General features: G+C 34.7%; 6 protein-coding genes and 1 long non-coding RNA gene across 13 annotated transcripts; 3 read left to right on the top strand and 4 right to left on the bottom strand.

Moving 5' to 3' along the window:
- The first annotated feature begins 11,295 nt into the window (after positions 1-11,295).
- LOC132301503 (uncharacterized) lies at positions 11,296-12,318 on the top strand. Its single transcript, XM_059798752.1, has 2 exons — positions 11,296-11,667; positions 11,755-12,318. Exons 1-2 carry the CDS (start codon positions 11,296-11,298, stop codon positions 12,316-12,318), a joined length of 936 nt encoding a protein of 311 aa, XP_059654735.1.
- Positions 12,319-12,761: 443 nt separating this feature from the next.
- Positions 12,762-14,254, top strand: LOC132301502 (protein ALP1-like). The gene is made up of 3 exons (XM_059798751.1): positions 12,762-13,494; positions 13,576-14,034; positions 14,151-14,254. The coding sequence occupies exons 1-3, from the start codon at positions 12,762-12,764 to the stop codon at positions 14,252-14,254; spliced, it is 1,296 nt and encodes a 431-aa protein (XP_059654734.1).
- A 2,189-nt stretch (positions 14,255-16,443) lies between these two features.
- LOC132300357 (malonyl-coenzyme A:anthocyanin 3-O-glucoside-6''-O-malonyltransferase-like) lies at positions 16,444-20,938 on the bottom strand. Of its 2 annotated transcripts, none has more exons than XM_059797393.1 (3): positions 20,535-20,938; positions 18,567-20,400; positions 16,444-16,719 (listed from the first exon to the last, which is right to left on the bottom strand). In XM_059797393.1, exon 2 carries the CDS (start codon positions 19,964-19,966, stop codon positions 18,578-18,580), a length of 1,389 nt encoding a protein of 462 aa, XP_059653376.1. In that variant the 5' UTR covers positions 19,967-20,400; positions 20,535-20,938; the 3' UTR covers positions 16,444-16,719; positions 18,567-18,577. The 2 variants fall into 2 exon arrangements, with proteins under 2 accessions (XP_059653376.1, XP_059653375.1); XM_059797392.1 differs by having other exon boundaries at positions 18,582-20,400.
- Positions 20,939-22,990: 2,052 nt separating this feature from the next.
- LOC132300356 (actin-100) lies at positions 22,991-28,042 on the bottom strand. 3 transcript variants are annotated; one of them, XM_059797390.1, is made up of 6 exons: positions 27,964-28,042; positions 27,732-27,824; positions 25,455-25,521; positions 24,771-25,164; positions 23,619-24,232; positions 22,991-23,479 (listed from the first exon to the last, which is right to left on the bottom strand). In XM_059797390.1, exons 3-6 carry the CDS (start codon positions 25,509-25,511, stop codon positions 23,414-23,416), a joined length of 1,131 nt encoding a protein of 376 aa, XP_059653373.1. In that variant the 5' UTR covers positions 25,512-25,521; positions 27,732-27,824; positions 27,964-28,042; the 3' UTR covers positions 22,991-23,413. The 3 variants fall into 3 exon arrangements, with proteins under 3 accessions (XP_059653373.1, XP_059653372.1, XP_059653374.1); XM_059797389.1 differs by lacking the exon at positions 27,964-28,042 and having other exon boundaries at positions 27,732-27,865; XM_059797391.1 differs by lacking the exon at positions 27,964-28,042 and having other exon boundaries at positions 25,455-25,514; positions 27,732-27,865.
- Positions 28,043-32,583: 4,541 nt separating this feature from the next.
- On the bottom strand, positions 32,584-42,649 carry LOC132300355 (uncharacterized). The gene is made up of 3 exons (XR_009480402.1): positions 42,151-42,649; positions 33,053-37,606; positions 32,584-32,982 (listed from the first exon to the last, which is right to left on the bottom strand). It is a non-coding gene; the product is annotated as an uncharacterized LOC132300355 (long non-coding RNA).
- Positions 42,650-42,950: 301 nt separating this feature from the next.
- Positions 42,951-58,032, top strand: LOC132300354 (cytochrome b-c1 complex subunit 6-1, mitochondrial). Of its 3 annotated transcripts, XM_059797386.1 has the most exons (7): positions 42,951-43,177; positions 43,262-43,374; positions 43,531-43,574; positions 47,901-47,985; positions 54,557-54,598; positions 57,511-57,600; positions 57,730-58,032. In XM_059797386.1, coding segments are annotated over exons 3-7 (252 nt in total). In that variant the 5' UTR covers positions 42,951-43,177; positions 43,262-43,374; positions 43,531-43,572; the 3' UTR covers positions 57,763-58,032. The 3 variants fall into 3 exon arrangements, with proteins under 3 accessions (XP_059653369.1, XP_059653368.1, XP_059653370.1); XM_059797385.1 differs by lacking the exon at positions 43,262-43,374 and having other exon boundaries at positions 42,953-43,177; XM_059797387.1 differs by lacking the exons at positions 43,262-43,374; positions 54,557-54,598 and having other exon boundaries at positions 42,982-43,177.
- A 2,923-nt stretch (positions 58,033-60,955) lies between these two features.
- LOC132300353 (glycine-rich RNA-binding protein RZ1A-like) lies at positions 60,956-67,230 on the bottom strand. 2 transcript variants are annotated; one of them, XR_009480401.1, is made up of 5 exons: positions 67,098-67,230; positions 63,644-63,774; positions 62,331-62,866; positions 62,055-62,255; positions 60,956-61,652 (listed from the first exon to the last, which is right to left on the bottom strand). XR_009480401.1 is itself a non-coding variant. In XM_059797384.1 (4 exons), exons 2-3 carry the CDS (start codon positions 63,752-63,754, stop codon positions 62,351-62,353), a joined length of 627 nt encoding a protein of 208 aa, XP_059653367.1. In that variant the 5' UTR covers positions 63,755-63,774; positions 67,098-67,230; the 3' UTR covers positions 61,992-62,255; positions 62,331-62,350. The 2 variants fall into 2 exon arrangements, 1 of the variants encoding a protein (XP_059653367.1); XM_059797384.1 differs by lacking the exon at positions 60,956-61,652 and having other exon boundaries at positions 61,992-62,255.
- Between the last annotated feature and the right edge of the window lie 4,033 nt (positions 67,231-71,263).

The raw sequence follows: 71,263 nt of genomic DNA, 5'->3' as shown, positions 1-71,263 counted from the left end.
CAACAACCACAATACAACAAGCCTTAGGGGAAATTTTAAAAAAATAATCAACATGCTTCCATATTGTAAAATCTAGTAATTTACACACAATAAGCAAGTAATACAACCACTTAAGCATAGTATTCCATACAACATCAACTAACACATATAGTCATAAGCTTCATTTACAACAATTAAGTCATTTTAAAAGGAATCAACACAAATTAACATGCTAGACAACAAATCATGAAGAATAACTCACAAAAAGTCTAAGAAATTGTGAATTAGAAACCCCTACCTCAAATGAGAGAGAGAAAAAAAAAAAAAAATCCCTTAATTTCAACCCTAAAATTTGAAACCCCTCCCTCAAATGGTGATTTGTTCCAATCAAAACGAAGATCTCAACGAGCTCTCCAACTTTGTTCCAAACGGCACTATCAAATTCTAAAAGGCTTGATCACAATCTTGATTTGAAGATGTGAAAAAAAAAAAAAAAAGAAAAGAAAAAGAAAAACAATGAGGGAGAGAGCAGCGTGAGATAGAGAGAGAAAGATGAGGCCAAGAAATGGCCTCTTGGCCACTTAAAATGAAAGTAAGTGGTGGTGGGTCCCACCACTAAAAATATATCTTTTAACTTTAAATTCACACCACAAAATTTATAAATGTGTATACTAACTATGTTATAACCACATTTAAAACTTTAAACAATTACCTTATACACAAAATAATTATGTATGAAATGCAACGGACTTGAGACGCAACCCCCGTACACAACAATTCCAGTAGCGGGTCCTACCCGGGACTTTCCGGCTCGAAAAATAAAAAAATGTCGAAATGGCAACCATTGCATTCCCAAGAGTCCTAAACTCAAGGAAATGCCCTACGCAACTCTCTAACACACCCGGCATACCCCACGGTATCCGATACGCAAAACGAGAAAATATAAAAATATTCTCGAAAAATCAAAAATTCCGAAAAAATGAAAAAAAAAAAAAAAAAAAAAAAAAAAAAAAAAAAGAGGAACATTACAGTGATCCACTCTCACCCTATCTTTTTCTTTTTTGTACAGAGGGTCTATCAAAATTATTACACCAAGCAACATTAACTAGTGTCATCTCTTACGTTAAAATTGGTCAAACAGCCCCATTGTTTACCCACATGCTTTTTCCTAATGATTCTTTACTTTTTTGCTTTACTTTTTTGCAAGGCAAACATTTGTGAGGTCCGACAAATAAAGAAAATTCTTCATTTCTATGGTAAGTTGACTAGCTAATAGGTGAATTTAGAAAAATCTTCAATTATATGCAGTGCAAATGTCACGAGGAATGAGAAAGAAGAATTGAGCAGAATTTTGGGAAATTCCTGGGCAAACAACCATGAGAAGTACTTGGGACTACCACTTGAAATAGGGAGATCTAAAAAGGAAAATTTTCAGTTTCTTGAAGATAAAATGGAGGCAAGGATACAAAGTTGGAGGTGTTCTTACCTTTCAACTAGGGGGAAAACAATTCTTCTTAAGGCTGTTCTCCAAGCAATTCCAACCTTCATTATGAGTCGCTTCAAAATTCCACTAGGTGTTTGTCAAAAAATTTGAAGCAAACTCATTCAATTTTGGTGGTCAGGATCAAATGATCACCAAGGTGTTTGCTGGACAAAATAGGACGCTATGTGCAAAAACAAAGCAGAGGGTGGCCTTGGATTCAAAGATCTAGAAAGTTTTAATTTGTTTCTTTTGGCCAAACAAGGGTGGAGGTTGGAAGTGGAAGAAGATTTTTTATTCTCCAAAGTGTTCAAAGCTAAATATTTTCTTGATTTTTCCTTTATGTAGTCTCGAATGAAGAGAGGAGCTTCTTGGGTATGGCGAAGTATTTTTTCAAGCAAAGAAATCCTTCTTAAAGGTTTTAGGTGGAATATGGTTAATGGTCGATGTATTCATATATGGATTGATCCTTGGATTCCAGAATCAATGGATTTCAAAGTTCAAACTCGTTGTCCTGTGGGTTGTGAACTTCAAATGGTTCATGATCTAATTGATCCACATACCAAGAGCTGGAACTGTTCTTTCTTGCATCAATATTTTGATCCTGAAGATTGCATGCTTATCCAAAGAATTCCTTTTAGTGAATTTGCTAGTTTGGATAAAAAGATATAGGCGTTCACTAATAACGGTTCTTTCTCTGTCAAATTAGCCTACAACGTCGCATTACACCTCAAGAAAAGTCGTCTCATTCATCTTTTCCATGTTGTTCCTCCTTCTGGCCAAGATGTTATGTCTCAAGTGTGGAAACACCTTTGGAATATTCGAGCAAAGAAAAAATAATTACATTTTTTGTGGGCTTCTTGCCATGGTCATATTCAAGTTTTTTCAAATATGAAAAGAAGGAGAATCGTGGAGGATAAGGGTTGCAAAAGATGTGGGTTTGATATTGAAAATGTCGATCATCTGTTGTTGTTTTGCCCTTTTGCTCAAAACGTGTAGAGATTAAGCCCTTTGAGGGTGTTAGTTGAACAAATCCCTTGTCCAACATGGTCTTCATGGTTTTCAAATATTGTTGTAGCGCTTCAACACTCTAACATGAGGATGGATATGTTAAGTTTAATTGCTTACATCATTTGGTATTTGTAGAAAACTAGAAACGCTTTTATTTATGAAGAAAATGTCATGACTGAACAAAAGGTTCTTTCTCTTGCGTTGAAGCAGTGGGATGAGTTTAAGAAAATAATGGAAGCTCAGTCCATGCATTGTAGTAGCCTGATTACAATTAAAACAGAGGCGTGACAGCCTCACCTATTGGTATACATAAGTCGAATTTTGATGCTTCTTTTATTACTCATTTTAGAGAAGCCACGGGAGGATTTGTTGTTCAAAATTCAGAAGGGTGCATTGTCAAAGCTTCCATCTATTCATTACCAAACATGACTTCTACTCTTATGGTTGAAGCTGTAATAGCTAGGAAGGCAATCAAATGGAGTTTGGAATGGGGCTTTACTGAATTAATTGTTGAGGGTGATTGTAAAGTTCTCCTTGAATCAAAGAATTCTCAAAGTTGCATAGCTGATATTTGGGAAGATATTAGTTTTATGCTTACCCAATTCCAAAGGATATCCTTGAAATGGGTTGGTAGGAAGGCTAACTCAGTAGCTCATGTATTGAGTCACCTGGGTTTGAAAGAGAAAAGTGATAAATTGTTTGATATTGCTATTCCTAAAGTGATTTAAGAAGTAGCCTTGTTGGACTGCCAACACATGTAATGTGCTTTCCTCTGAATCAATGAAATCTTTCTTGCCTTTGAAAAAAATATATATATCTAAAATAATAAAATTTAATTTTTATTTACGGACACTGTAGTCTGTAAGTGAACAAAATCTTAAACCGAACACCAATGCCCGGTCAAAGAATCTTACTCAAGAATGATCAATGAAAAGATGGAAAACGATGGGAAACACTCAAAATTAAGAAATGAGAAGAATGCATAGGCGGTGAACAACTTTGTTTCATTAAGGTCCTTTGCCCATACATATAGCATGTATAGAAACCCTAAAGGAGTCCTTTTAGGACTTTCCTTCTTATGATATAAATCTCTTCCAGATATATAGCTGTTTCCTTTTCATGCAGAATCTATTAGCAAGACATGTGTTACCCAGTAAATGACTCTAGAAGAGGGGGTGAAAATAGTCTAAGTAAAACGATACCAAATAATTCAATTCAAAGATTATATAAGATAGATAATAAATGATTTATTGAAAACATGTCAATAGATAAGCAGCATATGCAATAATATTTGAATAATAAAGTAAAAGGGTAGAGAGAGAGAAAGCAAACTCAGAACACCAAGATTTAACGAGGTTCGGAAATTCCTACTCCTCGGCTTAAGATCCTTCTTGAGACTTTCCAAAAACCCAATAAGGCTTCTCCTTAAAGGTAGAAAGCAAACCGATACAAGAAGCACACCGCTTCTAAAACTTCTTGCTAAAAGAACAATCCTCTCTTAGACTTTTGCTGAGTTACACCAACCCTTACAAAGATGTTTGAAATAATGGTAAAAGAAAACTCTTAGATTTGATGCGCATATCAAGGCTCACAAACTTATAGCAAATATAGCATATAACACAGAGGTTAAAGCTCAAATGATATGAATGAAGCAATGATCTATGTAAGTTCCTTTTTCGATCATAAGGTTTTTCTCTCTGATATGAATCGCATATTTAAAATAAAAACCTTGAAGATATTATATAGAGGTTTAAACAGCATTGGATTAGGTTTCAAAGCTTGCCAAAAATACTATTTCAGCAAAAAATTATCCTGAATTTTTGCCCATCTGATCGAACATATGGTTCATCTGTGTAGTCACTTAAAGTCAAGTGATCGAACATATGCTTCATTTGTTTGGATAGTTGAAGTATCTGATCAGTAAGATTGACAATGTGATCGATAGGATGAGATCCTATTTCCCTGCACTTTTAAGTTTTGAACCCATCTGACCGGTTATATAAATGATTTGATAGGTCATATGAAAACTTTCAGTTTTTCCAGACCTACTGGTTTCTCCATCTTATCGTTAATATGAAGTGATTTGTTCAATCACTTGAGATCATCTGATCGGTTATATGAACAAAGTGATCAGTTATATGATAATTTTTGAAACCTTCAAAACTCATTGTCATATGCATCTTATCATTAACATGAAGCGATCTGTTCGATCACTTGAGATCATCTGATCGGTTATATGCATGAAGTGATTAATCACATCATATAAGATTTGTCATTTTAATAAGGCTATTTGTTTGGTCATATTGAGCATCTGTTCGGTCAGTTCAAGTGACAAAAGTTATAGTTTGTATGATGAATGAAATGCATTTTGAGCTTTAAACCAAAGTGATACTATTTGCCTTACATTTAATCTACTCTCACCATTTCAAAGCTACCCATGTGGATAGAAGAGAGGCTTTCCATTTGTCATCCCTTCTTTAATGAGTCCATGCCATTGTTCTTTATTTCTGCTTGTGCTCATTCTTAACTACATATCAAATGGAGATATGTTAAAAGTACTTATTATCTTTGTTTGTTATCATCAAAATAATAAGAGGTGGTTTAAGGCCATGTTTGGTATATGAGGCATTCCTTGATCTTTTTGGTTTGAGCTTTGTAATTGGATTTTTGGCTTCTGTTTCCTTGGGCTTATTTCTTTACATAATGGCAAACACGTGCTGCCTTATGATTGGAGGATAATTTTCCCTCCACGGGCACGTATACGGAGACGTGTCCAAGGAATATCCATAGAGTGTCGGTGTCCAACATGAACACGACACGCGCGAGTACAACTCATTTGTAGAAGTGTATGTGGTTTTGTAGGTGAGAATGAATTGTTAAACCAAAAGATAAAAGGAAGGGAAAACAAAAACAAAAGATACAAAAGAGAGAGAATTGGTGGAAAGATACAAAAGAGAGAGAATGAGTGAAAGTGTTGAAGTCGAAATCAAAAAATAAAAAAATGGAATAAATATTGGGTGAGCTTGGTATGCCCGTCAAATCAAAATACATCATTCAATAAACTAAGTTTCATTCAAATAAAATAAAATAAAATAAACCTTAACAACCTGAAATGATGTATTCCGATTTGGTAGACATATGTAGGTGCAAAAATCTGCTTGACTAGGAAAAGTCAAAGAAAACTATTGCAACACACTCAAGAAAACATAAACTTAAAGAAAGAAAATAATTGTAGAATTTTATCATCACTTTTATTGTGAGGACCTTGCCTCTATTTATAATAAATTACAAAGGTTGAATTGGTTTAAGACTCGCATTGCTTGTCCACCAAGTTCCTTCCATGTTATATTTGTTTCCTTGTATAATTACACATATTTTACATAAAAGAACCGTGACCACACTCCCATTCCCCCTTATATTTGTTTCGAACGATGGAAGCGGGCCTAGGTTCCTAAGTGATGTTGGATCAAAACCCGAGATGTAGCACCATCGCTTGTATCCATCCTCTTACGGGCTTTAACGTTGGACTCTACTTCTTGGGCCGATGATTCCTTCGCATATTGGCCCGTATGGTGTACTTGAAGATGGCACCCATAAGTTGATGTGTCATACTCTCATTGGAGGGAGATTTTTCCCTTCACACATTGCCCCCAATTCCCTCCTAAATTGGGTAACGGTTCATATTTTGAAGGGAATTAAGTGTGTATATGGGAGTTCGCGGGCAATCGAAAAGACAACTAGTCTTAATTAAATCGGTTCTACTTCTTTCGCTATAACAAGATTAGGGTTCTCTTCTGTCGTCAATCGTCCTCTTTGATCTCCTTCCCTACTATCGATTCTCTCTCGATTATCTCATGTCAGTTTTTCGTCTTTCTCTTTTCCACTTTATCCCATCATGAGTGCTGAAAATGTTAAGATACCAGTAGCCTTGGACTCTGAATCCAAAATCTCTGCTTCCCCATAATTGATTCGAACTCCACCTCCTGAAATGGTGGTAGAGACCCAAGATCTTACATCGAGGGAGGTAAGAACATCCATAGGGCCGAGAAATCTAATATAAAATGAATAATTTAGGAAAATAAAATATTTATGAAAATGAGATTAGAAATCTCGCACAAATTATTCCAAATTTATAGTAATTTTGCAAGATAATGAACTATACCGCTCATATTGTTTTTAAATTTTGTTAAATATTATTTGTATTCACATTATTTGAGAGAGAGAGAGAGAGAGAGAGAGAGAGAGAGAGAGAAAAATACTACTTGAAATGGTGAGACATGCTATTAACTAGAAACAAAAATTCATTGATCAACAACTCAAAGAGCGAACAAAAATGCAACAGGAAAAAGGAGAAGGGTAACATAGAAATCCAATCAACGGGTTTAATTTGGGATGATTACAAACAAAATGTTGTTAAAACCTAAAATCACTTATCTTCTTCTACGATGAGCATTAAGCAACATCCCTTTCGCCTAAAAAATTTGGACACTTTTAAGCTGTGCGGCATATTTTCTTAAATAACTGACTCTGCAAAATTTTCCTACAAAAATAACAAGAAAAGTTTGCGTTCTTGAGAAAATTATATGAAATTCCAATTATACCCCGCTTTTCACTTTCTAAAATAAATTGTGTTTATGCATAATTTTTTTATAAGAATGTTATAATAGTTATGTAGGTATCTTACAAAAATTTGTTTTTTTAGATTCTTATGTTACTTTTATTTTTAAAAAATAAAAATATTTATTAAATTTAAATTAATTTAGACCTATTGTCACATTTAATTAAAACAACAAATGGACATTATAGATAAATCATAAGATTTCTATTAACTTTTATGCTCTACAAATTAAGAAATGAGATTTGCTCACAAATTTCTTAAAAAAATTCATGCTAATCAAATCAATCTTAGAAAATTTGTTTTCCTTTCCTTAGTTCACTTTCTTGTACCATCACTTTCCGGTATTCATTTCCATCTAATCAAACAGACCCATAGGATCTAAACTCCATTTCTAGCCATAGGGTCAGTTTGGGTGCAAACAAATACAATTGTGACAAACTTGCTAGCTGATTGGAAGCAATCCATCGAAAATTGTAAGAATTGAGACTAAAAAAGAACTCCTTGGGAAGAAGAATTTCAATTAAGAATTGATCTTCACTTGCGCCTTTGTAAGTTCTCTTCTCATGTGATTCTATTTGATTTAGGGCCTGTTTGTTATGTATTTTACTTTAGTGTTTTTGTTGCAGGGCTCCATTTCAGGCCCAAAAACATGTTTGGTAGCCCTTGTTATGTTTTAAACAGTACAAAAATATTGTTTTAAACAGTGCACAATTTTGGTCCAAAACTGAAACACCATTTCGGTGTTTTTTGTTGTTTCTGAACTGTAGCCCAATAAAAAGAACTGTAGCGCTTGAAGTAAGTTGGGTCTTGAACTGTAGCGGAGGAAGTAACTTTAAAACGTCGTCTGCAACATTTTGGCCCGATCTTTTCTCTCTCCTCTGAAACCTAGAGAAGCGATTTGGGAGACGATTTGGGAGGTGAAAGGGAATCTGAAACCCTAGAGAAGATGATTTAGGAGGCGACGAAAGGGAATCGCAAGCACGAAGTCGTTAACAAGCACAAAATCGAAAGCACGAACTGTGGTGAGTACTCTCTCTTCTATTTCTCTCCTCTTTAAAGACTGTGTCTTCGATTTAGTTGTGAAACAAAAAAACTGTGCTTCTCATTACTCCATAAGAACTATATTCAGTGATTTTCCCTAGCTCGTCTCATCTTTAGAAATTGGCCTAAAGCCCTAAATTTTTCACTGCCTTCCTAGATCCAGATCTTCAGTGATTTTTTTTTTTTCTTTTTATTTAATTTTTTTTTTTTTTTTTTTTTTTGCATTCTGTTCAGATCTTCCTTTGATTAGATGTAAGAATATGTCTATATTTATATATATATATATATATATATATATATATATATATATATTAATGTATATATACACGCACATACAAAATTCAACTCTCAGTGCTATATACAAGGTGGACTACTAACAAGTAATAAAGATCCAGAAACAGTTCTATTGAGGACCCCAAAACTGATAAATTAATAAATTAGAACAAAATACAATATAAGAGTAGGCCACTTACAGAGGAAAATGTTGAAGAAATATGTAAAGCTTTGGAAAATGATTCTTGGTTTTGTAAGTTTAAAGAAAATGAAAGGATCAGAGAGCTTATTTCATCTAATTAATAAAGGGAATGGCAATATACAATTTTACATATACATTAATCTGCAGTCTCATAAAAACTGAACTTAAATTGCAATAAAGCTTTAAAAATGGTTGTAACGAATACAGGAATTGCAGTGGTCGGTTCTCAATTTCTCATAAAGAAAAGGTAATGTGAATATTGAACACTGTAATATTTTTGTAATTCACATTTTATTATTTTGAACTTTTTCATTTTTTCTTCTAATGGTCATAAAAATTTATGGATGCAAATTAGAAAATATTCTTATGATTTTCTTTAGTCATTCCAACAATTTTAGAGAGAAAAAAAATTCCAACAATTTTAGGTACATCAATACCATATCTCTCTATACTACTATATAAAATGTCAATAGAAATTTTATTTCTTATGTTTTAACTAATATAATATATACTAATTATTGGTAAATATATATATATATATATACTAATTAGTTTGTAACATTTTTTAATATAATTAAAGGCTGTTAGTCTATCTAAATTCCTAGTCATTATAAACTTATTTAATGAATAATGAATGAAAGATTTTTCACTCTACAAAGTGTATCCATCTGCATACATATTTTTTATGCACATTAATTTGTATGATAATTAATCAAATATTTCATTTTTAATAAGAATAAATCACGTAATTACTTTATATGAATTCTCTTCTCTAATTTTTTTGCACACATATATAGATGAGTTATGCATATTTATAGTGTAATTAACTATTATTTTTTCATTTAGGTGTATTTGTGCCGTTGAATTTTTCTTATAATTTTTTAAAGATGGTCTTAATTTATCTAATTAAGAGAATTTTTAAATTCACTGTAGTATTTTATGAGACCAGTAATTGATTTTCTTCTTCCTTTTTCTATGTTTTTTGTTCGTGTTGGAAGCTGAAATATGTTGAATATATAATTTTCTCTAAGCAAATGGTAATATGTTATTTGGTGTGTTATAATTGAATTTCATTTCATTTATAACACATTTACATTTCATTTACAGAATTTTGCTATGTTTCTGTCTTTGAAGTTTCCTATAATATTTTTGGGGTTTTAGTTTATCTAATTAGAGAACTTTTTGAATCACTTTTTTTTTGTTTTTTTCTTCCTTTTCCTCTTTTAATCATTCTAGTTTTGATGGAAATCTTATTGGTGAATTTGTTTGTTTGTGTTTGGATAACTAGTTTGCTGCATAAAGATTGAATGTTGCATAAAGATTGATTTGTGCTAATTTTGCTCTATAATTTCTATTTGGGGGGTTCATATGGTGTGTGGATTTTTTTTTTTTTTAATTATGAATGGTATTGGGCCAAAATACTTTCACAACTTCTCTCTAATTGTGGTTTTCGCCAAAATACTTTCACAACTTCTCTCTAATTGTGGTTTTCTTTCTTTCCAATATACAATATATAGATGCAGCATATTAATAACTTATTAAACTTTCTGCCTAATTTCTCACTTGTCATAAAGTAATTTTATGTGGGTAATGAAATCAGCCTAAATCACAAATATGTGACACTCTGTGGGTGCCAATTGTGTGAGGAAGAATTCATTTACCAATTTGGGAAAAGAGAATTCATGACTTTGATATCATTTTTTATGATTGATTGCAAGATGGTCTTGTTATAGTCACCTTTTGTCTTTGGTTCAAATTCAAGATCAATGGTTAACTTTAAAGATGACAATGGTTAGCTTTGTAATTGTTTAAGAACTTAAGTATTTATCGAAAATTTGAATACTAGATGATATATGCGTGTTTATTGAATTGCATGTAGAATATTGAATAATTTTTTTTGTAATTTCAAGTTCGGAATCGTTTGGGTTTGAAGAGGTTGATTTTGTAAAATTTTCAAAAGTAAATACTCAAGACTTGATGTGTACATAACATACAGTAAGTATAGTATATATAGTACAATAAATTATTGTATTATTTTCTTTAATTTTATCTTCCATGTTGTACACTTGTACACCCTTACTATGAAAAATAGAAATTAGTTTAAAAAAAACACTTATGAGAATAGTGATTTATATTCATCTAATCTTTTTGTTCAGGAGTATGTGTTATTTTAACTAAGTGGGTTATCTAGATAAGGTTTGGCTTGGAGAACTGTTTCGATTCCTATTGTTATGCACCTATTATTTTTTAATTTTTAAGCATAAATTAGACTCATTTTCATCTTTTTATTTCTATGTAGTTAGATTGTATCTATTGCTTAGTGTCATGATATAATCCTGTTTAGTTTACCACTAATGTTTTGTGTTGTTCTTGATTACCCATAGTTGAAATTGTGTTTCTTTATTTTTTATATTTTGATTCAGTACTCTTTATTAAATGTGTGAACTTCTCCAGCACTTATGCCATATTAACTATATGTACGTTTTCTAGGAACTAAGTAAAACTTAAAATCATAAGCTCTTTCTAGCAAATGTATAAAAGGGGAATAAACATATTCTAATAGGTTAAACATTCATGAATCAGCAGTTGTGATAGAGTAACTTTAATACCATCAATAGTTTTTCCTAGTTTAATATTTTTTTTTTTTTTTTGTTATTAATTATAGTGTTGTTATTAATATGTTAGATGAATATGAATGTTGAGAATATGGAACAATGCGGTGATTCTCTCACAGTTGAAGAAGTGGTTGAAGTTACGAACGATGAAAAATTGTTATGGGATGAGTCACTCATTGAAAAATTCGTGAATATTATGGTGGAAGAAGTTAAGGCTAATAATCGTAGTGGCACAACATTTAGTAAAAGTGGTTGGAGTAATTTAGTCAAACAAATGAATGTTCAAACGGGGAGAAAATTTGGTTTAACCCAACTTCGGAATAAGTTTAATGGTTTAAGGAAAATTTACACTGAGTTTAAGAAATTATTATCAGAGACTGGCGTGGGATATAACCATGAGACGGGCATGGTTATAGTTGAGGAAGAGAGATGGGACAGGTTGTGCAAGGTTAGTAATTTAATTATTAGTCATAAATAAATAATAAAATCTTGTATATTATTGGTTATGTGGTTAATATTGTAACAAAATTTGTAGGTTGTTACGAATGCAAATAAGTATAAAAAGTATGGATGTAAGCATCTTGACAAGATGTCGACTATATTTGGGGACACATATGCAAGAGGGATGCATGCCCACCCATCCACTACAGCACCACCCACAATCATTTTGCCCACTCCCAATGATGACGATGATGAGGAAGAGGGTTGTGAGGTCAGTCCCCCACCTTTACGTAAAGGTAAAGCCAAAAGAGATGCTTTATCTCCTGGTATAGCTGCACTCTTGTCAAACATGAATGAGAATTCTGAGAGGAGAGCTGAGAGAATGGAAGCTGCAATAGAGAAAGCAGCTAAAGCATCTTCTACTTCTACTCGTGTATCTTCATGTGAGAAAGGAGATGATGAAGTTCTATCTCCCTCAAAAAAGGATAGAGATTATGAAATGTTTGACGCCTCCATGCTCCTTTTACAAAAAATACCTGAAATTGAGATGGCCCAATTCGCTAAGGTATCGAAGTTATTACATGATTCTGAGAAGTGGCAGAAATTTTTTCTTTCGGCACCTGAGGATGTAAGAATTGGTTGGGCACTGAATGTTTGAGTTTTTCTTTATGGATGATTGTGTTTTGTGTCATCATTTAACTTATTACTATCTCACATTTGGATGACCGTAATAACTTAAATACTTTTATTATCTTACATTTGGATGACTGTAATAACTTAAATATTTTTATTATCTCACATCTGGATAACTGTAATAACTTAAATACTTTTATTATCTCACATTTGGATTACTGTAATAACTTAAATATTTTTATTATCTCACATTTGGATTGCTGTAATAACTTAAATACTTTTATTATCTCACATTTGGATGGCTATAATAACTTAAATACTTTTATTTCTTGGATGCCTGTTAGTACTCAAATACTTTAATACCATTATTTAAATGTTTGTTTTATTATTTAAATGTTTTGTTTATTATTTAATTGATTTGCTTATTAACTTAAATGCTTTGCTTGTATTAAATCTTTAAATAGGGCAATGGATGTGTGGAACAATATAAGAAGAATAATTCAATTATCTGACGATGAGGAGGATAATGAGAGTGTCTTAATATTTGCTGCTCTTTTAGAAGAGCAGAACTTCTATCAAAAGAGGCGTTGTAGGGATTCCATTTTACAAGGGGAAACATATGTTATGGAGATTTTAAACGGCCATAGAGAAAGATGTTATGAAAATTTTAGGATGTGCCCTGAAGTTTTTAGAATATTGTGTAGTACCCTGAAAGGTATAGGGCTGAAGGATTCTAAATTTTTAACTATTTATGAACAAGTGGCAATCTTTTTGCTCACTTTATCTCATAATCAAAGGAATCGTGTTGTAGCAGAGAGATTTCAACACTCCACTGAAACCATTTCTAGACACTTCCATGCTGTGTTGCATGCAGTATGTCAGTTGGGCACCCATATCATTACCCCTCCTAATTTTTCTATGATTCCGAATAAGATTAGAGAGTCTTCTAGGTTTAACCCTTACTTCAGGCATTGTGTGGGAGCTATAGATGGAACCCACATTCCTACAACTCTGCCAGCAAGTACACAACTTCCATTTCGTGGTAGAAAGGGTTATACCACACAAAATGTAATGGCTGTATGTGACTTTGACATGAGGTTCACATATGTGCTAGCTGGGTGGGAAGGCTCAGCTAATGATTTGAGAATCCTAAATGAGTGTACTGAAAATGAGGCAATGAACTTTCCAGCTCCACCAGCAGGTAATATTTTTTTATAAATTCACTTAATATATGGTTAGTTTATCATACTGTATATATCTTTATGTATTCTAAACATGGCAGGTAAGTATTATTTGGTGGACTCAGGGTATGCCAATAAGCTTGGTTATTTGGCCCCATTTCGAGGTCATACTTACCACTTTCAGGAATACCGTAGGACTAGACAACCTCGTGGTCGGGAGGAAGTGTTCAATCATAGGCATTCATCTTTGAGAAATATAATTGAGCGATGCTTTGGGTTATTGAAGATGAGATTTGCTATTTTGAGGGCAATGCCTCCTTATAAGTTTTCAACAAAAGTATTGATTGTAATGGCTTGTTGCACATTACATAATTTTATCAAAAATCAGCATCAGCCTGATGACATATTTGATGGTAATGATCCTCCTCAAAGTGATGGTGAAGATGATGAGATTATTGAGCATGTGCCTTCGGCTCAGCTTCGAGAAATGGATCAATTGCGTAATACTATTGCTGATCAGATTTGGAATTCCAGCACTCTTGATCCTTCTGAAGGTGATGGTATATTTTTTCTTTTATATGTAATATATTTGTTGCTATTGTGAGCTTGCAATATATATATGTAATATAAATATTTTTTGCAGATATATAATTCAACTTAAATGTTATTATTGCAGATATGAAGTGTGTTGATGCTCTCTTGAAGGCCACATGTGCTGTTATGAAGATGATGTGTCGTTGCCATTGTTATCCACTTTATGAACTTCTTATTAATTTTTAGTGACAACTACATATTGTTAATGCTTTGTTCCAAACATTTTATGTACAACTTAAACGTGTTTAATTTGTTGGTTGAATATTTCAGGACTTGTAAATGTTATACACTCTATTTCAATTATGCTTTCAATTGAGTTTGTTTTTATTTTAATGTTGTGTTGGACTATACAGGTATCAGGATAATAAAATTGAAGCAGGTTATTACAAAGAACTTGTAAATAGGTTATTGCAAATTTTTTTTACAAATGTTGACTCTCATGTAGTATAATAAAATGTGACTAGAGATTATTTATTTTTAATATTGAGTTGGACTATACAGGTATAATGATAATAAAATTGAAGTAGGTTATTGCAAAGAACTTATAAATAGGTTATTGCAAATTTTTTTACAAATGTTGACTCTCATGTAGTATAGTAAAATGTGACTAGAGATTATTTATTTTTAATATTGAATTGGACTATATAGGTATAATGATAATAAATTTGAAGTAGGTTATTGCAAATAACTTGTAAATAGGTTATTGCAAAAATTAATATATATATAATTTGGTGGGGGTTTACATTTTTTTACAAAAGAGAAGGCAAGAATCTGTATTTTGGAGTTAAATTCCCACCAGTGTAGACTTACAAGAGTCGAAAATTATTATCAGAGCTGTGTAGTATTTTTTTTTTCTTCTTTTGCTAATGCGAAAAATGAGCAAAATGAATGAAATACAAACCTATGGACAATCATCATCAAAGGAACATACTATACCAAAAAATTTCAAATAACTTGAAGTGTAGTTTCAGATCAAGATAACATGCAAAATGGTTGAAATTATTGGTTCAATTATTAGAACTAACATTCTACATTTTCGCTAAAGCAGTTGCTTCTGTAATTACACTTTGGTTATATATATATATATATATATATATATATATATATATATATATATATATATATATATATATATGTTTGTGTGTTCAAATTTTAATAAATTTATTAAAAATATATAGACTATTTATATAGAAATAAATTTATAAATAAATTTAAAATTTATAAAAATAAATTAAAAATAATGATAACCAAACATATTTTTTATTTCTGTTTGATTTTGTTTACAACAGTTGGAGTTACCAAACATATTTTGTTTTTAAAATTCTTGAAACGCATGACTTACCAAACGTGTTTTGCATATTTTTGTTTCCGACATTTCTACAGCAAAACATCGTTCCCAAACGTGCTTCCTATTTTTGCCAAAACACTCTAATAGTAAAAACGCTATTTCTGTTTTAGCCAAAAACAAAACGCCTAAAATAAAACGCATGCCAAACGGGCCTTTATGCTTTTTTCAGTCTGCCTTTCTTTTGAGTGATTAATATGTGAATGAACAAAATAGCTTTGGTTCATCAGTCTATGAGTAATTATGAGAAAAATTAGAAGGCTGTGCTTTATATAAAAGATTAATTTCGATTCTGAGGTGGTTTTTTCCTGGTGATTTGTTGCGAAATTAATAGATTGAATTAGAATATTGGGTGCAAGTGTCGGGTTGTTCAAGTGATTGGGTTTGAGAGCTTGTGTTCGAGACTTGCATTCTTCCCTTCCCTCTAACAACTAGGAAGAAATCATATGCCCCAATGATTGGGTTTGTTTTTTCCTAATTAGTTCTCACACACACTTGTCTCTTTTAATACTTGAACTCCTGACCTCCCTTTGGGAGGTAAGATACTAATACCGCTAGGCCACTGCCCGTTGGTTGCCCTAATGATTGGGTTAGACAATTGTGTACTTGCAGTTGGGTGCATTCATTAGGGTCTTTTAGTTGTTTGGACCCATTTGTTATGGTGTCTTATGCATGGTACGCAGTATCGGTTACGGTCGCAATATAACGGATTCGGACAAAGTCGGTGTAAATTGGCTGATATAATTCGCGGACTCGGACAAAATCGGTATAAAGTGACCGATATAAGTAGCATTTCAGATTTGAAAAAGGGTTAAACTTGAAAAAAGATCGCATATCAACCAATACGACGAAAACTCTTATGAGGCTTCCAAATTTCACTATTTCCTACAGTTATGCTGTAAGATTAATTTCACCTTCTGAGGAGGTCAATTCTTAATTCTTTCATTTGGAAGATTAGCTTTTGGAATGAATTGAGAAACCATTTACAAATATCTTGAAATTTCGCCTCATAATCAGCAAACATCCAAAATTCTAGAATTAAAAAGAGTTCCCATTCATGACTGATATCCATCAAATATATGCTAATTTATGGAGTTTCAATTTATGAAGTACAATGAACTTACAAATATTGCACTATTAACCAAACTGTATAATTTACATTTTCAAAATTATTATAAGCCAAAATAAATTTTACGTAGATCATAGCATTTTTGCAATCTCTACTCAGGTAGATCAAGTAAGCACGTTGGAAGCGTCGTGAATCAAGTACTTTCCATTCCTCTTTAATCACCTCACTGGAACAGATCTGGAGATCGTAAAAATATTGAGGTAAGCTTACACAACTCAAGTAGTTAAACACAACTCTATTCTAAAATATCTAACCTAAAACACATGACAAATTAATAAATTATCCAAGTTTGCATATAAATTAAGAATAATTAACATGCAAGCGCTAGGAAAATAAATAAATAAAATATCATTATTACAAGAACTGTAATTTAAAAGAAAACCTTCCATACTTTACTCTTCAATCCATCATAGATGATAGTTTCAATGTTTAAAAATTAAAAAATTGATGAGCTCATGATACAGTTCAAAAGTGTGTTAATATTATCCAATGATTCATGTTAGAATTTAATAGAAATAAATCAAAATACAAAGTTGCTAACTCAGAGATACTTACCTTGTTTACCATACAAAACTTCCACAAAATAGAACAAACCATTGATAATAGAAATGTAAAATGAAAGTACATTACCAAACCTTCAAGTCCCTAACCAATGTCTTTTATTTGATATTAACATTCCAATATCAAAATATGTGTAACTCTCATCCCAAAGGGAAGTATCCCCTATTGACACAACCTTTTAGGGACTCTAACCCATATACAGTATCAGAGAAAGTCTATAATATCCCGGAGGTATGTCGTCACATGGAATTCCACTCAATCAATGCTCTCTGTTTATCTCGATCAATGAAAATATGGAGTATTCATTGAAAAGCGTACCATGTGGGAATATACCTCCGGGGGTATTGTAGACTTTCTCGTAGTACTGAGAACCTTTTAACGTATCAATATTTTTAGGGACTCTCACCTTGGGGCGGTATTTATTAACACATAAACCATTTAGGGCTCGCGGGGCGTACACCCTATTAAGGCATACACCTTTGAAGGACTCTCACCCGGGGGCATACTCCCCATAAACGTACAAAGATTCAACTCAACATTACAACTTGTCTAACTAGAACATCACCAGTTGCTCAAGCCACATGTTTCTGTTTTCATTACTTTCACATGTGAATTCATACCTACTCTAATCTCAAGTAGTTAGTCACAATTATACTCCTCAATAAATATGTGTCACAAATTTCTCGTCACAATAATAATCCATAACAGTATATTCAGCTAATACAATTAATTTATATTCATAAACATATATTATCAGAAGCCCAAATTGTTATAGACATATGTATCATAATTCAAATTTTCATAAATTCAAGAAACATATCAATCATGTACCAAACAAATAATATATCAAAATTTCTCAAACTCTATAATAATTCCACAAATAAACATATAACCATATATCAATCAATAAATAATATTTATGCATGAACAATTTTAAATGACCATTTTTCATAACAAACAAAGTAAAAAAACTAAAAATAAAAAATCCAAAAATAGATTGAAGAATATTGAAATTGCCCGGCCTCCATGTCGCCCTGCTATCATGCCCTGGATTTCAAAACCCGATTTGTGATATAAGAGAAAAGAAATTAAAATCTAAAATTGTGAAAAAATATCCTTAAACTTGAACCACTTTTCTTACTGTATTCCATTATTATCATAATTTATTTTCCTTTACTTTATTTTAAAAGAAGAAGAAAAAAAACACTATTTGGTGTAACTTCATAAATTGTTCAGAAGTACATGGGTAATATGTATTTCAAGTAACTGATAATGGAAAAGCAAATTTTTTTGTAAAGAAAAAAAAATCAATTCAGGCATAGTATCGAGGCTAAAGAACCTATTATTGAGGCTGAAGATCCTATTACAGAAAATGAGAAGAATGTGGATGCGGATAGACAATTGGGACAAATGAGCAAGCTCATATCTCCCCTTCGAAAGGAAGATTATTGAAATGAACTTACTAAATAAATGCTTACAGAAGCTTTAGGCCATGGACAAAAATTGAAGCAAAAGCATCCATTGTGATCTTTGGGTAGCACACACCGAACTCCACATCTCCCTGAGAATCCCTGCACTCACTCATCGAGAAAAACCCTGTACGGTCTATGGAAACAATTTCGTTCTTCTGGGGCCTTCCCCACCCAAAATCTGGTTCGTAATGTCTCAGCTTGGGCGACCCTGCTATGGACCTCACTCGATCCATTTTCAAACTTCCAATTTGGGAAAGCCAAGTCTCTAAACCTTTCAACACTCCATCTGGCTCACCATTATGAACCTTTGTGGCAATGGCCTCTCCAATCGACTTTGCTGCCACAAAAAAGCCTTCTTCTTCTTCCATTAGTTGGCTATGTCTTGCGGTTGCAAAACAAAATGTGATGCAATTACCAAAGTAAGTTGCCAGTATGGGTGGATCCAAACGTTCTCGACAATCCATTGGGAAAACAAAATGCTCTAATTCATCATCATCAACATCTTTGTCGTTCAATTTAGTGCTTGCTCGGGACTTCAGACTGCAAACCCACATGTAGGCACATGTCACTGTGAATGTTGATACATGTAATGGTATCGTGGGACGGGCCATAACCAATTCTTTGAGTCGTTGAACATCAGTTCGAGCTATGACAAACATGGCTCGAACATTGTTGTTGCTAGTTTGATGACGCAGGTCTTCATGTTTAATCTCATGCCCACAAACTTGGCTCAAAAAAGTCTTTTCTACCCCAATTCGATCCCTTATCATAGTCCTGTCACAAAATGGGAGATATCCACCAGCCAACAATTCCGCATCACTGCCAAATTTAGTAATGGAAGCCCATGCCTTCATGAAACCTTGAAAGGCCTTACCATCGGCAAGAACATGGTGGTAGTTGAAGCCGAAACAAATGCCTGCAGACTCTGGAAAAAGCGTGACCTGAAGAGCTGCAAGTGGAACTACTACTTTGTTGGTATACACCTCTTGCATAAGCTTAGGGACAAGTGGAGAAAATTGATCAGCATTTCGGGGTTGATTTCCGGTAAGGTAATTGTAATCGTTACTAGACTCGGCAAAGGTTAGTGAAACAGAGTCACCATCAACGTAACGAATTTCGGGCTTGCTAGGATTTGATGATGATGATGAGGGAAGTATGAGATTAGAAGCAAGAGGGAAAAAGTGTTTGAGAGTGAGAGAGAGTGTGTGTTTGAGAAGAGGAATAAGGGAGTCTGTGAAATGGGACTTGGAGTGATGGAAATCATAGAAGAGAAGCTTTTGGACAGGAGGGATTGGTATCCACATAAGGTCGAAAAAAGTGAGGGGGAGAAACTGATTGGCCACCGCACCTGGAGGCGGCGAAACCCGGCTATGCTGGATCACGTTGATCATTGTGTTTACGGGAGCAATGTGTTGCACAATATTGGTAGAAAGCAGGGTTACATATATGATGGTTTTTTTTTTTTTTTTTTTTTTTTTTTTTTGCCCTATATATTATAGATTTTCATTGCATCTCATCTTAAATAGTTATAATAAAGGGAGCAATGTGTAGCACAATATTGATAGAAAGCAGAGTTATATATATATATATATGATGGATGTTCGTTGCATCTTAAATAGATGTAAATTTGTAATAAAGGGAACAATGTGTTGCCTTGCAAATTGTTAGAAAAGAAAAAAACAAAAGAGAGGACAATACTGTGGGTCTGCTCTGTGAGGACCAATTTCATTGTCATAGGGGATGTGCCCCACACATGTGACCCATTTCCATTTCCATCTGAATCTCCCATACACGTGTGTGTGTGAATGTACCAGCAACAAACGCCCTAAATTTTGATCAAACAACAAAAACAAACATAAATACACAGAAACCCTAGAATGAACTCTACATAGATAATTAAGAGTTGGTTATCACCATCGCCCATACACATATATACATACATATATATATATAACACACCTGGTGTATGATGGGGGAAATCCAAGAGCCATCGTCTCAGTCTCGATCAAACTGCATAGATAGGTTGATACCGTTGAATCATCGCATGCCGAGAAAGGGAGAGTTGTTGAATCGGTTCTCTCTCTTAATTATCTATGTAGAGTTCATTCTAGGGTTTCTGTATATTTATGTTTGTTTTTGGTGCTTGATCAAAATTTTGGGCGTTTGTTGGTGGTGGTCATTCACACACTAATTGGAAGATGGGAGACTTCAGTGCATGGACATAGACTATAGTTTCGGATTAGAGGTTAGGTAGGAGAGGTATGGAGGGTTTACTGGACATTTCACAGAGAGAGGGAGAGAGAAGACTCATAATAGGGTGAGAGTCGATTCGCTGTGATGGGTTCTTTAGAAATGAGTTTGAATACCCGACTCTTGAATGTTCCTCAATTATTAACACTATTAATTAAATATAGATTCTCATATTAAAAAAATGACTATATAAAAATATATTAATAAATTACAAGGGACGGTTTTTATTAAAGATTAATTAAATATAGACTTTCGGATTAAAAAAATAATCATATAAAAATATATTAATAAATTACAACGGACGGTTTTTATTAAATTAGTCTACTAAGTGTCAAATAAACCAAAATTATTTAATAATTTCTCGTAAGTGAGTACGGACGATTTTTATTAAATTAGTCTACTAAGTATCAAATAAACCAAAATTATTTAATAATTTCTCGAAAGTGAATACATATGGTGTTGTTGATTGGACTTAAAATTGTAAATGCAGTAGATATGGTGTTGACGCAACTCTCTACAAATATTACTTTAATATATTATCATCAATTATCTGACCTATTTGTTAGCCTAAAAATTTTTATCCCTTTAATTTAGTAAATGAAATTCATATTTGCGTTTATTCACAATATCTTATGGATAAAAACCTATTCCGTTAGATAAATAGGTTAGAGTCTTGTCTTAATCCAAATGAAAAATATAATAGGTATAAATAAGTTAGGCGTTAATCCAGCAACTGATCCATTACAATTGGTATCAGAATCAAACTCAGTCCTTAATTCGGCGCTCGGTCCGAAAGCGACTGGGCGGCCAAACCAAGTAGGCCAAGTGGCCTGACAATCCAGCGCTCGGCCTAGAGGCACTTGGGTGGCCAAACCGGGTAGGCCAAGTGGCCTGACCACAGGTAGGGCGTTGCGAGTTCGGGTTGAATCGCGAAGCACCTGACTCGACCCGTTACAATAGGGCATCTCCTCAACCTCTTCACTTTTACAACAATGAGCCACCATTTTGGATCTTTCACTCTTCACTTTCACCACATTTGCATAATATAGGTGAAAATTTTGACGTGGACCTCATAAAGTGGAGATGCGTACCAACCAATCTTGCTTTTCAAATAGAGAAATGATATCCATTTGTCCATGGCCCCATGCACTCCATATGTGCTAATTCAACCAATATGAAGAGAGATAAATAGAAAGTTGGGGCCACGTGTGTGGTCGCTGGCTTTTATGTTTGTTCAGCAAGTCCCACACCATACAGTTGCGACTAGCTACAATGGCTATCGCAGCCTAACGAGCTGCTTACATGTTGCTCTTTGACCGAGAGTTTAAGTGTAAAGTAATGTAATGGTGGATCCTATACCTAACTCTCATTTAAGATACGGAGATCCTATACCTAACTCTCATTTAAGATACGGAGATCCTACACGTAACTTTCTTATATTTTTTTTTAAAAAAATTCATGCTAACCAAATGAATTTTAAAAAATTTATTTTTATTTCCTACACCTAACTTTCTTACATTTTTCTTTAAAAAAATTCATGCTAACCAAATGAATTTTAAAAAATTTATTTTTATTTCCTTCATTTTACTTTCAATTTCCATCTTGGGACCAATAAAGATTTGTTAGAATGAGTTGTTAAACAGGGAAGAGAGAGAGACTGGGTGACAATGTTGTTGAATTTGAAACCAAAAGATAAAAAGAGGTTATAAGAGGGGTTCAATATTGAATGTGATAATGCAAATGCATTTAGAAAGAAATTCTGGGAATCAAATTTGATTTTTCAAATTTTAAAAGGGAGACAGACCTATCAACACTTCGAATCTACTTACCAAACAAAAAAAAAAACACACTTCGAAACCATTCAACTTTATATAACTTCGCGATATGAATAACATTTGCATAATTCCCAACAATATCTTGTACTAATCTATGAAAAGAATTAAAAAGAACACTCCAAAGACGAATACCAAAAAATTTCACACCAATCTCTAGTTGTAATTTTCTAAGTCCGAGCTCTAAAGCCCAGTGTTGGTCGACTCGGTACTGAATAAAAAATTACAACTCTGACAACTAACAACCAAAAAAAAAAAAAAAGGACTAAAAAATGTTATAAAGGCATGTAACAATCTTTAGGAGTTTCCAAGTGGACTAGTGGAGCAAAGAAATGTGAAAAAACAATATATTATCCTTCCTTAGGATGGTTCCCTGTAAACTGACATTGAAACCAAATGCTAGTACAATATTTATTGTATTTTTCTGATAAGTGTACAATAAATATAAACAGAAATGACCCAAAAATGGGACCAAAAAAGAGAGAATAAACATTACACCTCTCCCCAAAAATGTCCTGACAGAAACATTGAAAGATAAAAGCCAACAAGGTTACTATCTAAGTTTCACTTCCAGCCACTCATCACCAATGATGGTTTGGCTCCTCAGACCTACTTATAAAAATACATAACTTATAGTCCAAACTTACAATTCCAAGCTTCTCTATAAAAATATCACAAGCTTCAAAACTCAACCAAAGTGACCACATACGATGTGGCGAAGAAGACAATTTACCACAATTCTCCTCTTTGCCCAACTTAAAAGCATTTCCGGTGGACAATAGCTGGACCAGATTCATCGTATTCACCCTTGGATATCCACATCTGCAACAATTAAAGAGCATAAGCGAGGCAGCTAACTACATTACAAACTAGCAATCGTTTCATCATTATCATGTAAAATTCTAATTTCCTTTTCATATTTTGGTGGAAATCAAAAGAGAGAGAATGACCAAGAAGTTACCTGTTGGAAGGTGCTGAGAGATGCTAATATTGATCCACCGATCCAGACACTATACTTTCTCTCGGGAGGTGCAACCACCTTGATCTTCATGCTGCTAGGAGCAAGGGCAGTGATTTCCTTGCTCATCCGGTCAGCAATTCCAGGGAACATGGTTGATCCCCCACTAAGCACAATGTTACCATAGAGATCCTTTCGGATATCGACATCACACTTCATGATGGAGTTGTAGGTGGTTTCATGGATTCCAGCAGTTTCCATTCCAATGAGTGATGGCTGGAAGAGGACTTCAGGGCAGCGGAATCTCTCTGCTCCAATGGTTATCACCTGCCCATCAGGCAATTCATAGCTTTTCTCTACCGCAGAGCTGCTCTTGGCAGTCTCCATCTCCTGCTCATAATCTAGGGCAACATAAGCAAGTTTCTCCTTCATATCACGGACAATTTCCCGTTCAGCAGTTGTGGTGAATGAATACCCTCTCTCAGTGAGAATCTTCATCAAGGCATCTGTTAGATCACGACCAGCAAGGTCCAGTCGGAGGATTGCATGGGGGAGAGCATAACCTTCATAAATTGGCACTGTGTGGCTGACACCGTCACCAGAATCCATAACAATACCTTTTCAAAATCCCAAATGTCCAGTTAATAAGCAAGTCAAAAATTGGAAGGAAAAAAAAAAAAATTCAAACATCAATTATGAAATCTTTTTATGAAAATATTTCCGATGTATGCAAGTGATTACAAAGCATCAGGTATATTTCTTAACTAATTAAATCAATTGTATCTCAGCCTCTCAGGAACAAAGTCCTTGCAAGGCAAGAGGCAGCAGCAGGTGTTCTCAGTAGTTCCCGAAGTATTTCAATACTGCGTAGGGACATCATTGGATAACATTTATCTCCCTACATTTCAAAATGCTTCTGGACCCACCCCTCAACTCAAGCTCGTTTTCCATCAAGATATTTTTCAATTAATTGTCTCAATTTAATCCAATGAGATGGCCCATATAGTAAAAAGCAGTCAAAATAGAAAGATCTTGATAGTTCACCCCAGGTGGTTAACAAGGCTCTGTTGAATGTGTAAAAGATTTTCCACACACATTATGCCAAGTTATTAAAAATATATATGTAATTCTAGATAACAAAATAGGAATACAAACCTGTTGTACGCCCACTGGCATAAAGTGACAAAACAGCTTGTATAGCAACATACATGGCAGGCACATTGAAGGTCTCAAACATGATTTGGGTCATCTTCTCCCTGTTAGCCTTGGGATTCAGTGGTGCTTCCGTGAGAAGTACTGGATGCTCATCAGGGGAAACACGGAGTTCATTGTAGAATGTGTGGTGCCAGATCTTCTCCATGTCATCCCAATTACTGACAATGCCATGTTCGATTGGGTATTTCAAGGTGAGAATACCTCTTTTTGATTGAGCTTCATCACCAACATAAGCGTCCTTTTGACCCATCCCCACCATAACACCAGTGTGCCGAGGTCGGCCAACAATACTGGGGAACACAGCCCGCGGAGCATCATCACCGGCAAATCCAGCCTGAATATGTCAGGAGAAAAAGTAAGCATTAGCATAGGTGGCTAAAGCAAAAGTCATCCCATGTAAATAGAATCAGTTTATCTTTTATCCCAATAGCATCAAAGGGATAAAAACATGTTGAAGCATAATGTGAAAGCCGAACTATCAAGTTCCATCATCAGCTTTAATTGTTACTGGAAATACTGAACGCTTTTAAGAAATCATTAGATGTCAATTTGCCATTTCAACAGGACCCTTGGTTCAGAAAAGAACAAGTAGATAACTTTAAATGCAAGAAAATAATTACTAACCTTGACCATTCCAGTTCCATTGTCACATACGAGGGGCTGAATATCCTCCTCGGCCATTTTCTATAACCTTGCATAGGGAGATGATATATGGTTAGAAAAAACAAATATTACAAACTAGGATGCAAAAGTCCAAGTACGATAACTAATTGAGAAATTTAACCCATTTAATTTGACAAATTAATGGTCTTAAAGTAACGAAAAATGAAGCCTCAAAATCTAGAAAACACATAAAAGAAGTACTTTCTTGAACAAATTAAAATTCTTATGATGGTTAAATCAATGTGAAAGCTACCCTAAACCAATCTGTAATGAAACAACTGTAGACATGAATCACAAAAGATGCTATTCAATAGTGTATGAAATAATAGGAAGTAACTTTACAAAATCGATAGTAGTAAATTCATAACTAACAGAATTAGGATTTTCAACAAGTAAAAACAAGTCATACATCCTGACTCTATCATCAAAGCCATGGCCTGCAACCTATCTCTTTCACTTGAAACCAAAATGGGCATTGGTTCATATATCAAAAGTTCCCTTAACACAATAGTCTCAATAGGTAGTAATGAAAATTCAATCTTCAAGAATAGCACTTTTCAATATGGATATTACTACTCTCACCTGCTGTCTTGTGTGGAAAGATCATTACCGGAACTGATACGGTAATGCACTTTTCAACAAGTAAAAAGTGTTGTGATCAACAAATAAAGCTACGTTTAAGAGTTTTTTTGTGGTTCTCCAGGCTAAAGTTCATTTTGTAAATTTAAAGGAACAACAGAGATTTACTTCTCTTCTTCTTCTTTTTCTTCGCTGTTATTCTTCTTTTCAAAATTTCATTCTCCTATCAGTTTCTCATTTTCTCTCTTCTCTTTCTCTCTCCCTATTTTTTCTTCTCTCTTACTCTCTCTCTATCTTTTGAGCTACAATTTGTCAATTTCAATTATTTGGATGAATTTGTGGACACATACATGTTCTAGATGTTAATAACAGAATTCTATACTTCTGTGGGTTTTAAACTAATTCTCTATCTATTTTAAGAATTTTTTTTTTTCTAATCTTTTTTCCTTCATTTTGAACCCCCACCCAACACACAAACGATCCAACATGGGAATCTGATTTAACAATCTTGACTCCAAAGCCCATGCAAAGAGCACAAAACAATAGATCTTTTACCTAGTGAACACTGTCCCTTTAAAACATTTATCATCATTGTCCCCTGAAATTACTAATAGATTTCATTATTGCCTCCCTCCCCCACCTTATTTTCTGGGTCCGTCCCTGATGTGAGATGATATAAATATCAACCACGTGCATAAGCATTGGTTTTAATAGCAATGCTCTTCCTTTGAGAAAAGGACAAAAAACAAAGTCACAATTACTGACTACAAGCTAACGATCAAAGAGACTATTTGATCTTACAATACAATCACAAAAAAGGTTGGAAAAGGTTCAAATTTGCTCAATTTTGGGTTTTGTTGGGCCTGCCTGATGAAATCACCTTCTTAAATGGATATAATATAACAACCTCTAGTGAATATAAGAATCGCTGGTGCGGAAACCAACCGAGGGTTGAAAACCTAATTACTATCTTCTAAATCAAATATTCCTCATATAAATAAATATTTGAAAGCTCATGAGCTAGATCTCATATCCGAAGCGCCACGGTGAGCATAAAACACTGTATTTTTACCTACTGAACACTACCAAGACTTCTTCTGACCCATACTTTGTAACTTAAACAATTAATCATCTACATACGTGCAAAAATGCACGAAAATTTGATATTTTTGCACAAATCAAATCAAGACACGTATAATTCAGCATATACTGCACAACTATACACAGATATATTACCTAGAAGACTTTGAATCCCACAAAACCTCCAACTTATAATATTCCAATTTTTCATTTTTGTCAATGATAACTTAAAATCTTATTATATATCACAGTTCTCACTTCTAAACCATTATCAAATATCAAAGCTTACTAGTTTTTATTCTGATTGCTACAACTTCTTAGGAACAAAGCATAAAACAACACATAGATTTGGGCAAAAATAAATAAATAAATGAGCAAACAAATTAATGAATAAAATTTGAGATATTCCAGATATAGATCGCTAAAACACCTTCTTGTTACTTATAATTAAAAATATATATACCGATTTATACAAGATACCAATAAAGGAAAAAAATGATTTTTCCCGAGAATCAAACATATAAAGAAAAATAGCAAGATTGCATAAAACATAATAGATTCAAAGAGACTGTTATATACCTTTTTTTAAGGAGAGTTGATGAAACAATGAATCTGATCGCAAAGCTCACTTTACTCGCAACAGTGAAGAGACCAAAGGTTTGAGAGCAAGTGCTGGAAATGAATGCGAAAAATAGAATATTGTGTCAGATATGTACATAAAGGTTATATATATAATTTACAAAGTATGGGTGTGCTAAAATAAAGCTAAATGAAGATGAAATGCAAATGAAATGAAGTGCAAATTATTCACTTTTGTTCAATGTTCTGTTGTTTGGATGCTGAGAAAAAGGCAAACACAGATGAGAAAGGGAATCTTGGAATTTTTATTGTTTTTGGGCAAGTGACCAAATGGAAAGTTCTAGTAGCCCTATTTTTTCCGAGGAAATCGTTGATTGTCTGGTGGAATCCAACGAATGGTTGTTTTTCCACGTCAGCTGGGCGGCGATAAAGGGCGGCCGGGCGGTTGGTCTCGCCGACCACGTCCACAAAAGGTTGCTACTTGTTAAACTATAATTTCAAGGGGTCCACCGTTTAATTAAAAAATAATATATATCGGGCCTTTTGTAAAATCTCATAATTGACACATGTAGGCCATGCCATTTGTTTTTGTTGTTTTTATTTTTGTCCGGTACTACTGTATCAGTGAAAAAAATATATTTGGTAAAAAAAATTTTATTTTGTATAATGTCAAAATATTTTGTGAATAGTGTGGCCAAAGGTCATAATACCAATTTGTTGTCTTTATGTGTTTCTGTATAGGAATTGAAAATTTTCGGAATGACATTTTTAAAATAGTCATTATATTTTTTTAACTTGGCACACTTTTTAACAAAATAAATTTTTATATTTTTGTTTCTAAAAATTTTATAATAAATAGGCATTACGAAATATACTTCCAAATATTATTCAAAACATCCTATAACAAAACACGTTTTTTGTTTCGAATTAAAATAAAACCCATAACAAAGAGGCGCAGTAGTCCTTTAGAATGTGAGGTGACCGTTTAGATTACTCCTCTAAAATTGGTCCATTGCCTTTTAAATTCTCAATTTAATTGCATTTTTTCGTGATATAACTATCTTTATTTTTAAAAAGTAAAAAATATAAAAAAACATTACAAGACTATCAAGGCTGTTGCGGCAAAATTTTTGGTTTTCATCATATAACTATCTTTTTAGTTTTCATGTGTTGTATAAAATCGATCATTGTCATCCGTTTCCCAAACAATCAGAGATTATCAAGGCTGTTGCGGCAAAATTTTTGGCTTCATGTGACCAATATACCCTTTAACTTGTACCGAAACACTTTGTCCAATGTTTGTTATGTGAAAAAAATAATAATAACAATAATAACCTACATTATTTCTCTCTACATCTCTCATCTCCCATTATGTTTCTATCTTTTTTTAAAATTTTAGAAACATATTTGTGTTTTTCTAACTTTATTTATTTTAACAATTAATCAATTAATCACATGTAAAATAAAATAAAGTAAAGTAATAGAGTTATGACACCAAAATTTTTAGCGAGAAAACTCCAATTTATAAAATAAATTAACTGTTTGCGTGAGAAAAACGTCGTGGACTGTAAAGTCCAAAGTAAACAATAAACCTCGTGGAAGAGTATGCTACTATAATCCCTTGAGGTTCACTAGGGTCATTTTGGCGACATTTTTATTTTTTATTTTCGATTTCGGAAAAAAAATAATTTTTAGTGTCGTTATTTATTCCGAAACAAAATATGTTTGGTAACTAAAATTTGTTGAACAGTATTTCAAAAAAAAAATTAAAAAAAATTGTAAAAAAAATTAGTATTTATATTATATTTGACTTTTAAAAAATTTATATACAAGAACAAGTGTAAATATTTTTTTCTTGTGTCAAGAACAAAATGCAACAAATATTACCAAAAATACTTTTATCAATTGTTTCTATTTTTCAACTATTTGATAACAGAAATAATTACCAAACTAATTCTAAGGGCAGTTTGGATCGCGATAACGCTATATGTTATGGTTTGGTATGATATGAAAACAACTATTTTGGTATTAGTATATTTTTAGTAGAAATCGGAACCATATTTGGTAACGACTGTTTTGTTTTTGATAATTGTATATCAAAAATATGAAAACACGTTTGGTAATATCATGCGTTTTAAGGAATGCGAAAACAAAACACGTTTGAGAAGTTAGTTTTGTTATCAAAAATTTTGAATCAGTAACAGGATACCTATTTGGTAAAGACTGTTTTGTTTTTGTTTTGAATAATTATATATATGAATACAATTATAAGTTTATATGTAATAATCCATTTTTCTTTATGATTTGAGATAATTTGTTAAAATAAAAAATAAAAAAAAATATTCTGCATTAAAGAGTTGGGAAAAAAAATTATGAATAAATTTACATGTATAAATAAAATCATGTGGGATGTTTATAAGGCATAAACATAATTAGTGGCAACCAAACTATAAACCTAATTTTGTAATACCAAAAATACTTTTATCAATTGTTTCTACTTTTCAACTATTTGATAACAGAAATAATTACCAAACTAATTCTAAGGGTCATTTGGATCACGATAACACTATATGTTATGTTTTGGTATGATATGAAAACAACCGTTTTGGTATTGGTATGTTTTTAGTGTAAATCAGAACCATGTTTGGTAACGACTGTTTTGTTTTTGATAATTGTATATCAAAAACATGAAAACGCGTTTGGTAATGTCATGCGTTTTAAGGAATCCGAAAACAAAATACGTTTGGGAAGTTAGTTTTGTTGTCAAAAATTTTGAATCAATAACAGGATACCTGTTTGATAAAGACTGTTTTGTTTTTGTTTTGAATAATTATATATATGAATACAATTATAAGTTTATATGTAATAGTTCATTTTTCTTTATGATTTGAGATAATTTGTTAAAATAAAAAAATTAAAAAATATATATATTCTGCATTAAAGAGTTTAGAAAAAAAATTATGAATAAATTTACATGTATAAATAAGATTATGTGGGAAGTTTATGAGGCATAAACATGATTAGTGGCAACCAAATTACAAATCTAACTTTGTAATAATCTTTCAATGAGAGGATATCTTTGCACTCTATTTATCTTTTTCTTTTGACTAGCACTCTATTTAACTTTGTTTTGTTTCATATATATATATATATATATATATATATTATAAATTCATTATGAATGAGAGAGAGAAATCCTTGTAGTTGAAACTAACAAGAAGCAAAGCCAAAACATTGATCTTCTTGAATTAGTCAGAGTTGAGGTTTGGTGGACATTGAAGCTTATGAATGGTTTTACTTCACTGAGATTAGTTTGAAATTTTCTGCTGGAGATCCTTCAAAGTGCTAATATTTTTATTGTTAACTCATGAGACCATTTCCCATTTTCTTGAGTATTTATTTTGATAACCAACTTCTGAATATTTTATACAATCTCCAACAATAACCAGAATTGATAAATAGGAAGAAAAATTAATAGCAAGCAATCAAGGAAGATCCATCTCTTACAAGACTAAACAATAAATCACCCCGGCGAAAATAAAAAAATAAAAAGAGAGGCATGCCATCAAACAACCTTGTAGAAAAATTATTGCCATCTAAACAAGTACTTAAAAATATTTTGTAGCATTTTAATCAATCATAAATAACGTACCAAACCACAAGTTTTCTTTGTACATCACAAACTAAATAAATTGTTGTTGTACCATTCACATATATACTTGCACATATATGGAGCTAGACATTCCTTAAAAATAGTATGTGTGTACACACACACTTCATTATACTTACATAAAATGTACACACAACTGGAGATCACTAGAATTCATTTCATAAAATGTACACACACTTCTTTATACTTGCATAGGTCTCCATTTGATTAACTTAGAGATTACTAGTTTCCTGGAGTTGCAGCAACTGGAGAATACTTCCTATAAATCCCACTGGTGCCACTGCCCACAACTTATTACCATGTCTTTCAAAATATAAAGCAGAGTTAGATTTTCCCATGGAAAGGCTACATTCTACTAAGCCTTGAAACAACAAAGAGAACTATATTCAACTTCACCATGAAAATCAATAAAAAATTATCACTAATCATAGGTTCAAAAAATTGTTATATTTCACAGTTATATATTTCACAGTTTTTCTACTGTTATATATTTCAAAAATCCATTTCAAGTTTCAAAAATCAACCCCATACCTTTTTGGAATCAAAGTTCAAATTCTTTTTTTTTTTTTTTTTCGAAAATCTGGCATGATTTCCCCTTAAAAATGGACATTTTCAAATTTTCAAAACACAATAAACATAAGGGACACCGCCCACAAAATTAATCCACAAATCCAAGTAAAATTACCCGTTCTCCTTCTAAACTACTCCAACAACCATAAGATATATCTAACTTTTTTCAGGCTAAGTTGCAAATTTGGAGTGTAAATGACCTCATGCAAAGCCAAACGCATGAATAACATTAGAGAAAAAATAAAATAACACATGGTAGGAATGAAGTAATTAGAAATAGTAAGCAACGTTTTTTCAGGCTAAGTTGCAAATTTGGAGTGTAAATGACCTCATGCAAAACCAAACACATGAACAACATTAGAGAAAAACAAAATAACACATGGTAGGAATGAAGTAATTAGAAGTAGTAAACAAGATATATCTAACCTTTTTTCAGGCTAAGTTGCAAATTTAAAGTGTAAATGATCTCATGCAAAACCAAACATATGAACAACATTAGAGAAAAACAAAATAACACATGATAGGAATGAAGTAATTAGAAGTACTAAGCAAGATATGTCTAACCTTTTTTCAAGCTAAGTTGCAAATTTGGAGTGTAAATGACCTCATACAAAACCAAACACATTTATACCATTTAATACGCAGTTGAAAATATAGCATTTATAGTTCTCACCAGCAAGGTCATCCAAATACAAAAAATTAAGTATATATTACATACCAAATGAAACACAGGAAATTAACTAAATACCTATTACATGTCATATATTACAAAAGATGGAAGTTTATCTAACTTCATCTTTCAATAACAACGATAATGAGTAAGAAGAAGACAATCACAATAAACATGATTGTGATAGTAAGACATCCACAACCTAGGAAGAGCATGTACTTCTGTTTACATTGTAAATTTTGAATTATTGCAATGACTCTGTCCAAGTCAGATTGAACCTGTTCTTCAACTTGTGCACCTTGGTGCAACTCTTCCACCCACATAAATGCATTCATATATGACTACAAAAAATATAAATTATACAATTAGGAAACAGTAACAGAAATAACACCTAAAAGATTAAAGCCATACCTACTGAGCTGGACACCTATAGAATTGTCGACCATCATTTTTTGGAGTTCGAGCCCTATACAGATGCATAGGACCTCTACCACATGCACATTGTGGTCGCTCACTTTCAAGCCTATACATAAGTCCGCCTATAAGTACTAAAGTATTTAATATTTGATGTCTTAATATAATTAGTTACTACAGTTATCCATATTGTATGCATGTGAGTTTAATTTACGTAATATAATTAGTTATTACAGTTATCCATATATATTAAAATCCTACACACTATTACACACTATTATAATTAGTGATTACAGTGCTCCCAAATTAGGTTAGCAATACTATCACGATAAATATCCATCTGTCGCATCTGTGTATTAATAGCACTGACGACCTCAACAATGTCATCCACATCAGGTTCATTTTGTGAAGTAAAAGATTCAGGGGTTTCACAATCAAAAATTTCATCAGATTCACCTTGGGATCTTATGAAATTATGCAATGTACAGCAAGCAATGACAATAAGAACTTGAGTGTCAAAGTGATAAAGGGGCATTTGCTTCAATATAGCGAATCTCATCTTTACCAACTCAAAACATCGCTCTATGATATTCCTCAATGACGAGTGCCTAAAATTGTACACCTCTTCTCTATCACATGGTCCTCTAGTGATAAGCGCTGAATACTGTATATTCAGGCGCCCTAAATTACATTAACAAAGTCCATTAATTGATTATTTCATGTAGATTAACTCCATTTGCATGTTTTTGTGCATTTTCAGGTTAAAGTGCAAAAAGGAAGCAAAAATGATGCCTTGTAGAATTATGAACAAAAAGGGTGCCAATTCTGAATTTCTTGCAGCGGTAGAACCTGACTTTTGTCGCCATTTTTGACCTAGCAAACTCAAGAACTGGACTTCCATCATAACATGAAAGATTTAGAGCTATGAATCAGCTTTCCAAATCTTCAAGCGGTTCGTCATTCGGAGTTTGGAACAGAGAGTTATGATCTTCTTAACAGAGGTGCGTAGAACTGCCTAGCAGCACTAAAGTACTGCCTTTCTCCCCATTTTTGACCAACCAGACTTGAGAATTGGGTCTTCATCAAAACATGAAATTTTTAAAGCACTGAAGCAGCTCTCCAAATCTTTAAACAGATTATCATTCGGAGTTCGGGGCGCAAAGTTATAGCAGTTTTACCAAAGTAGGTCAGTGCTAAGCAAGAAGAGCATGTTGCACATTACACTAATTTAGAGTGCTCGAGACCACTCTTTGAGTGCTCGAAAATTAGCCAGATTGCAGCTCGGAAATGAACCCCTCTTCAGCCCACTTGTGCATTGGTTTTCACATTTCCATCCTCCTTCTTTATGGAGTGGTTGGGAATGTCTTTGGAAGAGAGAGAGAGCTTGGTTGAAAGATATAAGGCAACTAAGGGCCACATGCATGCTATCCTTCATTTTTACAAGATAAAAGGAGAGAGAGGGGAGAAAAGAAAGGAGTTCTTCAAGCTAACAAAGGGGAGCTCAAAAATTGGAGATGGAGTTCAAGCTTCTTCTTCATTCTAAGGTTCCAATGGGTAACTAACTCTTCTTCTAGGGAGGTGATGAAGCCTCCCTTGTAAGCATACTCTAGTTTTGTTCTTAATTTGGGGAATGAAGTATGTATGTGGTATTTTTCATAATCTAGAGCTCTACACATGTTGTAATGGATCTTAATTTCTATTAATGATTATGTTGAGTTTTATCATCTTGTTTTAGGTTATATTCTCTCATGATTTTATAGCTTGCATCTTCATAGTGGGAATGGAGATGAGATTGTGAAATGATTTTCTTGGCATGTCTTGTGAAGGTTTTGATAGTCCATTCCTAGGAACGATGAATCATACTACACCCCTAGTTTAATGTAATTAAGTAGATGGTTCATACCAACCGTGGATTGATTATACTTAGTCTTTGATTACATGTGCATTTACCATACAAAGTAAGGGCTTTGATAGGCCATTCCTAGGGATTATACTTAGATGGTTTATACTTAGCTCTTGATTGTATGAACTTCTTGAAGATAGTGTAGTTATCATGCATCTCTACATATCATGGTCATTTACATAAGTAGCTCCCCAAGTTAATTGCAAGCTAGCATGTTTATGAGGTGTGTGGTGGATTCATTTCCCTAGTCCTCTCCACCTAAGTTTCACTCCTTTTAATCTCCTTCCATTTATTATTTTATGCATCTTTACATTTCTAGCTTAGTGACAAACCAATCAACAACTCTTTATTACACCTTATCACTCTAAAATGACTCTAGACACTTAGGTTGCCATAGATTAGCGCAGTCCCAGTGGTTCGACTTACCCGACCAATAGCCCTATTTTACAATGATTCGTGCTATTGTGAAGGTTGATGTTAATTGACCAACCGATCAATTCTAGTATGTCCACGATATTCCTGCATGTGCTAACGTTGACCCCGAAAATGGGCCAAAAACCCCGGTTAATTGGCGTACCCAGAGTGCACTAAATAAAACTTACCTGTCATGTTAAGTATTAAAATTAACGTATTTTTAATGTTAAATGCATAAATATGGAAAGGTAATTTTCTTACCTTCGGGTGGTGGTGTAAAATTTAAATTCTCATTCTGAATGCACTCATTTAAAATCTTCGAATCATTAGCAAACCATTCCCACCCTGCTAGAATGTATGTGAATTTCATATCAAAAGAACACATGGCCATGACATTTTGGGTCGTATCACCCTTTTTACCAAGAAAGGGAATTTGTTATCCAACTGGCACTGACATGGATATGAGTACCATCTATGGCTCCTACACAATTCTTAAAGTATGGGTAAAACTTTGGATTGTTCTTTATCTGTTTAAGAATTTCATTCAAATCCAAGGAAACAATAATCTTAGTCCCTAACTTACAAATTAACTTTAAGACAACATGAAAGTGATATGAAATTGTGGATGTAGAGTGTTGGAATCTTTCAACAACGACACGATTCCTTTCATTGTGAGACACGGTAAGTAGGAAAATTGCAACTTGTTCTTCTACTGTTACAAATGTTGGATCTTTCAATCATAACAATTTCAATTCACGACACAAAGCCCTAAAGGTATTGGGGTACATCCGAAAATTTTCATAACACCTACCTTCATGTCCATTTAAAATCTCGAATACGTAATCTTCCTTTTGTAACATGGAATTCCTACAACGTTGCTTATCAAAATGTTTATGCTAGTACTCATATACGGCTGCGATCAATACAAAAATTTCCTCCTCATCATCATCATCATACATAGTTTATATTGTCCTTATATCCATATCTACTATCCTATTTAAGAATAAACAGAAGCAATTATTGTAATAAAAATTAAACAACTTCATAATATAAGGAAAATGGAAAAATATATAACAAATAATACAGTTATTCATCAACAATACAAAAATGATAAAAGACATACCAAATCATATAATTATCCAGCAATAATATAAAAGCAATAGATATAGAACATAAATAGTCATCTAACATTAATTTAAAAGCAGTACATAGAGGATTTAAATACACTCTTCCAACAGTAATGTAAAAAGAGTTATAAAACAGTCATCCAAAAACACATAAAAGTAAGATAGCGAACATATCACAGAGGCTGATTCATCACCCACCCAACATTCTTCTCATCAGGAATGCGAAGAAATATGTCCCCCCACACCTTGTTCTCACCAAACATCCTTATGATCTTAGCATAATGGGTATCATTAATCCCCACTAATGTGTTGACAATCCTAAGGCACTCCTCATGCTGGGATCCATTTATTTTTCTTTTTCTTTTTTACTGGGAGATGTCACTTTAGGCATTTCTTTAACACGAGATAGTTAACAACTAGAAGATGATCCTGTTATGGCTTTGGCAATTTTATCAGCTTTCGCGTTCCCAATATCAGTCAAACATGCCATCACTTGAGACATTGTGAAGGAAAAACTTTCTTTCTTAGGTTTCTTAGCTACAGGTTTGGGAGTAGGATTGAGGTCAATAAGTCCTTCTACATTAGGTCGTTCTACATCAATCATGTCTGCATTGCCCACAATGTTATGAATTGCAGCTTCATGTGTTGCCACTTGAGATATTGTTAACACTTGGTGAGGTTTAGGTGCTTTTGTAGAAAATGAACATGCTGACCAGTAGCATGTGTGTGATACCCGTCGAATCCGAGACGCGGGTTGATAAGGTCCGAGCCCAAACTCGAGGTATATCAAACAATTAAAGTATTTTAAATCGAACACGGAATACAAAGTGAATAAGATATAAAAGTTAAAAACTGAAAGAATACTAAATTAAAAAGAAAACCTCAACTTAAACTAATTAAAAACCAACTTATTCAAACTCCTCCAATCCATACAACTCGGGAATCCATCTCTAGTGGACCCCTACTGAAACTCCAAATTGAAATGAAAGTAAAAACTGAAGATAAAATCCAAATCGAACATCTGGAAGGAAATCCTACGTTATCGGTAGAGTGAAAGTCTATATCTGCTCTGCTCGTCCAAGCTTTAACCCTGGAACTGATGAACACCTGAAAAATAAAGGAGTGGGTCAGGCCCACATGAAGTCCTATTCTACTACGATCCAAACAGTAATCCGATAAGCAGATACATCCTAGGAAGACTCAACAATATCTAGAGTAGTCCATAAATGTATATATAGTACACACTATAGGATGCTCGCTAGTCCAGTAGGTCTGTCTCAACCTGAATAGAAGGACCTACCAGGGAACAACACCTATATCCAGTTATCCATCCTAGGCGATATACGCGCCCTAACCATGGTCATGAGTCTCAAACTCGTACCACGGCACCATATAATATATATATAAAGTCCGTATTCCTCCTAATACAAAATACCATCCATCTGTGTAGTGGTCTGATATATGTATAACAAATCCATCCTGAAACCATAGTAGGTAATTCAATTCACAATTGATATGACACATGTAGGTGGTGGACTTAACCTTTATGATTAATCTATACCTTAATCCAAGTTAGGTAGAACTTAGTGTTTGAACTGATTCATACTTAGTATGTCACCGTCCCATACTGATACATACAATCCTCCAGTGAACACAGTTGACAAAACAATATTAAATAGTCATCAACCACACTCCAGAATATGCACAAGATAAATTTAATGCATGTACATAAATGTTAGGCATTCATTATAGAGCCCAAAATCCAAATCCAATAATGTAAACTGCTACAATAAATTTAAGCGATCAAATTCACCAACACAGTCCAGGAATTGATACCGCTAATAGGATTTTAAGTATAAATTACATCCAAGCTAAGCATAGGAAATTTTACTTAATTCCCTATACTTATAATACTATGGAAATATGATTTATATTTATAGTTAAACCATATACAACAATCTTGCTAAGCTTCAGAATATAAACCTAGCAGATCCTCCGACATTGTCCATGAATTGATAAAATTTCATAACAGTTTAAGTACCAATAAACACAATCTAAGTATAATTGAGTTTAATTAAGTCACCATACTTAGAACACTATAAGAAAAATATATGATTATACAATTAGATTATATATAAAACTCCTGCCAAATTCCAGTAAATAAAATTAGCATAACAGTGAGCAAGTTACAAATTTCCTCTTGGGTTTTGCTTGCTCTATCCCTCAATCCAATTGTGAATTTATATTTTTCCATTATAATTCTAGCCTTATACAGTCCCACACATCATTTAAACAATTTAAATTAATTGCAGAAACCCAAAAAAACCAAACAGTTTTAAAAAACCCACGTTACAGTGCATTTCAAGATAGAACAGGCTCTTAAAATGGGAGCCTGCTCTATTTTTCAACCTAGAGCCAGCTCTAGGATCTTAGAGCCGGCTCCATGACACCTAGAGCCGGCTCTCCCCTTTGGGAGACGCCCTAAGAGGTTTGGAGCCTTCTCTCCTTCCTCTTAGCAGCCCTCGTCCGTTTTAGCTTCAACTGCTTCAATTCCGGTGATTTACAGAACCCTCTGTGATGTTTTTAATCCTTGTTCTAAGCTCCAACTCAGTCCTAGGTTCATTTTAAATCTCTTAGATCCAATCCCAACATGTATAGGATCTAATTTTTAAAGCCACGAACACAGAACCTCTGTTAGAAATTTTTAAGCAAGTTTTTACAGATTTAATTCCAATTAATTTTGTACAATTAAATACTGTTCTATGGACTTGTTTTAGAGTTCAAACTCAGTCCTAGATTAATTACGAGGCATCCAATTATAATACTAAGCTCAATTAGAACAATACTTAATTGTAAACCTAGAAGGAACAGATTACAGAATTTCAATACTTATGAAAAACAGTTAATACAATGAGATCAAATAAATTCATATATGCATGGAAGACATGTAATTATGTTTGTTTCAATCCGTTTTAGCCTTTAATAAAACCCTGGAGTCTAACTAGGCATGCACATAACACGAATTAAAGGGAAAGAGAAGAACAAAGACTTGCCTTGAGTTTCAGGCTTTAAAACTCTAAACCTCCGTCTCGGATTTGTCCGTCAACGTCGTCGACTACTGTTCTACTCCTCCGAAGCTTTTGGTTCAACCCAGAAACACCCCGTCCAACCTTCCTTGAACCTCCATGTATATTACTCAAGCTCACTCTCTCTTTCTTTGTCTTTGTCTCTCACAACTCTCTGTAACGTGAATAGATTTTTATGTATTTTCTAAAACCCTAAACCCGCATAAGATTATATTTATAGGCTTAATACTCCAACCCTAATCCTTGTTTAATTAGAGCCCTAGTGCAACTCTTAGTCGGCCCAAAAAAACCTAAATTATAACCTATGTCGACTAAGACGTGAATTTTAATTTAGTTATAACCGTAACTTAATTTACTAATTATAATCGTAACTTAATTTACTAATTAAATCACATAATTCAATTAAAAACAAATAATACAATTAAATCAAGTAATTCAAGTAATCAATTAAACAAATAAAAATGCAATTAAATACACTAATTAAATTCTTCAATTAAAACAAATAATACAATTAAATCAAATAATTCAAGAAATCAATTAAACAAATAAAAATGCAATTAAATATAATAATTAAATTCCAGAATTATCCTTTTAAAATTAAGGGTATTACAATGTGTATCCCCAAAAATCCTTACCATCTGCTCATAATTCTTACACTCCTTTTTTTTTTTTTTTTTTTTTTTTTTTAATGTCATACTTGAGAACCTACACGTTATTAGCTTACAATTACTGTTCATCAAACCCTTTTAATACTAAATCACTAATTACTAACTGTATGTATAATAAATAGACACGTATTGAAATACTAACCTTGCATAATCGAACCCATCTTTCAGCTTCCAACTCAATCATCCCAGTTTCACTATTGTACCCTACACTAGTCTCAGATAATATTTGTTTGCAATCTTTGTACAGTGCTCTTATTGTGTTGAATTTTTGCCTACATTGGTCCTTAGTGTACTTTTTTCCAATCTCCACCAACATTGCGTCCACAATATGTATCCACCCAATTGGATTAAAAGTCGTGTTTGTACTATTTCCTTTTCCAACCTCTTCCTCCATCAAGAGCATGAATTTCTCTTGATGGGCATCACACCAAATAGCGGCATTGACCTGTTCAATAACTACAACGTCCTCACCATTCTCACCATCAAGAGAATGAATGTCTCTTGATGGGTATTACTCAACATTGTCATTGTTTATGTCCATCTGATTATTATTAAGTAAATTGAACAGTTTAGTAAATTGTTTAGATAATACTAATTGTAAACTGATAATTCAATGGTACTACATTATATAAGAATTAAAAATATAAATTAAAAATTAAAAACAATTCATTCATATTATTAATAGCCACATTGGGAGCTCATTTTTAGTATTATTGTTGGACAAGCCAATTTATTTATAAAAAATTAGTGGTAGCTGGAATCGGATTTGAATTTAATTGATTTTTGGTAGTTATAGCTTATTTAAGTGATTTGGTTCTTACTCTCATTTTTTTCATGAGACAGTGTCAAATTTAGTTATTTTAAGGATTTTTTACTGGTGTATGGATGTAATGTAAACTAATTTATAGAGATTATAATGATATTTTAGTTTTATGTATAGTTTGTGATTCTTTTAACATAATTTTTAATTGAGTATTGATAGAAAATCTGATCTTCAAACAAATACTTTTCTAAGAGTAGGAATTAAAGTCATTATAAAATTAAAGATATTAAAAATATTATGATAACATTAGATCTCATTCACGTAAATCAATTAAAATTATCGGACTGTAAATCATTTTGCTTCTCAATTTTATCTCCTCTTCGGTTTGCTTCTAGCCATTAGACTTATAACAAAATTCTGTCTTCACTAAGTGCCATCTCAATGTTTGGTATAATACTAAATAAACACTGATCCAAAATACTATGGGAGCAAAAAAATTACTGTATAATGTAATTTCTATGAAGATGGTAGATATGTAAATTCTTAAGGTTATATCATTTTATTTTATTTACATACCCTATTTGTAAGTTGGAGTGTTCGGTAGGGAAACAATAATAACATAAATTAATAAATAAAAAATTGATTATTAAATTCTTTATTAATTTTCAAAGTGCTTCCCAACTTTCCTAGTTCACAGCTGAGACATTACAATAGAATTTGTTTCTGGAATTCCAAAAGTAAACTGAAATCGACAAAAAAAATATTGAAACTTAGCAAAAAATTGAAATCGACATGAACCAAAAGTAACATCGACTAAACAAATCATATTTTGGTTATGAAATTTTACACCAGTGAACTCCTATGAAGGATTCATCCATTAATAACTGAAAATCTATACTAAATACACCAACTCAAAATGTCTGTGTGTGTGGGTGTGGGTGTGTGTGTATAGATATATATCTATAGCATGAATGCTATCACAGAAAATCACAGAATGATATAGCATGAATGATATCACATATTTGAATTTTGGTTCACGAAAGGGTTTATGGCCAACATATCACAGAAAATCTAAACTAATAAATACATCAACTCAGAATCATCGAGCTAGGGTTTCACAGAATAGAGAAATACCTTCGAATGCTGTCCACCGAGCTAGGGTTTCAGAGAATAGAGAGAAATGATAGGAAAGCCGAGCCCGAAATGAAATTGGTCTTTCTTTTTGAAAGATTTGTAGACAAAAACGTTTGATCTGTGGTCTACCAACCCCGATCTGCGAGAATAAAAAGAGATGAGAGGCGCAAATGAAATCGCCTCAACCGACCTGTGAGAAGACAGATAAATGAGAAGCAAAAATGGAAGGAGGTAGCTGGTGGAGGAGCTCTTCCAGATCGGTGGTGGAAGAGGATGTGTATGGAGTCGAAAGACAATTGGATCGCCACTGAAATCGCCTCCAAGGAGTTGCGCGAAGAGAGAGAAACGACGCTGAAAAATGCCCTAAAATCTGATATGCGACCTTGTGTACGTGATATCACCGCTACAGTAAAAATGAGGGTTGGTTTGGTTTTGTTTTGGGCTGATATCACCGTTACAGTGCCATATCAATCAAATTCACCAAATTGTTGATATGAGTTTTGGCCCAAATTTGATAATGTTTTGGCACCATTTAATACCACATCAGCCCACTCCAAATATGATATTGGTCCAAATAACAAAACCAAAATATCAAAACAATATCAGATATGGACTTCCAAACAGGCCCTAAATAGTTCAAAGAAAATGATATCAGGACTCCACAATTTTAGAACTGCATTTGACTTGCTTTTATTACCTAGTACCTCTTTTTCAAATTAAATGTTTTATTTTGAGTTCAAAAAACACTTAAATTTGGGAGGAAGGGAGTATTATTTTGTGAAAAATGCACAAACAAAGTAAGTACCTCAATTGAAGGCAGGAACCATCTGGGGCCAACATAGTCGAACCGAGGCGCACCCCACTGGTCCTCTAATACCGTATTCGAGAGTCGAGACGGCCACTAGGTGCATCCTACGCACCCGGCGCAAGCTAAAAACGATACCAATATCTCCCACCTGGAATTTAAGTCGCCATTCATTATTTCCTCACTGTTTGTAGATTCTGATTGCGGCTTAAACCCCAAAAGGTACTCTCGTAATCTCATTGATCTTTCCCATTTTCTTTATATTCTCAAAAAATTATAATCATCTGTTTCACTTTTATTGGACAGATCTATCTTTCAATTCATCAATTTGCTCATCTTCAAATGATGATTGTCTAACATATATGTACTTGCGTGTATATGTAATTTTGCATATTTCAAGATCTATAGTCTTGAAATAGGTTAGTTTTCTATTGATTGTCTATAATCTGGGACTTTGATTATATTTGTAGTCTATTCTTATTGTTATCATCATCATTATCAATTTATCATTTTTGTTCCATTTGAATAGAGGTAGGGTTTGGGTTGTGAGTTCATGATTGATTATATGTGTGCAGGTGACCTTGGAAAGCTTGGCTGCACTATTTGCGTGAATTGCAATGTGGGTATTATGTTCTTGTCTATTAGTTTAATCATGAAGTACATATTTACATTTTCGGTCTCATTAGCATGAAAGATTATTGTTTGTCTCCCTTTTTCGTTTAAAGTTCTCTCCTGCATTATAAGGAGGAACTTTCTCCTCACAGCCGACGAGGCATGATATCATTGGACTATCTTAGTAGGCTTTGTGTAGTTTTGACCCACCAAAAACTGTAGGTTATTTTTCTTCCATTTTCTATTTATTTTTAATATTATAAAAGAAGACAGTTATCCAATGATATCATGTCACGTCAGCTGTAAGAAGGAAGTTCATCCTTATAGGATAGGAGGGAAGTATTATACTCTTTGATAAGCTCCTATGTTGTGCAAAGGTCTTTAACTTATTAAACATAGAAAATTCCCTATTCGTTATAGCTAAGGATTGTCATGAAAACACATAGGATGAAGTCGATAGGAAGACTTCCTTTGTAAAGCTTCCACCATGACTCTTGGTCGGTACTACTTTTTCATTCCCATAGTTTCACTCTAATCATTGATTAATTTGAAAATGGTTAATGGACCAGGACTCTTCACCTGAGATATCATTGATAATCATTTGAGAGGTGAATATACCAGATTCTTAAATATTTTACTAAATAATGTTATGTTGCTTTGCAGTTTGAGTGATTGCTTTTTTTTTTGCTGTTCCTTTAGATGAGTGTTGCCTTAGATGGAGCAAAATAAAGAGATAGGATTCGTGTAGCCGACCCCATGTAGTTGGGAAAAGGCTTTGTTGGGTTGAATTGAGCTGTTCCTTCAGAATTTCCAAGTTTTGTCAGGACGATATATGAAATCGAGGTTCCATCACAAGAGAAGTAATTGTAAATTCAACAAGAGCCAATGTAGTTATCAAAAAAAGAAGAGAGAGACTATGTAGGAATATAGAATTTCTAATTATGTATGAATTCAATATTGAAGGATATTGCTACTAAATGCAATATGCTCCAATCCTCTTAATTGATAGGTGGAGACTGGGGCTACATGGCCATTTTTTAATACAGAGAACACCAAATGGGTCTCAACGACTCATTATGGATCTTATGCTTGGCCATTCAAGTTTATGACATAGATCACTAGCTATTATTAAGTGGAATATCCTGTTAGTCCTAAAGGGAGGTGGGTAGTTTACATCCTAGTTGGAATATGGACATGTGCACAATTTATTTAAAATGTTTATGTTTGTACACTGTTATTAAAATTTTGAAAGCCATCCCGTTTTGTTCAGTTCTTTAACAAAATCTTGGATTGTTTCATGTCAAGGGGCTGTAATTCAAGCACATATAACTTATGAAGTAGGCAAGAGTTATAACTTAAGAGATCAATTATAATGCTAATGGAGGGACATTTTGTTTAGGTCATTAGGGCTTAATATTGGTAAATTTCGTTTGAAAAAAAAATCAGAATTTGTATTTACTTTTTGTTTAATTTTTGAATATTAGTTAAATTTGTTTAGAGTTACAATGTCCCTTATCCTTCATGGACTTCAAAAACAAAGATTCTGTTAAGGGTAAAAAGGTTCACTTCTTGAATTTCTAACTCACCAATTAGGATTGCTTATTGTTTTTTTTATTGTCCTACATCATGATTGCATTAGACGTGTTTTAGAATGCATTTGAACTGGTTTACGTTGAAAAACTAGGATTTTAAGTCTACAGGGAAGTTGGATTGACCGGCCCTTACTGCCTAAGTTCGATTTATCAAAATTGAACCAAGGGTGGGGTAATTGAATTGTGTGGGACTTGGTTTCCTAATCTGCTTTTGACTCTAAAACCCTAATTATTTTAATATAAAACATATACATACATGTTTTGGGTTCTCAAGTTAGAGCATCTCCAACCATTGTGTATATTTTTTTATGTAAATCTGATGTGTAGTAATATATTTACACAAAAAATTTGAATTATTTATTTTTAGCCCCAGCGGTTGTTTTATACCTTTTGTGTAAAAAATATATCCTCCAATAACAACCAACCAATGGCATACCTGGACCTCACATAATTTTTACAAACCTACTTAATATAGGGTTGATTCGTTAATAGAATGATAAAGAGGGAGGAGAAAGGAAATATGCTGATGTAGCTGTGTAAAAATGTAGTGTAAAATACACAACAATTTTACACATTTGTGTATCTTAACAGACTGTTGGAGATAAAAAAAATTTACACATCATACGTGGCAGTGTATATTTTACACAAAAGAGTGTTTTAACAGACTACTGGAGATGTTCTTAATATATAGAAAATACATACATATACATGGAGTATCTAGAGAGTTATATAGCCAATTGGAGAGTAGATATTTTCCTTCTCGTCATCTAGCATATTGTATCGGCCCTACTCAAGAGCTCGTAAGCATCAACCTCGACTTTACCTATTGGAACACAAACAATGACCGAGGGTGCTGAATGCAAACAGAAGGTGATTGTTTGTTTCCCTGTTTGTGCACACATGTAATTTCAAATTGTAAAAAACGTGCATGGACTTGCCAACTTATCTAGAGTTGATATCTTCTCCATATAGCTGTTCAGGTATAAGAAGCCAAGTTAGAGGAAACTCTGGTGTGCCAAATACCCCTCCAAGGGAACCTTGCTACTCTCTCTCCCCTTCCTTCACAGAGCATGTTATAGTAAGATCTTATCTTGAACCTTTCACTCTCTTTGAGTTTTTCCATCTAATGGCATGCTTTCTACCACTATGGAGCGAAAAACCATGAAGTAGAGAAAAAAGATGATTCCACTGTGTAATGTCATTCAACATCTCAAAAGCACTCCACCGTCTATAATATTTACTCTATATCTATGTAAATCTGGGATCTTTTTCATCTACGATTCATTGCCACATGAAGAATGACCAAAACTCACTCTTTGCTCATTTCTCACAAGAAAAGTAAAATATTCTGAAAGCCAAAATCATGGTACCATGTTGAAGTGCTATAATGGAAAAGGAGAGATGATGTTTTGGATTCAAATCTTTACCATTGACCAAAAAGTTGCGTGTTTGAAATTCCTCCCATCCGTTTTTAATACAACTCGATGGCCTACGCCAGTATGTTTTCCTCACCTCTGTTGAAGTTTAATTCACCTGAGATACTTATCAAAAAACAAAAACAAAAAAAAGTTTAATTTACCTGAGATAGCCATATCTTTCTTCTGCTTTCTTTCTCTAAAAGCTGCCTTTATCCATTGTCAGTCAGCATAACTACTTTTTCATCAATACTTGGTTGAATCGTCGCTTCTTGATGCCTTTTCTCTCACCCTCTTGGAGTGCACACTACCTCCCAATTCACCAAGTTATATGTAGTTATCAAAGGCGTAAGGCGAACCCAAGGTTTGAGCTTAACAGAAGTAAGGGCATATGCTGGATAGAGCATTCAGTCAAATAATATGGCAAATTTGCAGTTGTAAAAGTTACGCAATCATCTAATTATTAAATAAATAAAAAATATGCGCGCGGGCATTTGTTGGGATGAGTTTAAGAAAAAGAAAAAGTGGTATTTGCATGCCCCAAAGGACTCTCACTCCACTAAACTTTTTTAAATAATTTTTTTTTTTGGACAAGTACTTAACTTTTTTAAATAATGGAACACAGATTTTTTTTTGGGATAATTGTTGACCGAGAGAATACTTTAAGAGATAATTGTGTTATTCCATCATTTATTATTATTTTTATTTATTTTAATCTTTTTTTTTTAAGCAAGTGGAGTATGACAAGGCGATATTTTTGTGGAGTACAAACATAATTTAGCAATGAAAAATGAGTTTGGCAGTGGAGATGGAACACATGACAATTCAGTAGACTACAATGTTAACCAAAGATTTTTTTGCCGTTCTTGTCAGGAAATGGAGAACCCCGTTGTTTTGAGAGGTGACCCTGTGGTTAGGTTTGGTTATATAGTTGGGTAGCACATAGCATCTCAGGGGTGTGCCATGTAAGGTTGCTTTTCTGGAGATGCATGACTCAATGAGGTCAAATAGCATAGAATTTATTTTCCAGAACGGAAACTCACCTATCGAAAAACAAGTTTGAACCACCTCCGTTACCTGGATCCACTTGCTACCGAGCATAAAAATGTTCCAGGCATTGCTCATCTGCAAATCTGGAACTTTAAACATCATCTAATTTATTTTTTTTCCCTTCCTGTGTAAATTTGGCTCTTTAATGTATGAATATTTAGATGACTTGCTTACAGTTATAATGTTTTTTTTTTTTTTAATTAACTTCTCTTTCAATGCACATCTTTTGTATTTCTCATTTGTTAACCTTTTTTTATTTTCATTTTTTTAACTTAGGGCGGATGAGGAAGCTGTTGATCCAAAGAAGCTACTTGAAGAGGCTTGCAAGCCAAAATGTGTGAAACAGTTATTAGAGTATCAGGTACTTTTTCTAGCACACCAGAAATTGGAGTTTTACATTTCCGAAGTTAATATATATGAATTTCTGCTTCACCATCCTGGATGTTTTTGTTAAAGTGCAAATGTTTCATGATTTAATTCTTATAGCTAAATAAAATATTGTTTCGGCATCTTCTGGATACAGTAGTATGCTTGGAAAATTGTGTTTCACATTGCAGCTGATTTCTGAACATGCATGTGAATGGCGCCATATTCTCGCATTATAGTATACACCAAAACGAAATTGTAGTTTAGGTCATCAATGGATATTCTAGACTGCTTGAATGCTCCAGGCAAGCATTAAGAGAGGCAATCCTTTTTGTAGGTGGCGAGACTGCCTTGTATCCCCCCTTCTGATGAGGTCAAAAGAATGTCGACAGGAAGGGGTTTTATGCTTCGAGTAGATGACTGGAACACTGCACTGAGACAAGTGACTTTGCAAACTTGCCTAGTTGGGAGATATTATAGAGCTGTGGAAGCCTTGAACTGTTTTTTTTTTTTTTTTTTGAGAAATGAATTCATAAAAGGCGCTCAAGAGGGGAGCACTCCCAAAGGATTACAAAAGATGCCTAAGGCGATGCTATAATTTCAAGCTATCCACAAAATCCAAAATATGCCCCAAAGATTTACAATTTGCCCCATTAACCCAAAAGAACAAAGTAGAAAGAGTATTGTATTTTAGAGACAAAATAGGGGACTCCTCTCCATCAAAGAATCTCCTAATCCTCTCACGCCACAAGCCCCCACCAAAGAAAAATGTATTTGATTGGGGAGTGGGCTTTGAGAAATTGGAAGGTATCGAGTGGGGGGAGGTTTACAACCTTGCTAGACTCCCAAATACTGAGCAAAATAAAAAATAAATAAAAACCTTGCTGGACTCTTTCACTCTGTTTAGATTGCCATATGGGAAGGAAAGGGTCGAGGGTTTTGAAAGAGAGAGAGAGGTTGTGGGGGGATGCAATGCTTCTTCTTGACGTCTGGTACTTCAGAGTAGGTTGCTCTGGTTTGTTGAGGAAAAGCAAGGACAGAATAATCTCACTTTATGGTTTGCCTCTGCATCTCTGGTGTTAGAAGCTCTTTGGAGCCATCAGAGATCTTTGTGGGGGATTTCGAAACGTCGAGGTAATGAGACGGTAGACAGTGAGAAAATCGCCGTGACGGTCTCTGATGAAGGAGAAATACTGCTGTTTTTCCTGGTTGAATATGACAAGGTGGCGTAATAGTCGCACTAATGGAAGATCACTCTTGATCTTGTTCTGAAGAATGATTCTTTAATCAGGAGAGATGAAAAGAGGCTCATAATGGAGTGGTGGGGCAACACGATAAGGCCACTAGAAAGTGAAAACATCAAGGTAAGGTCGAGAACCAGGCCAAAGTTGCAGAAGAAGGGGAATAAGGGAGGTCAGGGATGTCTAGGAGGTCATGCGAGGGAGGCGTGTGGGAGAGGAGGGTAGGCAAGAACTACACGTGTTAATGCCGGGTGCAATATCATTCTGGGTGGAAGACAGCTAGTGGGCTATGTGGCGGAAGCAGTGTGAGGGTAGGTGATGGACGGTCATGTGAGGTACAGACCTGGTTTTTGAACTTTAATGAGAAGATTTTTGGTCAAAGAAGAAATGTCCAACTCATTCTAATAAGTTTGGGACTGGGCTAAAGACTGGTGTTATGCAAAAAGGCCCAAACCAATCGCTTAACTCACGTGGGAATGGGTTGGACTTGGAGGGTAGAACCGTAGAAGGGGAGTGATGGCCCAGAAAAGAACAGTGACTTTAGGCCCGCAGAATGAGTCAAGAGTTACAATGCCTGGGCTAAAGTTTAATGGCCCAAGTGTCGAGTCCATGCAGCATGTGTACTCAAATCCAAGAAGAAAAGGGGCAGGCCAGGCCAGGCCCAAGCTACGGGTAACCATAAAAGATCGAAGAGAGGGGTTGGGAACTTGGGTTAAACTGTGGGGGCTGGCTGGGCAAAGAAGGCCTAAGCATAGTGAGCTGAAAGGGTTGTGTTAAGCCCAATCGAGTTGATTTGATTAGGGCCGACGGTGGACTAGGGCTGAAAAACAAAGTGGGCAATTAAAACTAGGCCAGTGGCCTCTACTTGGGTAGTTGCAGGGATAATATGAGGATGGTGGGCAGCCGGGACACTGAACAATCTATGGAAGTGCATTACTCAGGATGTGGAGATCCAGCCAAACAAGGAGATCGGGGGTTTGGAGCTATGCATCGGAAGAGGTATTCAGCGGCAACCTTCTTGGCCGAAATGAAACTGTACGGTGGAGCTGAATTTTTAGTAAGGGGTGGGGATGACATTGAGTCCACTGTTGCAATAGATTTTGACAATGGTTTTGCCTCTTCTAGTGACGAGGCTGAGGAGTAGTTGTCGAACGACCCTGTGGAACTTAATCAAGCTATGGTGGTTTGGAGAGGGGACACAATTATTATCATGGACAAAACAAGAAACATAAAGTAAGTTTGCTGTTAAATGTGGCACATGTAAAGTATCTTTTAACTTAAAATTAGGAGGAGTAGAAATATACAAATCACCAATGGAACGTATAGGTTAGGTATTACCATTTGCGACGACAACTTGATTGTAACTAGTATATGCTTGTCAGTTCACCTTGTGTGAGTTATCAGGTGTCATGTGATTGGTAGCACCAGAATTTGAAAACCATGTGGAATCTGATTGAGAGGAGAAACTCGTGGCAGAGAATGTTGCAGGAAGATCATCAGATCATTGTGCATAGTTGTAGCGTTGACGGCATGTGAGTGCACCATGACCTACCTTGCTGCAAGTCTAGGAAATAAAAGGTGAATTGGTGTTGGAGTTTTGAGAGTAGGTTGCAGGTCTGTTACCACGACCACGATAAGCGCCTCTATGAGTGCCATGATTGTGAGAGGAGTTATGCTGATTGTTATGAGAGTAATGCTAATTGTTACGCCCTCTTTCTCGATTGGAAGAATTTCCATGATTACGGTTGCTAGACACGAAGAGAGCAGTAGTTTTACGATCTGGATTTGATTTATGATAGATTTTCAATCGTTTCTCACGATTAAGAAGCATGTTGTAAAGTTCTTCAAATAATAGAGAAATAGACGTAGTCTGAACAGAATTGACTATAACATCACAATTAAGATCGAGTGTCAAGGACACAACCAATCAAATCCCTATCGGTCATTGGCTGTTAAATAAAAGAAAGCTCATCTGAGAGCATTTTGATACGATCCATATATTCAGCGATTGAAGAAGATCCTTTGTAAATATTGGAAGGTTCATGCTTGATCTGATAAAACCTAGCATTTGTCTGAGACATGTAGGCACGATCTAAGGCTGCCCATGTATCATAGGAAGTCCTGTAACCCATATCCTGTGCAAGTACTTGAGGAGTTAACGTAACATGTAACCAGCTAAGAAGAATATGATCTTTCTTCTTCCATTCAAGGTATTTTCGATTTGGAGCCACTACAGAATTTTCAGAGATAGTGGTTGGTGGAGTTGTGATTGTGCCATCAACCATACTTAACATCTCAATCCCTTAAAGAATAGGGAGGAGTTGGCTCTTCTTCGACAAATAATTTGATCTATCAAGCTTGATAGATACTTGTGCCAAGTTTGGGATTCCTAGAATAGGTGATGGAAGAGAGGGAAGTGATAGAGGTGAAGCATGGGTTGAAGTGGAGGAGGTTGAATCGGTGGCTGTGAGATCAAATTGTGGTAGAAAGCAGAGAGGAATTGTGAGATAAAAAAAAAAAAACCCAGGTATTTTAGGCTCTGATACCAAGTGAAAAACTAAGAATAGGTGAAAGAAGAAGATAATTAGTTGGGAAATTTTTACCACACTGAAATGATGGTGTCCTATTATGTATTTATAGTTACAACAATAAGAGATAGATGGAAAGATTCTCTCAACAAACTTATCTATACAACAATAAGAGAGAGATGGAGAGATTCTCTCAACAAACCTATCCGAGATTCTCTCAACAAACCTATCTGGATTTCCCTTTGATCTGATTTTTTGGTTGATCCAATATATCATTAGCTAATCTCTTAACAATATTAATATATTATGGGTTAATTGGTTACCAGTTGTAACCCACTAACCCATACCTCCCTTAGATAGTTTTTAATTTTTATTTTTAGAGAGGAGCATAAAAAGTTGGCCCTCCTAGACTCTAGGGGCATAGGTATCAATGTATCATTATATAATAGATATAGTTGCATAGGTAATAACAATGTACTGAATATTTTATATATTATTACATTACTTTACTTTTACTTTTAGCCCTGTGCACTTTCTTTCTCTCCTCTTCTAACTCTTCTTCTGTTCTTTGTAAATCAGTGGCTCGTCTTCTAACTCTTTCTTCTCTTCTCTGTAAATCAATTGTAATGGCCCAGAAAAAGAGAGCATCCAAGAAAGAGTGGAAACCTACCACAAATATCTTTATAAGGTCTTGAAGCAGGTCCATCCTGACCTGTGCATTTCAAAGCAAGCCATGAGCATTACGAATAGCTTCTTGAATTACATTTTTGCAATGCTTGCTCGGGCGACCTCTACTCTTGTAGAAGTAACAAAAAGGCCACCATGACTACAAGAGATCCAATTTGTTGTGAGATTGGTGCTTTCCGTTGAGCTGGCCAAGCATGCCATGTCTGAAGGGATGGAGGCGGTCAGTGAGTTTTATAAGCCTAAATATGGCCTTTGGACTCTTTTTTCATTTTTTGGTGGCTGGGTTTAGGTTCTTTTTGAGATGATGGAGGCACTGGTTCCTGTAATTTACTTAAACTTCACATCATCTTATGGATCAAATCATGTAAAGGTTCTTAGCCTACCAACACGTAGAGGTGGAAACAGAACTTGGTGCTGCAATTACTGCAACAAAAAGTTGCAGGATCATATTCAAAAGTCAAAGGTCATTTTTTGAAGATTCCTAATCAAGGGGTTGAAGCTTGCAAGTCTATAAGTAATGATGTATTTCAAGCATTAAAGAAGGAACATGATCAATCTGAAAGTAAAAAGGCTCAAGAAGAATTGAATGTGAGAAAGATGGAAGATTATTTGTCCTTGCCTGAAGAATCAGACTTGTTGCAATGCAAAAAAAGAAGGGCATCAACCCCAGAAGCTTTGGAAAATGCGTTTAATGTAGCACAAATAGATATAGCAGATAAGCAGGCTACTCGCATGTTCTATGCGTTTGCCTTATCCTTCAACTTCACAAGGTGCCCTCACTCCAGAAAATATTCACTCACATTAGCCAACAATGAGTTATTTGGCTATACTCCTCCAACGTTCGATAGATTACGAACAACATTGCTAGCCCAAGAGTAGGCATATGTGAATTGGAAGCTCCAGCCGATAAAAGATACTTGGAAAAAGAAAGGCATGTCCCTTTGTTCTGATGGGTGGTCGGATAGACAAAGAAGACTCAAGTGTTCTTTGTGTTTCAGATCAGAGAATATATGGTGGCAAGATAAAATTGGTGCAGGCTGGAGCAAGATAAAAATAGTGCAGGTTAGAGCAAGATAAAAATGGTGGCATGTAAGAAAGAAGAGAGAGAAAGAGAGAGAGAGAGAGAGAGAGAACTGAAAATGGTGGCACGAGATACACGGCACCACACTTGCACCACAGAACTAAAAATGGTGGCATGAGATATTGCTTTAAGCCACAAAATTTGCTTTGAGTACTTTTTTTTTTTCTCACCTAACCTGATGAAGCCATCACCCATTTAATGTGATAGACTCCAAACATCCTTTCATTGCTTGTAATATTAAGTGAGCAATGTTGATTTACTCTTGAACAACTTTCCTTGCTATATGTGAAGTTTAGGCAAGTAAATTACAAGCCAACCAGTGCCTCCACCATCTCAAAAAGAATCTAAACCCAACCACCATCTCCACAAAATTTGCTTCGAGTATTTTTTTTTTTTCGTTTTTTTGCATTGCAACAAGTCTGATCCTTCAGGCAAGGACAAATAATCTTCCTTCTTTCTCACATTCAATTCTTCTTGAGCCTTTTTGCTTTCAAATTAATCATGTTCCTTCTTTAATGCTTGAAATACATCATTACTTATAGACTTGCAAGCTTCAACCCCTTGATTAGGAATCTGCAAAAAATGACCTTTGGCTTTTGAATATGATCCTGTAACTTTTTGTTGCAATAATTGCAGCACCAAGTTCTGTTTCCACCTCCACGTGTTGGTAGGCTAAGAACCTTTACATGATTTCATCCATAAGATGATGTGAAGTTTAAGCAAGTAAATTACAGGAACCATTGCCTCCACCATCTCAAAAAGAACCTAAACCCAACCACCAAAAAATGAAAAAAGAGCCCAAAGGCCATATTTAGGCTTATAAAACTCACTGACCGCCTTCATCCCTTCAGACATAGCATGCTTGGCCAGCTCACTGGAAAGCACCAATCTCACGGTAAATTGGATCTCTTGTAGTCATGGTGGCCTTTTTGTTACTTCTACAAGAGTAGAGGCCTCCCAAGCAGGCCTCGCAAAAATGTCGTTCAAGAAGCTGTTTGTTATGCTCATGGCTTGCTTTGAAATGCGCAGGTCAAGATGGACATGTGTCAAGACCATATAAAGATATTTCTGGTAGGTTTTCACTTTTTTCTTGGTTGCTCTTTTTTTCTGAGCCATTACAACTGATTTACAAATAAGAGAAGAAAGAGTTATAAGACGAGCCACTAATTTACTAAGAACAGAATAGGAGAAAAAGAAAGTACACAGGGCTAAAAGTAAAGTAGTGTAGTAATATATAAAATATTCAGTACATTGTTTTGAACTATGCAAGTATATTGTTATATAACGTTACCTATGCCCCTAGAGTCTAGGAGGGCCAGCTTTTTATGCTTCTCTCTAAACATAAAAATAAAAAACTACGGGAGGTATGGGCTACAGCTGGTAACCCACCAACCCATAATATATTACTACCTATCTATATATATATATATAAGACTATATGAATACTAATTTAATAATATAGTAATTCTTTGTTTGTGTCCCTTCCTTACCTTTTCCCAATGACTGCTGGAAATTAAAGAGTTAATAGGGTTTACGTGCACGCATGGAAAAGGGGTAAAAAAGTATAATGTTAAAAACGTGTGAATCACTCCAAAGTGGGAGACTTCTATGCAAAAAATGCGTGAATCTAGTCGTCTTCTTTCACGGACCACAGATGCTCCTTCGTAGTCAACGGCGAAACCAGTAACCACCATTACTAACCAACTGAAACACTTCTTCTTTAACGGCTGTGTCCGATCTGTACAGTGCAAGGTCCGACGCATATTCCGTGTCCGTGTCATGTCGTGTCGACACAGACACCCTTGCCAGTTCTGTCGAGTCCAAGTAACAGTGCAATTGTCAAAGAATTTATTTGAGTCTTGAAGCTTCTTGGTGAGATTAAGGTATATTGCTTTATAATCACATGTGGATTTCCGCCTTCATGGAGCTTTCAGACTCTAAAAGTTAGTTGAATTCTTATGCTTCTATTGTTATCTTTAAAGTAAAAGTAGGTATCTCTTGACAAAGGTATAAGGTGTTTTGGTCATTTTCAGAAATTGTGGTTATCTCACGGGGAAGCGAGGCATGACAGGGAGTTGACGCGTATTGGAGATATGAAATTAAATTTATTGGAGGTTAAGGTTTAGACCTAGAATTATTTTGAAACATAAAGGCTTAGGAAATGAATTTACTGGAATTTAACTCCATTGAGTGAAGAGAAGTAACTATGTTTTACCAGTTGAATTGTGAACTATAAGGAGATGTTGATTTCTAAGTTGAGCGTTAAAGTGTAGTTTACAATCGGTCATCTCATTTTTTATAAAAGCTTAATATATAGTGATGTTTTGCTGATTCTTGTCATAAACGGAGCATAATATGGAACAAAGATTTTAGGAATTAAAAAGTTTTGAGTTCTTTGAGGAAATTGAAGTTCTTGCTAGTGAGATCTTTGCTAGGGGCATCAATAATTTAAATAGATTCCTATTTAGAATTTTTGGGTGATATGTTTCTCGTTTGTTGTTTGTTTTTAGCTTTGGTGTACTTCCCGTGTACATTAGCAGCTCCACCTGTTTCCTGCACCTCCTTTAATGATACTTATCAAAAAGATTTTAGTGATTATTAGAAAATAGACATACATTTGGGGGAGAGGACATAGTATAAGGTAAACTACAAATAGACACAAGCGAACAATTATTAATTAAAGCCAACTCTGACAGTTTTGCAATTGTAACAGAGCCTAGAAGTACAATCTTTTTATTTGGGTAGTTGGCACTGCTTTTGCAGATGGAGGATACATTAAGCTTTTATATTACATTAAATGCAATATCCTCAGTTTCATTTCCTGAGCTTTTATGTTTCTAAATAATTCTAGGTCTTAACCTAAACCTCCAATAAATATAATATCATATCTCCAATACACATAAACCCCAAAGAAACTATTAATTGTTCTCCGAATAGATTCTTAGTTTCTTGTCTGTTCAAATCAGAGGAGGATGGTACTTCATGGGTGTTTTTTGGGGTCTTTGGCTGGTGGAGGATTCAGAGAGGACCATTCCGTGGGAGAAGCTTTGTCTTGCTCGTAGGAGGTGGGGTGTGCCATGGTGTTGGGGGTGGAGTATTCAATGTAGTTAGATCTCCGGCTGAGAGATCCACGGGTGGGAGGTAGTCTCTGGCTGTGAAACTTTTCTTGGAGTTCATTGACTGGGAGGGATTGATTGATTTGCCGATGGAGGGTGCTCTTTATACATGGTCCAGTGGCAGAGAGGTCCCACCTTATCCTGATTGGATTGGTTCTTGATCTCGGGGGACTGGGAGGAAAATTTTCTGGATGCCACTCATAGGAAGGCAAATTGTCCCACCCCGTTTTGGACGGCTTTGGGGCCTTTTAAACTGAGACGAGTAGGGATAGGGGAAAGAAACGAAAAACTGCACAGGGTGGGGCGGGGATGGGGAAACCTTTTATAGGCAAAATGTCCCTATGCCTGCGCCAGTATGAAATGAGTATGAATCTAATACAAATAACAGAGTAACAAAAGAATCAAGATAGGCTAAACAAGAACCCAGAAAAAGGCTAGACAGTATGAATCATTTATGAGTAATCCTCTTCTTGAAACATGTGTTAGATGGATGGATAACAAAAGAGGTATTATGAGTTACATCCCTCCTTTGCTTCTAGTACTTGTACATTTATCTAGGAAGTGCTTAATTTAGAATAATTTCTAGAAGAATTATGTCACTAGAGTTGCATGATACCTGTGTATACTATTTATCAAGCAGATTTTGTTATTGTACAAGCTTTGGTTATTAATTAATTTAGCTTGAAACTTTGAGGTTTACTTGTTTGATGTTGATTGAACCGTGACCGAGCTGCCCATGAATAGTTTGGTTTGTAAAGTCTTTGCTTCTCTCTCTTCCTTCCCCCTCCTCTCGGTCCATGTCCATATTTTTACACATGGATTTAGAGTCTACTATTGTTACTAATGTGATAGCCTTACTGCCTACAGGCATGTGTAAAAAGGATCCAAGGCGATGCAACTGGAAACAAGCACTGCACTGGACAATATTTTGACTACTGGTCTTGTGTTGACAAATGTGTAAGCCTCCTTTCTCACTCTTTTCCCCTCTCTCTCTCTCTCTCTCTAAATAAAAAATTAAATTAATTTTCTTAAGTTTGTTTCGTTGTTGCACTGGATTTGATACCAAAACACCTTGTTGGAATGCAGGTTGCACCAAAGTTGTTTTCAAAACTGAAGTAACGGGGGAATTAAAATCAGCTTCCTCTCAGGCATTGACTATTTTCTTTTCTACAAATGGCCGAGTGCTTTTGAGTTTTTTACTTTGGAAATTGTTAGTCAAAAAAAAAAAAAAATTATGTACCTATTGATGGTAACATAATTTAGTTGAGAGTTGATCATAATTTAGTTAAGAGTTGTTAATAAGAGATTCAAAGTATGAAACAGGAAAATGACTAAGATTTCATCATTGTATTTTGAATGCATAAATCAAGTTCAATTCTAAATTGAAAATCCAACTATACATTGAACATAATTAATTTATATATAAATATAGAATGAGGTGGTTTAGGGCTTGTGCAGTTGTGTGATGTCCCATTTATTTGGGAGTGATTATGTGGGGCATATTTTCTTTTACCTGCAAAATAAAAGTAACTTGCTTTTTCTACTTCTACCAATACAGTAAAAAAAATTACTGTTGCAATTTATATAGAGAGAATTTGTTACCTAATGTGGTTGCTAATGGTTATCAATTTTGTGTTGTAGATATTTTACCCATTTCTTTATTTTAAATAGTTGATTCTCTTCACAGATGTTAACCAGGTAGAGCAGGCTTGATATTGAAATGATGTGGGGACAAATAAATTAGATGGTTATATACCTAAAAATCATTGTTCATGGATCATGGTCAATGGAAATCAGTAAAAGTGATCGATGTTGTCATTTGAATAAAATGATTGCAATTGTTTTAAAATTTGGTAACTGAATTCATAATTTTGCCTGCAATCAAGTGGATGAGGACTTGATGAGAAGATACTTCTTTCTGACAAATGAACTTGATTAATGCATTAGTTCTCTCTCTCTTTCCCTCTCTCTATATATATATGTATATATATATATTTTTTTATTTACATTGTAATCTGAAACATTATTTTCATTTAGTGAAACAATTGGGCTTTCTATCTGAAATATTACAACGGTTATTCTCTTGGATCATCTTATTCGAGTGAAAAAATGAAGATACTAAGTGAACACATATCAAATGCATTGTGAACCAGACTGCCAATAAGTTCATATCATATAAAACTGGCATAAATCATAACATACATAATTAATGGACCTTTTTTTTTCTCTTACTAGAAAGAAACTTGCACCCGGGATGACAATTTGCCCCGCCTGTCTGCCCCGTTTAAACCAGTTTAAGGGTCCATTTATGAGATTTGGGCGGGAACGAGATTGAGGGAGGAAAACTGCATGAGTTCGGGGCAGGGGCAGGGGCAGGGGCAGGGGCAGTTTGGGGTCACCCTGCCCCGCCCATTTAGGCAACTACACACAACCATGTCCTAATTCCTAAATGCCTATCACTATCCAGTCTTCACTTCAGCCCCCAATAGCCAAGGCCCCTCACCTCACAGCATCACATTCCCAAGACCGCCAATGTACTAGCGAGTCTTTCTATCAGTGATTCCTTTTGCACGCTCAGTCCTCTCTCATTCTGTCAAACTCACTAATTTACTAAATGCATCAGTAAAAAGTTTTGAGATTTTGATCTACCTATGTTTCTTTTCAACCTCATTGATCTAGGGCTAAAGTTTTATTTTTTAGACATTTTGGGAAGTTTATCTTTGTGATCTCTCTCTTTTCTTTGTAATTTTCACGAATTTTGTTTGTTACCCAGTTGCTTGTTTATCTTCAAAGACTTTTCATTTGTGATATGTTGTTGATCGAGAAATCGTCTCTATCTTCTCACTAAAAACGTCAAAAGAGAGCAGATCCACTGTGAGGTGTTTGGCGCGGCGAGCTACTCTTTAGCAAAGCCCAGCAAAATTGAACCGGGGTACCAAGGATGATCAAGAAAAGATGTCAAGGTAGCTTGCTTCTCATTCCGTCTCTCATGCAGCAGCACAAACCGCCTTAGGATTCAGCAGAAGTCACAAGCTTCATAAGAACCTCCGAATTCATAGAATCAACTGGAAAACTGTCTTCAAGAATATAACAAATGCCAAATAACAACCGAGGTATTCAGATTTTGATACCGAGCTGGGATGGGCAGGTGAAAAAAGTCGGGCAGGGACGGGGAAATTTTAACAGGGGTGGAGGAGGGCACACCCGCCCTAAACCAACCCCCTTCTCCAACCCTAACTCAAGCCTCTCTCTCTTTGGAAGGCGAATTAGGCATCGGCTGAACCATGTGATGACCCCGTTCCATTGGTCCAAACATGACAAAAATTGTTTTGGTACCGAGGGAACATACCAAACAAATTTGAGGACAACCAATGGATATTATTCTAGATGCCCTGATCTCTAGTCCCCAAAATGAAGTTGAATGCTCAGACCCAGCTGCCAGGTGCAATATATTATGGGAAACTGAGTTCTCGTACGTCATACCACCACAACTACCAACTACCGAGGGAGATGAGTTCTCGGATGTCATGCCACCACATGCCACCACAACTACCTAGAGTTCTCCCTCCTCCCCGAAGGGCTGTTGATCACCAAAAGCATTCAGAGGAATTGCTCGATGCGGATGATATTCAACCCCCTAAATAATTCACAAACATAAATTCCGATCTTCCTACTAACATTGCGCAAAATAGAGATACGGAAAAGAAACGGGCAAAGGCCAACCTAGAGGCCAGAAGTTCAGAGTACCATAAAAGATCAATTGACATGAAATTAATAAAAGGCCATGCAGTATAGCTTCAATGACCAACAAAGGAATCAAGGTCTTATTAACTTGTGGCGTTATGATGGAAGTAAGTACTACATAATCATATAAGCTACCCACCCACAGGTCACCGGAGTTAAAGCCTAGAGAGACATTAATAGAAATGCCTAGGGAAAAAGGAGAACCTAAAATCACTGAGAAACAACTATACCAAGTAAATTCACATATACTACTAACAACATTTATAGAAAAAAAAAAATATACTACTGGTGTCATTCCCACGTCGGACAGTATGGTGTGGCTGTGCACCAGTTTGGTTTATCCCAAACATGACACTGAATCTTTCAACCAGTAGTATTCTATAAAACAGTATCACATATCTCAATGCAAACACATAATATGAAAAACAATCCAAAGTAGCGAATATCGATTTTGGCGGCAAAGTGAATCAGAAAAAGCAACCCATTCATGCAGCAGAGAGAAAAAATGCAGCATCTAAAAGGGCACGGGTAAGTGCATTGCAAGAAACATATTTTGGTTAAACAAAAGTGAAAACAAATTTAAAAATGTAGTCAAATTTCAATGGTTTTAGTTAGTTACATACATATGGTGCCTGAAAGAAGGAATTGGTGAAAGATGTAAATACAAGACAGCAGTAGTAATCAAAAGCACAAAAGACATGTTAAAAAGGCGCTTTCTTCACCCAAAAACACAAAAGAACACAGAACAGAAGATTAACCAAAAAAAAAAAAAAAAAAACCATCATCAAAACACAGGGACCATCCAAGAATCTTTTTCCTTTCCAAGATTCAGGAGTCAAGAGGGGCAGGCTCCAATGCAACATTTTAATGCAGAACCATCCTCAAGGAAAAAGAGATCAGGTAAGGAACCACAAGCTGACATGGGAAAGACAAACTGACTTGATGGAAACAAAACCACTGATCTGGATCTCAGCAATGAAAACCAAGACATCACAAGTGGTGAACAACAAGAACAATCTCCCATAGATGGTTCTTGTTGCCGAACTCTTCATGAGCTTCCACACAACGAGCTGCATGTTAAAAAAGAATGGAACTCTCCCATCAATGTGCCTCACAGAAGATAAGAGTGGCTTCTGGATATTAACTTCCACATGGCATGTTGCTACCGGTGTACTTTCTCAATTTTAATATGTTTAAAAGTATCCACAATTAGCGACAATGAAACCCAATCATGTATCCAAAAAGACCATAAATAGCCAAGAAGCCTGCCAAAAGGTTAACAATATTAATATTGCAATAAGCAAGAATAAAGAATACCATATACGTTAAAGTGTTATGTAACTTAGAAAATAAAGAATTAAATTATAAAATTACCCAATCAATCCCCTTTGAATTTAGAAGAACTGAAAAAAGAATTATGCCAACTATAACACCACCTCAATATCCCAATCGAAAAAGTAGCACTTATCCCCAAGGTCGACACCAAAAATATTTTGTATTTTCACCACAAACACCAAGTGTGCTCACTATTGGTTCATCAGAGACCCGTCTAACACCAATATGGACTTCCAGATGTGCAATTGCATAATATATAAAAAAAGATCAATTTGAAACCAGCAGCAATAATGGCATTCAAAAATGTAAGGCCAGATTCGAATTGTGCATACCAAGCAAGCATAATAAGGACCCCATCGGACCAAAATAACAAACATTTAGGGACACAAAAATAGCAGATTATTGGTGCCAAGTTTCACACTTCCAAAAGATTCATCCATTACATTCTCCCAAACATCAAGAAGTCAAGACATCCAGTGGAAAGAAACTTCCATCGCTTGCATCCAGTCCCAGCAGCACATCAAGTTCTTCAACTGCAATAGCGCATGAACAGAGATACATCAATAAAACTGTTGAGAAATTTGTAAAGCTCAGGGTTTGTTACATACCAGAACTTTAAGCAGTCAATTTATCCAGATCTGGAACCCCGGCGATCATATGGTCCAGAACGGTCACGACTATATCGATCACCTCCCCCATGTTCCCTATTGCGTCCACCAGATCTATCTCCATTCCTACTAGGACCATAACGACCAGAATCATTGCCACTGCTGCCGCTGCCATACCTATCATCCCTGCCACCGTACTTGCCTCCTCTAGACCCTTCATCATCACATTCCCTAGCAAAATGTCCAGGCTTACCACACTTAAAGCACTCTCCACCACCAGATCCCCGACCACCTCCATAGTCACGTCTGCCATCACGATCCCGACCATGGTCACGGTCACGGTACCGGTCACGGCTGCGGTCACTATCATGACCCCTACCAGAACCTTGAAAAGGCTGAGCTTTTTCAACAGTAATTCTTCGCCCATCTAGATCCATCCCATTCATTTCTTCAATGGCCTCTTCCATTGCTTTCTTCTGATCAAAAGTGACAAACCCAAATCCACGAGAACGCCCAGAGATCTTGTCAACAGCAACCTATATCAAAGAGAACATTTTATCTACAAGAATTTCTACAATGACATTCAAAACATGAATTATTTTAAATCACCGGTGACATAGCTTAAAAGGCAAATAACTTGTCCCAAACTGATAAACTATATGACTGATTTTCTCACGTTAAATGCTCATATATGAATATACATGAGTTGAATTAACCCCCACCATGCATCCCCACAACCCCCAAAAGGAAGAAAATAATGCTTGATTTCCTTATTAAATTCGCAAAGTGCAATGAGCTAGTCATCTGAACCTGGTGAACACTCATTTTTTCAGTTTATGCAGGCATCCCAGGCCATAAAGGGGGAAAAAAATTCAGGTCGAGGTGCCATCATCAAAGACAATGCAAGCCATTTTCAGACAAAGAACCACTGAGAGATGAAATAAAAGAACATTTAGCCACCCCGAGAAAATAATAGTAATAACAGCACCTGAAAAAGGTTGTTCACTTGTTCCAGTGGACATTATGCCAAGTATGAGAAGAATGTAAATTGATGTGAACAGGCCTTGGTAAATTTCTAAAGGACTGGAAAGCATGAAGACAAAAGCTTCCGGCAAGGTCATGAAAAATCATTAACTTCCAAATGGTAAAAAATATGAGATGGTGGTGGTTCTGAGGGAATGTGGGAGAAGAGAAGAAAAGCTGTAAGGTGAGGAATTGAAAAGTATATTGTGAGCGTTAAAGTACAAATTTAATGAACAGAGTTTCATACAACCAAACAAAAGCATGGAAACACAGCTCAAACGATTGACTACCTTTGCCTCAAGAAGATGACCAAACTTTTCAAATAAATCTTCTAGACTTCTATCAGATGTGGACCATGAGAGGCCACCAATAAAGCAGCGGTACTCAGCACCTTCTGACATCCTTTGAACTGCCCTTTTTCCTAAAAGTAAATATTAAAAATAAAAACAAAAAATTAGTAGATATTCCACCTTTGTGATACCTTTATTGGTCTTTGACTATCCCGTATTAAAAGAGCAGCTATAGGAGGAGGGATAACGTCCTCAGCTAAGGTTCGCATACAATGCCACAAATAAATAGAATGGAATGAAAAGATATTCATTCATATCACCATTAGCAGGTAATCAAAAAACCAACTACTACTAGAAAGTGCAATCCGCAATATAGTGAAAACCAAAAATAAATAAATAAAAATAAAAAAGCATGCAGTCTCATGACCATAATAAACCATTTTTGTAATGCTCAACACACAAGTCAGAAGACTTGTTATTGAATGATCCACACAAATAAAGAAATACTTTTAGGAAATAAGGAATGTCAGCATGAAAAAATTGTACAATGAGGAAAAGAACTATGAGAGTTGCATATGACAATAATATAATAACAGACACTCTAGAAATCAAACAAATGATCAATGCAGTAAATTAGTAATTAATGACTGGTGGATGCTTATCCACACACACACACACACACACCGCGAGAGAGAGAGAGAGAGAGAGAGAGAGGAGGAAAAAAAAAAAGACTAATGATGTATTTTGATGACTTGACAGAGCATTTCAAACTATTGCATTTGTTCTAACATTTAAACAAATTTATTTGTTTCTTTTAACACTTACACATAATTCAGTGAAAAAAAATAAAAATAAAAATAAAAACCAACACCATTCTTAATAATGTACTTGATTTAAAAACAAAAAGAACATTAGTATATATTCCACCTTCATACCGTGCACAATAAATGGAAGGGATCAGAAAGAAGTCTGTTCATATCACAAGTAACCATACAACCAACTACTACCAGCAAAGGGAATCCATAATATAATGGAACTGAACCAAAAAAAAAAAAAAGCAATCTCATAACCATCATAAAACCACTTTTTGTAGCGCTCAACACAGAGTCAGAAGACTTGTTATTGAATAATCCACACAAAAAACAAAAAGAAATACTTTTAGCGAAAAAGGAATGTCAATGTAAAAAATTTGTACTATAAGGAAAAAACTACAAGAGTTGCATATAATAATATAATAAGGAGACACCATTTAGAAAGCAAACAAATAATGGATATAGTAGCAAATGAATTGGCGGAGTGCTTATCCCAAGAGGAGGGAGTAAAAAAAATAAAAGTACTAATGGACTATTTTGATGGCTTGACATAGCATTTCAAATGAGCCTATTGCGTTTGTTCTAGTATTTAAACAAATTTAGTACTTACTAAAAGCATAGACTCTTAGATTCAGTAAAAAAAACTCTTCCGTTGACACTATCATTTACATTCATCGTCTCATTCCTGCAGCAGCTCCACTCTAAATAATGTACTTAATTTTAAATGCTTTAGACAAGTGCACCGAATCAAACTCCATTATGCCCTCGTCCTATTTTTGCTAAAATATTCCAGTTTAGGATGTGTTCCCATCCATAGTTATTAAAGGCCCAAGGCGCTAGAAATCCTTTGGAGCCTAGGCGCGAGGCGCACGGCGAGGCGCGCGCTTGAGTGAAGTAAGGCGCACAATTGAAAATTTAAGCTACCATAATAACATTCATATCTCATAAGTCATATCAATATTCTAAAAATTAATATCAAATATAAAAAAGTAAATCCATCAACTATACAAGCATCCAACAACCATAAAATAGAGCACAAATTTGTTTTCTTGAAAGGCAAAGCAAAATGTGATTTTTGAATGGCAAAACAAAGCACAAAAAGAAATAAATATATTAACAAAAAAAAATTGTTAACAAGAAAAAAAAAAAAAGAAAAAAAAAACGGAGCAAAAAAAAGAACAGAGAGAGATGAGAGAACTAGACGAAGAGAGAGATGTAAACAAAGATAAGAAGAGAGGGGAGATCTAGAGGAGAGGAGAGAAAAAAGAAAAGAAAAGAAAGAACTGACGTGGTTTCGTTGTTCATCTCTGCAACTAGGGATTCGTCTTCGTCTCATAATCTCATTCTATTGTTGTTTGGTTAACACTTGGACTCTTGGGCCTTCTTATTTTTTTATTCTTTAGAACAAATGTTCAAAGTTCCTTATATCGTATGATTGAGCTTGCTTTTTTGTTTATTAAGTTGCCAAAAGTACCCTTTTTGGCTTAAGAAATAGAACAATCGTATTTTTTTAAACAAATATCAGTGAGGCGCACCTAGGGGCACCTCACAAACAGGACGAGGCGCGCGCCTAGTAAACATCAGTGAGCTTAGGATGGCAATAGGCGCTAAACCTGAGCCTCGACGCCTAGGCGCGCCTTTAACAACACTGTTCCCATCTAAGATGCATAATATCCTATTGATTTAATGGTATAAGATGATAATCATAGAATCATAAAGGGAACGCGTGAAAGTGGTAATTTATCACTCAAACAAGAAATCCCCACAACTGAATCATTATAAAGAGAAATCCCCAAATCTTTACAGTATTTAATCAATATCTTAGACTCTAATCATATGTGAAGCAAGCCTATTTAAACATTCAACTAACTTCATTAATGGAACAAACCCAAACTTTTCCCCTATATTCTTGCAAATAATTTGAAATTCCTATAATTTGCAAACCATTTCAAACACATGAATTGCCAATATATCTTTCTTATAATCTCAAGTTATGAGAGATATTGGTACTCTTGCTGGTTTTTTCCTTACTTTATCAAAAATTTCTCAATCATCTTGCACATTATAAATTATTAATGTGCCAAATAATCACCAGAAAGGTGCAGTATCCGAACACGCACCAAACCCTGAACCTATATTTTCAATGTTGTACCACAAGAATAAACAACCTAATGTAAAATTCTCTTAAAATTTCTGTGGGTCTTGAATAATTAAAAGGTTTCTCAGCATGATTCCTCCAAGTTATCGTCGTAATATTACAATCATCAAACCAACTATAAACATAATCATCACCGTCCCCATCATAATCGTACATAATATTCACATCTGAATCAACAAGCTTGTATTTGTATATACACATGATTAAAAAAGGAAGAAAGAAAAACCCTAAACTTAAATCGTCAAAAAAGAAAACCTTAAACTTATGATTGATGACACAAACATAAAACAGATACACAAAGCATGAATTAGCCACTCAAACCATCAGTAAATATATATGATAAATCTAAAATAAATAAATTTAAATAAAAAAAAAAAGTAACAATCTATGTTCGTAGATTTGACCTTACAGTATCCAATATTTAACTACAATAAATAGCAATTAATTGTAAATAATTTGTAAAAGGACATGAACTGAAGTTTACCGAGAGAGACGACGCGATCAGATCAGATGAGAGAGAACAAGATTTAGGTTAATATTCGACTCTGTAGAGAGAGAAAATCAGATATATATGAAATATATACTAATATACGCAGAGATATATAGTAGTACGATATTTACATTAGGAAGAATTCGGGTGGTGCCAGTTGCACATGTGCGTATGATTGACGTGGTCTATTGGATGTTCGTTGGGGACATTCTGGTGATCTTGGCCGTCAATTGTAGGTTAGTGGGTCCTACTGTTTTTCCAACTTTCGTTGTGGACGTTCTAGTAATCTTGGCCGTCACTTTTAGGTTTAGTGGGTCCTACTAGTTTTTGCAATTGGGGGTAGGGGCGCTCAAATATTTTAAGAAAAATTATGATAATTTTTTTTCCTTCTCTTTTTGGCAAGTGGATAAAAAGCCTTATTTTTTTTTATAAATACATGAATAAAATCTAATTTATAATAAAATTATAAATTAAATTTTGAACTTAAAAATTTTAATTCATTAATGAACAATAACTTGAATTAATTTAATTTATTAAATATTTTTATGATAATAAATTTTATGATTAATTTCATTGACACCCCTTTAAATTTGGCCAAATATCACATTGAAACACCTTTCGAAAATTATTGTCACTTAGGTTCAATTTTACCCATAACTTTTTAATAATTTTATTTCAAAATATCAACAATTTAAAAGGACGCCTTCATTAATTATTCTCGCATACCCACTCCTTTCTCACTTTGCTTTACCAATCATCTAATTCCACCATTTTTATATAGGTCAAGTGCAGAAAGCACCCCTAAAGTATGCTTATAGTGCATATTACACCCCTCACGTGCAAAAAACACTCCTAAAGTTTCAATTTGGTACAAATAGGTCCCTCTAACAAATTTAAATCCTAAGTTGACTAAATTACCCTTACTGAACCATTTTATAAAATATATAAAAATAAATAATTTTGTAAAATTACTGAAAATGACACTATTGGAGACGCCCCTCTCGTGCAAAAAACATCTCTAAAGTTTCAATCTGGTACAAATAGATCTATCTGACAAATTTAAACCTTAAGTTGACTAAATTACCCTTACTGAACTATTTTATAAAATATATAAAAATAAATAATTTTATAAAATGACCAAAGAAACATTATTGGAGGACGCCGACAATGAATAAGTAAAGATAAAAATATAAAATAAAAATAAAAGTATAAAAGAAAAGTAAAGATAAAAATATAAAATAAAAAACAAAAATAAAGTGCAAACTAAGCCCGTTTGGCAACCACAGTTGCTTTGTACTTTTGTTTTGACCCTAAGTAGAAGCAATGTTTCTGCTTTTAGAGTGTGTTCAACACTATTTAGAAACTTGTTTGGTAACGTAAATTTGTTATAAGATTTTTGAAAACAAAAACATAAAAACATGTTTGGTAAATGTAACGACCCACTTCACCACATGGAATGATATTATTCGTTTTCGGCCTGAGCTCACACGGCTTTGCTCTTGGGTTTTACCCCAAAAGGCCTCATACCAATTGGAGTGACACACCTACATATAAGCACTTCACATTTCCCTTTCTCAGGTGATATGGGATTGTGCACCCGTAGCTCGCTAGTGTGGTAGCCTGTTAGTGTCTCGTACTCGCCCACGGCACACCCGCCCACATGGTCATCACAATCCACCCCCCTTGGAGGCCCGATATCCCCGTCGGCACACTTCCGACTGGTCAGGCTCTGATACCATTTGTAACGACCCACTCCACCACATGGTATGATATTGTCCGCTTTGAGCCTAAGCCTGCACGATTTTTACTCTTAGGCTTTACCCCAAAATGCCTCATACCAATTGAAGTGACACACCTACATATAAGCACTTCACCTTTCCTTTCCCTAGGCGATGTCGGATTGTGCACTCGTAACTCGCCAGTGTGGTAGCATGTCACTGTCTCACACTCGCCCACGGCACACCTGCCCACAGGGTCATCACAATAAAAAGTGTTGCAAGTTTAAAATTTTGAATGGTTAGTTAAAAATGTTATTTTAGAAAGTTTTTTTTTTTTTTTTTAAACAATGTTTTGCTACAGTGCAAAAGCAAACAAAAACATCATTTTGATGCTTCCGATTTTGGTCTCAATTTTGGAAGCACTTCGGTACTATTCAAAAGCACAGCAAATATTACCAAACATGATTTGTACTTTTGTTTCGCTACAGTACATTAGCAAAAGCAAAAACCACGAAGCAAAAGTACTAGCCAAATAGGCCCCGAAAATAAAAAAAAATTTCAAACTCCGAAAACCAGTGCACATTGATATTGAAATTTGTATTTATTTTTTAACAGTGTTGGTACGAAAATAAAATAAAATAAAGAAAAAAAAAATTAGTAGAAAAGAGTAAACCAAAATCTCAAAAAATTCAAATTATTCTTCTATAAATTCTCAAAGTTAAAAAAAAAAATGTTTAGAAATATATAAAGAGAAAAAAGTTTCAAATGTATATATACATACACATATACAGATAAGGTAATATATACATAACACCTCTATACTATAAGATTAGTAGCATATATACCCCTTTGAGCATTTTCGGAAAAGTAAATGGCAAAACGAGTATTACATCATTAATTTACGTTACAGGAGGTATTTTTGCACAATATGAAAAGATTAGAAATATTTTTTGCACATTTTTTCAAATAGGGAGTAAAAGTGTTATGCGGAGTATACTTGCGTTTAGTGTACAGGAATGGAATGGAATGCAAGTGGGAATGGAATGAGAATGGAAATGGAATAGAATGACCATTCTCATTTTATTATTTGGTTATAAATATGAAATGTGTAGGAATGGAATGATAATAACCATTCCAGTGTTTAGTTAAACTAATTTAAAATTTAGAATGGAATAAATTTCAATTTAAGTTCTCCAAAATATCTCTCTTAGTAACAAATAAATTAAATTAACAAAATGACATTTTTTATAATTTTTTTAAAAATATGTGGTGGCAGTGGCGGTGGTGGATGGTGGTGATGGAGGTGGAAAACGATAGTGATGTAGGTGGTGGTGTTGGAATGCGGCAGTGGTGTTGGTGGAAAGCGGTGACAATAGTGTGGTGGTGGAAGAAGATAGTGGTGGTGAAAGGAGATAGGGGAGTATGTGACGGTGGTAAAAGCCAATAGAGGTGAATGTGGTGGTGGTAGAAGGCAATGGAGGTGGCGGTGGTGGAAGGCGGTGGCTGTGGTGGTAGAAGGTGATGGCGATGGTGGAAGGCGTTGACGGTGGTGGCGGCGGCGGCGGCGGCGGTGGAAGGCAGTGGCAGTGGTGGAAGGCGGTAATGGTGGTGGTGGTGGGGGTGGTGGAAGGGGTTGACAGTGGTGGAAGACGGTAATGGAGGTGGTGGTGGTGGAAGGCGGTGACGATGATACAAGTGGAAGGCAATGGCAGTGGTGGTGATTAAAGGTGGTAGCGGTGAAAGGTGGTGATGGAAGGTGGTGGCGGTGGTGGTGTAAAAAGGTGGGCAATGGTGAAAGTCGATGGCGACGGTGGTGGTGGAAGGCGGTGGTAGTGGTGAAAGTCGATGCTGGCGGTAGTGAAAGGCGGAGGTGGTTATGGTGGAAGGAAGTGATGGTTTTTAGACTTGGAACATGTTGGTTTTTTGAGAAGTTGATTTTTTTATAAAAAAAAATTACTTGGGAATGAAATGGCAATTCCATAGGTTTAGTTGTGGAATGTATTTTCATTCCCATAAATGGATTTTCATTTTAATGGAATGACCATTCCCACTTTAAATTGCATACTAAACAAATGAATCGTTGGAATAGGCATTCCATTCCATTCCTGCACACCAAACGCAGCATAAGAGTGTTTTTTGCACTTGTTTTTTTTTTATATTCTTCAAGCTTTTACTTCTCTGTAGTGCCCTATCTTTGCCACCGTGGCTCCTTCCCACCCTCTCTCTAATTTTTTATTATGTGTGTGTGCGTATATATACACAACTGTAACAAATCAAAATCAAAACATTTTGATTTTTACAGCAATTCGTATGAACCAATTCATATATCAATTCAATCGGGTGACATAACGACAAAACAAAACTAATTCAATTGCAAACTAATCAGGCCTGAAATCCTTTAATCACAAATACATACAGGTATTGATGCTCTCCCATGAACCA

Source organism: Cornus florida, unplaced genomic scaffold, assembly GCF_030987335.1.
Source record: "Cornus florida cultivar Cherokee Brave unplaced genomic scaffold, ASM3098733v1 CherokeeBrave_3.0.0_Hap2_Chr03, whole genome shotgun sequence".
NCBI lineage: Eukaryota > Viridiplantae > Streptophyta > Magnoliopsida > Cornales > Cornaceae > Cornus > Cornus florida.
Note: the sequence above shows the minus strand (reverse complement) of the source record. Positions and strands in the feature narration are given on the sequence as shown.

Bases quoted from the DNA above. Each gene is read 5' to 3' on its own strand.
- LOC132300353 (XM_059797384.1), bottom strand. From the start codon at position 63,754: ATGTCAGAAGGTGCTGAGTACCGCTGCTTTATTGGTGGCCTCTCATGG. The intron at 62,867-63,643 runs GTAGTCAATCGT...TCTTTGATATAG, and splicing joins GTCATCTTCTTGAGGCAAAG to GTTGCTGTTGACAAGATCTC.
- LOC132300354 (XM_059797386.1), top strand. The intron at 47,986-54,556 runs GTACTTTTTCTA...TGAAATGCGCAG, and splicing joins AACAGTTATTAGAGTATCAG to GTCAAGATGGACATGTGTCA. The intron at 57,601-57,729 runs GTAAGCCTCCTT...GTTGGAATGCAG, and splicing joins GGTCTTGTGTTGACAAATGT to GTTGCACCAAAGTTGTTTTC.
- LOC132300357 (XM_059797392.1), bottom strand. From the start codon at position 19,966: ATGATCAACGTGATCCAGCATAGCCGGGTTTCGCCGCCTCCAGGTGCG.
- LOC132301503 (XM_059798752.1), top strand. From the start codon at position 11,296: ATGAATGTTGAGAATATGGAACAATGCGGTGATTCTCTCACAGTTGAA. The intron at 11,668-11,754 runs GTTAGTAATTTA...CAAAATTTGTAG, and splicing joins GATGGGACAGGTTGTGCAAG to GTTGTTACGAATGCAAATAA.
- LOC132300356 (XM_059797390.1), bottom strand. From the start codon at position 25,511: ATGGCCGAGGAGGATATTCAGCCCCTCGTATGTGACAATGGAACTGGA. The intron at 25,165-25,454 runs GTTAGTAATTAT...TGACATATTCAG, and splicing joins ATGGAACTGGAATGGTCAAG to GCTGGATTTGCCGGTGATGA. The intron at 24,233-24,770 runs GTTTGTATTCCT...GATTTTGAAAAG, and splicing joins TGCCAGTGGGCGTACAACAG to GTATTGTTATGGATTCTGGT.
- LOC132301502 (XM_059798751.1), top strand. From the start codon at position 12,762: ATGGATGTGTGGAACAATATAAGAAGAATAATTCAATTATCTGACGAT. The intron at 13,495-13,575 runs GTAATATTTTTT...TAAACATGGCAG, and splicing joins CTTTCCAGCTCCACCAGCAG to GTAAGTATTATTTGGTGGAC. The intron at 14,035-14,150 runs GTATATTTTTTC...TTATTATTGCAG, and splicing joins TGATCCTTCTGAAGGTGATG to ATATGAAGTGTGTTGATGCT.